The sequence below is a fragment of the Macaca mulatta genome, chromosome 6, assembly GCF_049350105.2.
Source record: "Macaca mulatta isolate MMU2019108-1 chromosome 6, T2T-MMU8v2.0, whole genome shotgun sequence".
NCBI lineage: Eukaryota > Metazoa > Chordata > Mammalia > Primates > Cercopithecidae > Macaca > Macaca mulatta.
In genome coordinates, this window is record NC_133411.1 from 103,584,499 (window position 1) to 103,656,587 (window position 72,089).

General features: G+C 42.9%; 1 long non-coding RNA gene and 1 pseudogene across 2 annotated transcripts; both read left to right on the forward strand.

Moving 5' to 3' along the window:
- Positions 1-2,456: 2,456 nt before the first annotated feature.
- LOC704505 (rho GTPase-activating protein 7-like) lies at positions 2,457-33,359 on the forward strand (annotated as a pseudogene). The gene is made up of 12 exons (XR_013418439.1): positions 2,457-2,487; positions 7,843-7,924; positions 15,860-15,923; positions 18,519-19,938; positions 20,695-20,871; positions 24,293-24,452; positions 24,581-24,779; positions 26,712-26,943; positions 28,098-28,212; positions 29,069-29,286; positions 30,766-30,986; positions 33,007-33,359. The product of XR_013418439.1 is annotated as a rho GTPase-activating protein 7-like (transcript).
- A 9,634-nt stretch (positions 33,360-42,993) lies between these two features.
- On the forward strand, positions 42,994-45,530 carry LOC144341469 (uncharacterized). The gene is made up of 3 exons (XR_013418440.1): positions 42,994-43,314; positions 43,742-43,893; positions 45,460-45,530. It is a non-coding gene; the product is annotated as an uncharacterized LOC144341469 (long non-coding RNA).
- The last annotated feature ends 26,559 nt before the right edge of the window (positions 45,531-72,089 follow it).

The following is a 72,089-nucleotide window of genomic DNA, read 5'->3' on the forward strand; positions in this document are numbered from 1 at the left end:
GTCTTAGGTTTAAGTTCTTAATCTATCTTGAGTTGATTTCTATAAGGTGGGAAATGAGGATCCAATTTCATTCTCCTACATATGGCTAGGCAACCGTCTCAGCACCATTTGTTGAAAAGGGTGTCCTTTCCCCACTTTATGTTTTTGTTTGCTTTTTCAAAGAATCAGTTGACTGTAAGTATTTGGGTTAATTTCTGGGTTCTCTATTCTGTTCCATTGGTCTGTGTGCTTATTTTTATATCAGTACCATGGTGTTTTGGTGAATATGTAGCATAGCTTGAAATTAGGTAGTATAATGCCTCCAGATTTGTTATTTTTACTTAATCTTGCTTTGGTTATACAGGCTCTTTTTTGGTTCCATATGAATTTTAGAATTGTTTTTTCTAATTCTGTGAGGAATGATTGTAGTATTTTGATAGGAATTGCATTCAATTTGTAGATTGCTTTTGGCAGTATGGTCATTTTCACATTATTGTTTCTACCCATCCATGAGCATGGAATGTGTTTCCCTTTGTTTGTGTTACCTATGATTTCTTTCAGCAGCACTGTGTAGTTTTCCTTGTAGAGGTCTTTCACCTCCTTGATTAGGTATATTCCTAAGTTTTTTGTTTTTTTTTTTTTTTTTTTTTTTTTTTTTTTTTTTGCAGCTATTGTAAAATGGGTTGAGTTCTTGATCTGATTCTCAGGTGGGCTTTGTTTATATTTCCTTATTTTTTTTCCTTTGTCTTTGTTGGATTGGGTTAATTCAAATACCTTGTCTTTGAGCTCTGAATTCTTCTTATTTGATTCTATCACTGTGATTGCTGTGACTTTCCAGAGCACTTTGCATTTCTGTGTGTCCTTTGTTTACAGAAGTTTTGATTGCTTTTTATTTATGCTATCTATCTATTTCATTAAATAGTTTTCCCTTCACTTCTTGTATCTTTTTTTTTTTTGGATTTCCTTACGTTGGGCTTCACCTTTCTCTGGTGCCTCCCTGATTAGCTTAATAACTAAGTTCCTGAGTTATGTTTCAGATAAATAGGGGATTCTTCTTGGTTTGGGTCCATTGCTGGTGAGCTATTGTGATTTTTGGAGGGTGTTAACCAACGTTTTGTCATATTACCAGAGGTGGTTTTCTGGTTCCTTCTCATTTTAGTAGGCTCTGTTAAAGGGAAGGCCTAGGGCTGAACGCTGTTGTTCAGATTCTTTTGTCCCATGGGGTGTTCCCTTGATGTGGCAGCCTCCCCCTTTTCTCTATGGATGGGGCTTCCTGAGAGCTGAAGTGTAGTAATTGTTATCTCTCTTCTGGATCTAGCCACCCAGCAAGTCTACCAGGCTTCAGGCAGCCTGCTTTTATTCCCTTATCTGTCCCCACCCACATCCTACTTATTGGTTCATTTTACAGAGAGCTGATTGGCCCATTTTACAGAGAGCTGATTGGTCTGTTTTGACAGGGTGCTGATTGGTGCATTTACAAACCTTGAGCTAGACACAGGTTGCTGATTGGTGTGTTTACAAACCTTGAGCTAGACACAGAGTGCTGATTGGTGCATTTACAATCCTTTAGCTAGACACAAAAGTTCTCCAAGTCCCCACTAGAATAGCCAGACACAGAGCACTGATTGGTGCATTTACAAACCTGAGGAGGTCCTAGGAGTCAGTTGTAACAGGATTGTAAATATGTGCTCCAGTGAGTTTTAACACAGTATGTCAGTTGCTCTTGGCCTTTCTGTTTATGGATACTATCTACAAGATGTTAAACCACAGGGAGGTAGAAGCTTTATTAGCCATTTCTGCCTGCCAAGATTGTGGGATTTACTGACTTTGTGCCCTCCATGTTCCGTGACAGCCTGGGCCTCTCCTACTGGATTAATACCCGATGAGTACCTGAGCACTCAACAGTGAGACAACGCAAGGTCAGGGGCTTTTGAAGCACCCAACCCCTGGGTGTCAGAAAGCCTGTGACTTTACTCAGATAAATTCTATTTTAGCATGTTGGTGGAGGTACTTTGTGGCCTTTTGTTGAAGTGAAAAGTAGTATAATAGGCCGGCCAGGCTTAAAATGAGTTATTTAATCTCTCTTCAACTTTCTCATGATGCCTTATTTTCATAACCATTTGTAATCAGAGCACTTCAGAAGCAGCACAAAATGAGTAACTTGCTCCCAGGACCCCATTTTTACTTTTCGTAAAGGGAAAATACACCCTCATGTACGTGTGAAAATAATCAGAAAAGACGCATACAAAATGTAAACCATTTGAATTAAACGTGTATGTCTGTTTGCTTCTCCGTATTTTCTACGGTAGTCGTGTTTTGCTTGTATCATAAAATCAAAGCTTATTCAGGGAAAATAAGCATGCTGAGGTACACACGGCTAATTTTGTTTTTCTTCTAATTCTGTTCTAGAAATTGAAGCCAAGGAAGCTTGTGATTGGCTATGGGCAACTGGTTTCCCCCAGTATGCACAACTTTATGAAGATAAGCTGGGAATGCCATTTTTTAAAAGTTGGCATAATCGTAATCCTTTGTTCGCGAACATTACTGATCTGTGACTTATTTTCAGCAGTTTTATAGTTTAAACGTTTTATTTAAAAAAAAAAATGTAGTAAGCATGCAAGACCCCCACCACTGAAAACAAAAACTAGCACCTTGATAACACGCCCATGCCACTCCCCCGTCTGCCGCCTGCCACTCCCCCATCTGCCACTCCCTGCCTAAAGTAATCAGCATCCTGAAGACTATCATTTTCTTCCTTTTTTTATATATAATTCTATTGCATTTCCTGAAAAGTACATTTTTACAAAGTTATTTTTACCTTTATAAAGAGGGTACTGTGCTGTATGTAATCTCTTGGGGTTTTTATTTTTCACTTCATATTGTATTGTTAAGATTCTTCTGCCCGGCGCGGTGGCTCAAGCCTGTAATCCCAGCACTTTGGGAGGCCGAGACGGGCGGATCACGAGGTCAGGAGATCAAGACCATCCTGGCTAACACGGTGAAACCCCGTCTCTACTAAAAAATACAAAAAACTAGCTGGGCGAGGTGGCGGGCGTCTGTAGTCCCAGCTACTCGGGAGGCTGAGGTAGGAGAATGGCGTAAACCCGGGAGGCGGAGCTTGCAGTGAGCTGAGATCCGGCCACTGCACTCCAGCCCGGGGCGACAGAGCGACCCTCCCTCTCAAAAAAAAAAAAAAAAAAAAAAGATTCTTCTATACTGTATGGCCTGTTACTCATTTGCTTTGGCTCCTGTGTAATACACCATTGTGTATTACACAAGAAACCACAGTTTATTCACATCCACACTCTGGTTGGCAGGTATTTTGGCTTTCTCTGTTTTGCTTTTATAAGCTGTGCTGTTGTGAACATTCTTGCATCTATCTTTTGTGGTACATGCATAATAATTCATCTCACTTCTATCCCTAGGAGCAGAATTACTGGGTAATAAAGAATATGTATGTTCAATTTTACAATGCAAGTTTTTCGAAAGTGCGTGTGCCGATTTTCACTCTTACCAATCTATGTATCCACATTCCCTCAACACTTGATATTGTCAGACTTTAATTTTTGCCAACCAAATGGATATAAAATGATGTACAGATTTTGACTGCCATTTCCCTAATCCTTAATGGTAAGAAGCATTTATTCATGTCACTTGGCCACATTTGTTTGCTCACATTATGCTTCTCTGCGTGATTTATAAGAGCTCTTTTTATTCTAAATGCTAATCTTTCATTGGTCATGTGTTGCAGATACCTTTCCCACCATTTGTAATTGGGCATCTCACTTTTCTCTAGGTCGTCTTTTAATGAATATTATGTTTTCTGTGGCATTCAGTTTTTCAATTGAGAAAAATGGTTAAAAAAAAATATAGGATCTGGGCTGAATTCTTACCATCTCATTTTCTTAGCGGTGCCCTGGGGATTTCTTGGATACTGAGATCATTCTCTCAGCTTCTGCATACCGTGGGGAGTGCTCACGCTCCATGCATGTCAAGATAAATGGGCTGTTCATTTATTTATTTGTTTGTTTTGAGACAGAGTCTTGCTCTGTTGCCCTGGCTGGAATACAGTGGTGCGATCTTGGCTCACTGCAACCTCTGCCTCCTGGGTTCAAGTGATTCACCTGCCTCAACCACCTGAGTAGCTGGGGTTACAGGTGTGTGCCACCATGCCCGGCTAATTTTTGTGTTTTTAGTAGAGCCAGGGTTTTACCATGTTGGCCAAGCTGGTCTTGAACTCCTGACCTCAGGTGATCCACCCACCTTGGCCTCCCAAAATGCTGGGATTACAGACATGAGCCACTACGCCTGGCCTAGGCTGCTCATTTAAGTGGGAGTTTCATTATTCTCTATATGAAGTCAGTTTAAAATAATTACAGCTATGAACTAATGCGTTTTATGGGTAACTTTCAAACAAAGGTTGGGTGAATAGTAAAGTGATTCTCAAGTTAGAATACCCGGTCTTCCTTATGCAGCCTAGATTGATTGTATGATATTTTTTTCCAAGAAGATGGATTCTGAATTGTTTTATTGTTGGACTGTGTAAAATATCTTAGTTTCTTCATTCCAGAGAATATTTCCAACCAATTTATTTTTATTAACTTGCATGCTTATTTTGGTGGAGTTGCTTGTCTTTCCTTTAGAGAGAAGTTTTAACCTATTAACATTTAAAAGGGCTTTGGGGGAAGGGGGACCAGCATTCTATTGGATTTTCAATTCATAGCTCTACCGGAGACAAGGAAAGATAACTGCATTGGCAGTGACACCAAAGCGGCTGTCCTTTTGTTCTCCTATTTAGAAATTAAGTTTTCTTCAATTATGCTCATTTTTGGCATTGATTTGCTGCCAGGTAGCACTTTCTTGTGATATGTATGTTTGCTAAGACCCAATTCCAGTCCCTGTGTCACTTCTTTCCTAATCCTAAACCACAGGGTGCATTTGCACAGGTTACATTTGGGGTCCCCTCATGTTCCCAAGTCTTTTGAAGCGTAAGCCTATTTTTGGGGAATACTGCATATTGTTCTGGGCTGTCGCCTCCCCGTTTTTCCTGCCACCGTGTGCTGGGTGAGTACATACACCATACATGCCATACCAACCCACACATGTCCCCGTGTTTAGCTTGATTTGGGTACTTGGCAATTTATACTTCCTGCCTTTCAACCCACAGTGGAAGTTGAATTCAGAGAACGTCTTCTGTACATCAGTAAACTATCATCTTTTAAAAGCCAGTCCAGGCAAATAAAATTACTGATTTAATTCTTTCACTCCTCACTTGCATTTAATACCTACCAGATTTTTTTAAAAATTGTTAATTTGGATTAGAAAAGGAATCTGAAATATTGCTCTGTGTATACTAACTTAGAAATTCCTAAAATAATATAGTTACTTTCTCACATATAGGTAACAAGCATGTGAAAATTTCACTTTACATTTATACATCTGATGTTATACTGTGTAAATATTAAAAAATATTCCTTAATATCAGCTCTGTTATTTCATCTTGGTGTGTATTCACAGTGAAATACAGGCCAGGAATGGTGGCTCATGCCTGTCATCCCAGCACTTTGGGAGGCTGAGGTGGGAGGATCGCTTGAGGCCAGGAGTTCAAGGCCAACCTGGCCGACATAGTGAGACTGCATCTCTATTTTAAAAACTTAAAAACAAACAAACAAACAAACAAAAATACAGTGTCACAACCTTCAAACAGTGTTACAACCTGTCTTGCTTCATTTAGTAATGCTCCAGTTTGCATTGACTATAAATCTTTCTATTTCCATTATAATGGTTCCACTAATCATTTGTCTAAGAGAGACTTGGTCTATAAATTAGTGAAGAAATGTAATTCTGTGATACTAAATTTTGTATATTCATAAATCTTTGGACTAGCCACTTCCTTGGTCTGCCTATATTATCATTTAGGGAACAATGTCGGTAATCCAACTCTAGCCTTCAGAAAATAAAGGATAGACTCCAAGTTTATATTCATTCTGATATATTATCTCTAGAAAATAGATTACTAAGAATAAGGAATTCTATATCATTCCATAAAACCAGTGATCATAAGAAATAATAAAAACATAATGAACAGTTATGTACCCACAAGAACTGAAACAGGACTAATTACCTGCATCTCCAAAACTGCTGACAGCCATGTTTATTCCGCTGTGTGGCATTAGCCATTTTGAAGGCCAAAGGGATGTTTTATTTTTTATTTATTTTTTTCAGACAGGGTCTCACTCTGTCATCCAGCCTGAAGTGCAATGGTATAATGAGAGTTCACTGCAGCCTCAAACTCTGGGGCTCAGGTGATCTTCCACCTCACCATCCCATGTAGCTGAGACCACAGGCGCGTGCCACTATGCCCAAAAAAATTTTTTTTAAATTTTTTTGTAGAGACAGTGTCTCGCCATGCTGCCTAGGCTGGTCTCAAACTCCTGAGCTCAAATGATCTTCTCTCCTTGGCCTCCCAAAGTGCTGGGATTAGAGATGTGAGCCGCAGTGCCCAGCCAAAGAGAATTTTTTAGCTTGTGGTGATTCTAGTTTCCTGCTGTGATGACTGATTTCACCCAGGTCTGGTCCAAAGAGTTACCCCACACCGAGACACTCCTCCTCCTGGTACTGTAGTAGCATTCTACTGAGGAGGCCCATGATTTGCCCTCATAACTGGAACTCCAAGAGGGTGATAACTTGCCTTTATCCAGTGGCAATTTCAGAGCTGTTGTAAATTTCCACAGTGGCTACTTCCACTCTGCTTTTCTTGGGTATATTTACTTACCAAGGGATCTTTTTAGGCCATCCGGAGAAAGGAATTCCTCCATTGAGTTGACTGTTTTCCCCCTCTGTGGTTTTCAATTCTGATACAACTTCTTCATTGTCTTGAGAGAATGGAATGAACTCTTCTACAGATTAAAGGAGTTGAGATTCTGCTGTTCTATAGCAACTTTATAGCCAACCCTTTCTTTTTAGGGGAGTTATATCATTTCCTATGAGGCCATATTGCAGTGCTAATATTTGTTTTTAAAAAAGCCTATCTTGAATTCTCCTTAGCTCTTGATGCCACGTGAGTGGACTACATTCCATTTCCTACCACTTTTCATTGTTCTCTAGATCTTTCTGTGGCTCAGTTTTTCTTCTGTGACCTTTTCCCTGATCACACGTGAGCAAAGATACGCACATACACACGGCCCAGCCACATTAAAAGGCAGCATTCTTCTGACAGTCATTGTGGCTTATATTATAATTTATACTGGAGGCTTATTGCCCGCTGGTTTGTTTAAGGGTATAACAATGTTCTGGGCCAGGCGAGGTGGCTCAAGCCTGTAATCTCAGCACTTTGGGAGAACGAGACGGGGGGATCACGAGGTCAGGAGATCGAGACCATCCTGGCTAACACGGTGAAACCCCCATCTCTACTAAAAAATACAAAAAACTAGCCAGGCGAGGTGGCGGGCGCCTGTAGTCCCAGCTACTCGGGAGGCTGAGGAGGAGAATGGCGTGAACCCGGGAGGCGGAGCTTGCAGTGAGCTGAGATCCGGCCACTGCACTCCAGCCTGGGCGACAGAGCGAGACTCCGTCTCAAAAAAACGAAACAAAACAAAACAAAAACCATGTTCTGAACCACTTCTTGACCAGAAGCAATATTTTGAGTTTCCACCACTTTAAAGGTGAAGGTCCTTTAGGACAGTGATGCAGGATTGGCTTGAATTGCCTTATTGTCCCGTAGAACTTGATGGGGAATGAGGCGCCCTACAGGAGGTGCTTAGTACAGTGCTGAAGAGTTTCTTCCCCGCTTTGGTAAACTTGGCTATTTGGCAAACTGGGTTATAGGCACTCAACAAATACATTTGTTTATTTTTCTTATAGATTTCTTGTTCCCCATCTATATTTCCTTGGTCAAGAGAGAGCATGATTTTTTGGACAGAGATGCCATTGAGGCTCTATGCAGGTAAATGGAGAGTGTTTTCCTTTTTTATTTTTTAAGAACACAGTACTTATCACTAAGATGGGCTTTGTTTGCTTTTGTTCTTGCTAATTGTGTTAGGTCTTTATTGGCAAGCCATATAGCGATCGTAGACCTTTTAATTAAAAATTAAGTAAAATATTGTTATTTAGTATTTCCATTAAAATAGCATCCACACTGTCCTAGGAAGTACTCAAATAATAGCATTCCATATTTGATATGATATAATTGGTGTAACAAGTAACAACTCTAAGGTGGTTAGGAAACTTGGATTAAGGTTTCCTAAAAGGGTAGGATGGAAATTTAGCATGTTCAGAGGAATAAATGGGGGGTGGCGTATAAAGACAGGAGCATCGCTTGCATTCCAGGAAAGCTCCTCTCAACCTCTTCAGTTTTCCCTTGTATAAAATAATGATAGGATGAAATAAGGCTATAAAATAACTCAGCGTGGTCTTTAACATATAGGCGACAGGCAGTTAAATGATGTGAAATTGAATAAAACTGTCAGAAATTCTTGATGGTTGTGCTTTGGGGTCTTCAAGCTAAGAGGCAGCTTGTAGGTTTTAGTGAGGTGGAGGTAATAAAACCTGTAGCAGACAATGATGGGACGCTGATAATCCTTTCAAGCTCTTCATGACATTTTTCATCCTTTCTAATTTTTCTCAAAAACTAAAATCCCTAAAAGCTGAATTCCGGGGGAAAAAATTATACACAGACAAAATTCACATAGTTTGATTTGATTATGAAACTAAATAAGTATTATTTTAATTTCAGGGTTTTTCTGTTTTTGTTTTTGTTTCTGTTTTTTTTGAGAAGGAGTTTCATTCTCGTTGCCCAGGCTGGAGTGCAATGGCGCGGTCTTGGCTCACTGCAACCTCCACCTCCCGGGTTCAGGTAAATCTCCTGCCTCAGCCTCCCAAGTAGCTGGGATTACAGGCGCCCACCATCACGCCCAGCTAATTTTTTGTATTTTTAGTAGAGGCTGGGTTTCACCATGTTGGCCGGGATGGTCTCAAACTCCTAACTTCAGGTAATTGACCTGCCTCAGCCTCCCAAAGTCCAGGGATTATAGGCGTGAGCCACCGCACCCAGCCTGTGTGTGTGTGTGTGTGTGTGTGTTTTGTTTTGTTTTGTTTTAAAGACAAGGTCTCACTCTGTCGCCCAGGCTGGAGTGCGGTGGCACAATCATGGTTCATGGCAGCCTTGACCTCCCAGCTACACGTGATCCTCCCACTGCAGCCTCTGGAATAGCTGGGACTACAGATGCACACCACCATACCCAGCTAATTTTTGTATTTTTTGTAGAGATGCAGTCTTGCCATGTTGCTCAGGCTGGTCTTGCTCCTGGGCTCAAGCAATCACCCATCTCGGCCTCCCAAAGTGCAGGGATTAAAGGAGTGAGCCACCACACCCCGTCTCAGTATTTTTTTTTTTTAATTTGGAAAAACATCATGAAGGTAAAATGACATCCAGTATTTCTTTCCTCTTTGTAGACAAAGAAAGCAGTGGTAGTTCTGTTTTCTGCCTTTCTCATATAATACAGTGTTATTTGAAGCAGCCAAAGTAAGCAGTGGTTTGGGGCAGATAGATGGGATATTTAGAATAGTATACAGACTAGACTAGTTCTCATGGTTTAAGAGAGGGAAAAACAAAGAGTCCTCTTAACCACAGAAATACTGTCACTTTTCTAGTCCAATTAAATGGCTGATAGAAATGTACAGGGTATGTACCCATTTTCTGAAAGAAAGCTAATTCCAAGAACTTCACTATGGAGTGTAATATCATAACTATGTCATTGGGAATGAAGAAAATGTCACAGATGCAGTTTCGGGAGGGGAAGGAGTCCGCATCTGGAATATGAACTACTCCAGACATTTTTTTAATGTTTTCGTGCTTAGCTGTGGAGCAGAATTAATCTGTTTTCAATCCATCACTGGTGATCATGCATATGCATGAGGTCACTTCTGAGATGCATCTTAGGAAATATTTAAGCATTACGTCATTTCATACATTTTAAGCCAGTTAGAGAGTGGGTGCTCTGGACAGCAGCAATAGCTTAGGAATTCTTGGGTCGTAAAAATATCACTGCAGCATTTCAGTCCAAAGGGTCATGATTAAATTCTTGAATGCTTTCTCAGAATATCAGTTTGTGAAATGTTGTTTTCCATTTCTGGGAGAAAAAGCATCCTCTGTACTTTGCAATTTACACTGGCTCTGAGTACCTTTTGGGAAGCCACCTTTCTTTGGAGCAAATAAATCTGTGCTGCTAGATCTTTGGCAAAAAGAAAAGCCTAGAAGAAGCAGACTCTGCCAGATATGCTAGTTGGACTTCAGTTTTCTCTCCTGCATAGAATAACACCTCATAGGAAATGCAGTGATGGATGTCAGAGCACTTTAAAACTTAAATTATCAGGCCCAAATTTGAGTAAGTACAGAAAGGCCTAGGGTTGGATTTTCTTTTTTAAAAAAGGAAATTCTTCAGAACACAGTAATAGTCATCAACTGGCTTGTAATGGAAAACCCCAGGGCTCTTATCCCCAAGTTCACATAAATGGACTTTTCATGAAAATGATGCCCCTTTTGAGAGGCCTAAACAAATGTTCGGAAGAAAAGGGACCTCTATTAGGTGTATTTCAAGCACCTTCCATTATTTTATTTATTTATTTATTTATTTATTTATTTATTTATTTATTTTTGAGATGGAGTCTCGCTCTGTCACCCAGGCTGGAGTGCAGTGGCGCAATCTTGACTCACTGTAACCTCCGCCTCCCAGGTTCAAGCAATTCTCTGCCTCAGCCCCCTAAGTAGCTGGGATTACAGGCACCCGCCACCAGGCCCAGCTAATTTTTCGTATATTTTTTTAGTAGAGATGGGGTTTTACCATATTGGCCGGGCTGGTCTTGAACTCCTGATCCACCCGCCTTGGCCTCCCAAAGTGCTGGGATTACAGGCGTGAGCCACTGCGCCCAGCCAGCACCTTTCTTTAAAACACATTACAAGTTCTGAGCTGTCAGCCGCATAATGTAGTTGAGATACTTGTTGTACTGATCATGTGATAGTCACTTCATTTGCTAGACCTGCCTCTTCCAAATACCTTTGGCCTATGGAATTCAAGGGCCAGCAAATAATGAAGCTACAGTATTATTTGAAATTTTGCCCTGTGATTTGGAAGTTCTCTCTAGACTGACAGACTTTTTATAGACTTTTGTCTTTGCCTTGTTGATATTTTCTGAACAGTTGATTTTAAATACATGTGGTAATATGGTTGCAGAAATTCAGCTTAAACATTTTACAAAATCTTTCCCGCCTACCTCCTCCTCTTGTACTGGACCATATTTTATGCAGGGATCTTATAAGCGATCTCATATATACTCTAGCATTATTCTTAGTTTAGAGTGTTCATGTACCTGTGACATTTACAGATCTTACAGCTCCTTTGGCCAAGAAGTAAGCAGGGGCTTCTTTTTCTACTCAGGGCAAGAAGACTTGTAGACTTAATGGGTTTTCTGAGAGCAATGACATTGTCTTAAACCAAAAGTTACAAGTGTGGGACTATAGGTTTTTTGGATTTAGATTGCTACCAGCATTTTTACATTCACTCTGCAAGGGGTTCATATATCTGCCCTTGGAGATACATGAGAGAAGTGGCTTGGAGAAGTGGCTTTGGCCTGATCTTGCTAGCTTTACTGTATAATGCAATTCCAGTGGTAAGGCCAAGATTATGAGAGCTATACTCAATAGTAATCCTGGAGGAGTGATTCACTTTGTCTTGAAGCATGTGCAGGTAGTATTGTGAACTATGATTCACTACAAGGATACCTCTTGTGAAATGTTCTTTCTATTGCTTACCTTTCTAAAGCTTCTAAAAACGATTCCAAATTGCTATTTTCCTTGGGAATTAAAAATGACTCCTTCTATAAACACAGCAAAGAATTATGTGTACTTTAAGTGACAGTTGTATAATGAAAAATAGATTTCCACACTGTCATCTGCAGTATGCACTTTGTTGTAGAGCAGCCCGTCAGATGCCTGAGCCATGCTCAGCAGCCTACCTTAGAGCAGATTTTAACTTTGTCACAATTTCTGGTCTGTTAAAAGGGAAGCATGTAGCCGGGCACAGTGGCTCACGCCTGTAATCCCAGCAATTTGGGAGGCCAAGATGGGAGACTCACTTGAGCCTCCAGGAGTTGGAGACCATCCTGGGCAACATGGCAAGACCTCATTTCTATAAAAAACAAAAAAAAATTAAGCAGGCATGATGGCGCATACCTGTAGTCCCAGCTACTTGGGAGGCTGAGGTGGGAGGATCCTGTGAGCCCAGGAGGTCCAGGCTCTAGGGAGCCATGATAGCACCATTGCATTCCAGCCTGAGTGACTCTATCTCAAAAAAAAAAAAAAAAAAAGAAAGAAAGAAAAGGAAAGGCTGGGAGTAGCATATAATTTTTTTTAAAGCAATTGTACAGATTCCAAGAAAATATCTTTAAGAATTGTAACCATTTTTGTGAGAGTCTTACTTGGAAAATTGTTTCTTTCCCCCTTCTCCCTCTTCTCTTCTCTGTTTTTGGCCTGTTTTTACTTTGAATACAATGGGGCCCAGGTCCCCACCTGCTGTGCTTTTATCGGGGTTCCTGCAGCTCCATGCAGAGAAGCTCTTGAACCTTCGATAGGCCAGCCTTGTGCTCCTCCCTCTTCAGAGCAGGGTACAAGTTGCCCAGGAGATAAGAGGGACACATTCCTGTGGAGCCCAGCCTGGGAGGGTTCTTAGAGGGATGGGAAAGGCCCGGGTTTCTGGACAGATGGGTTATGAAACCAGCATTTCAGCCACTGTGTGAGGAATCCCTTAGGATATAAGTTGCTTTCATTTATTACTACCATTAATATTTATGTTAGAAAGGAACACAGATGGCTGGGCGCGGTGCCTCATGCCTGTCATCCTAGCACTTTGGGAGGCCGAGGTGAGCGGATTGCCTGAGCTCAGGAGATCGAGACCAGCCGGGCAACATGGCAAACCCCCACTTCTACTAAAAATACAAAAATTAGCTGGGCATGATGGTGGGCGCCTGTAGTCCCAGCTGCTCAGGAGGCTGAGGCACGAGAATTGCTTAAACCTGGGAGGCAGAGGTTGCAGTGAGCCAAGATCATGCCACTGCACTCCAGCCTAGGCAATAGAGCAAGACTCTGTCTCAAAAAAAAAAAAAAAAGAAAAGAAAAAGAAAGGAACACAGAAGTTACTGGGTTTGAGAGTCACCATGATTTAATTGTGTGGACTTAGACAAGATCTGTGACCTCCCCAAGCCCCATTTCCTCATTTGTAAAATGAAGGTTAATCATAATATCTATACCATAGGTTTGTTGGGAAGATGAAGTCATACATAGGAAGTGCCTAGCATAGTGCCTGGCCTGTAGTAGGCCTCGTTTGTGTAGCTGGAACTATGATTTGATATCAGTACTGTCCCTGTAAGGAAATAAGGTCCCAGCACAGTACATTATTTGGGGGTCCTCCGGGACAAATGAAAACCACAGAAACCCTAGGATATAACTGTGGGCTTTAGGTCTGTAATGCCATTAGATTGGTGCTACCAACATAAAAAGATAATGTTGACCTTTATAGAACTGGCCTCCTGGGTCTTTTTCGTTTGACTAAAATCTAGAGTTTCTGAAGCTAAACCCCTCCCCAGCCCCATAGGCCTCTGTGACTAGTAAATTTGGTTATAAAAACCATTCAACCATTAAAGCCCAAATGAAGTCAAGTGAGTATTTGATTACAGGTTTGATTAATGGAACCCACACCTAAGACTAACTGTAACTATTCCGGATTCTTTAAATCTTGAAAACATTTGAGAACTAAAATGCTGTGGGTATAAGTCATTTAAGTAATTGATACCCCCAATAGAGGGACCTTATATCCACTCATTTTAAAGTATGCAGACTTTTTCTTAGTTATTTGTTTTCTTTTCCTCCCCATCAACACAGAATTCTTCTGAACATAGGCACTCTGTGCTATCTTTGTTTATTCTATAAACAGGCTACCACATAAGCTATGAAGTCAAAATTGGGCTTATCAGGCAGGGAAAAATACTTTCTATTCTGTTGCATCAACATTGTTAGGCAAACTGCAAGAACAGGATCAGGAAGATAAAGCCCTGAGGTGGTCTCACGATTCCCAGGAATTTGTGTGAATTAAATGATCTTATCTTACGAAAATGTAAGAATTGCAATTTGAAGGAAAAACTGGAAAACTGGTGATAGCAGATAGCAAACAGACACATTACAGGTTCATTTCAGCAAGACTGAGTGATGACCATCTGGGAGATGGCAGGAAAATTGGGGCCTGAAGGGCTGTCATTCATATTTGTACATACCATTTAGTTCAGCATATTTAAAGAGTTTCTTTTTTCAACTATTGCATTATTTCTCCATGAGGCTTTCGATTTTTTTTGTATTTTATTTTCAATGGAACTAAATTTCCCTAATTTTAAATTGATATTAAATTGTTTGGCAGAGGTCAAAGTATTGGTATCATAATTACGATAGGATGCCTGTTACAAAAAAGAATCTGACCTGAGTGCTTAATTTTGAACTCAGTAAGATTTGGATCCTTGAAGTTACAGTATGCAAATTCTTTAAATGATCATTTGTCCTATTGTTGTGACTATAGCATACATTATATTGTCCTCTAACAGGAAGCTGTTCTAAATATTGGATATTAAAGAGGGCTTCAACTTCCATTCTGTGCAAGGACTCTAAAATTTTAAGCAGGCTGTCCAAGATTATGATTCATCAGAGATAACTAAAACTAATTTTTAAAATTTGAGTTTTAATTTGAAATACAAGACACTGTTTATTTTGCCAAAAACTCTACTTGGTTCTTTGTTGCTGTTTCGCTGTTTCTATTTTTGTGAAAGGAGACATAGCAGACTTTTCTTTTTTTTTTTTTTCTTTCTTTTTTCTTTTTGAAATGGAGTCTGGCTCTATTGCCCAGGCTGGAGTGCAGTAGCACAATTTCGGCTCACTGCAACCTCCACCTCCCAGGTTCAAGCGATTCTCCCTGCCACGGCCTCCCGAGCAGCTGGCATTACAGGCACCTACCACCACGCCCAGCTACTTTTTGTATTTTTAGTAGAGGTGGGTTTTCACCATTTTGGACAGGCTGGTCTCAAACTCCTGACTTCAAGTGATCTGCCTGCCTCGGCCTACCAAAGTTCTGGGATTACAGGCGTGAGCCACTGTGCCCAGTCAGAAACTTTTCTTTCTTGGCACCACGTGTGGCAGTCCATAATGGCTCAACCTAAGAGTTACTGGAAGAATGATTTTTCTCAGTAAGAGCAACTCACCGAGAGTTAAAAAATCAGAGACTTGACAGTATCATAGCTGTGTGCCATTTCACACTAAAATATAAAAATTAAAGTGAAAAACTTAAGAAACATAAAAGTATTTTTATTTTTATTTATTTATTTATTTTGAGACGGAGTCTCACTCCGTCGCCCAGGCTGGAGTGCAGTGGCCGGATCTCAGCTCACTGCAAGCTCCGCCTCCCGGGTTTACGCCATTCTCCTGCCTCAGCCTCCCGAGTAGCTGGGACTACAGGTGCCCACCACCGTGCCCAACTCTTTTTTTTTGTATTTTTAGTAGAGACGGGGTTTCACCGTGTTAGCCAGGATGGTCTCCATCTCCTGACCTCGTGATCCGTGCACCGCAGCCTCCCAAAGTGCTGGGATTACAGGCGTGAGCCACCGCGCCCGGCCAAGGTATTTTTAAACGACTCACTTTTTAAAGAAGTTTCTAATACTCCTCTAGGTATTAGATATTACTGAGTTCCAAGAAACTCCTTAGATATATGAATTGTTTAAAAACAGGTGTTTATCCACTTATTAGAGAGTGGTTGCCTGTCTTTGCTAACGTTATTTCTTTGGTCTATAGGCATCTAAATACTTTAAACAAATGTGCGGTGATGAAGCTGGAAATTAGTCCTCATCGGAAACGAGTGAGTATACAAATTGCATAATAGAATGAGGGGGAAAGGGGCAAACAAAAAAGTGAATGATGTGTTTTGTAATAGCTTTTGTTTCTCAAAGTCTTAGTTTCTTGTTCCGTAAGCCTCTACATCTTGAATGGTATCACCTAGACTCGATAGCCTTATGTAGTTGAAGCCAATAGTTGCAACTAGCCCATTACATTGTTTTATCTATTATTTTTGACCTGATCGCATCAGCTATGATTTTGCCTAATTATTAACTCAATGCCTATTACATAATAAAGGGATCATGCTTAAGGAATCTCAGTGGATTTTTGCCTTGCTTATAGAGGAAATAAAGCTTATTTCCAACTCTTTTGTCTTCCCAAATATAACAGTAACTGTGCTTCAAAGCCATAGAGATGAAAGCAAAGGCCGATTTGTGCAATATTGAAGAATAATAAGAGATTTGGAGGGAGGAAAGGAATTGGAGGAGGAAGAGGAGAAGGCAGGAAATCCCACACAGTTTAGTCAAATGGTGGTACAGAACCAAATTGATTTTCTTCTGTGTGTGAGTTGTGAAGACTTTTTATGAGATCTTAGAAGAAGAGGTGGGTGTAGCACTGGGAGTAAGTGTCACAAATTAGAGTAAACAGGAATGAGTCTGGTCAAAGAACATATTTCTGACTTCCGGGTACAAATTTGAATTATGCCAGAGTCCCTGAGCTGCAAAAAGTTGCCTTCTTGGGGAGTCAAAACTTTTAAACAAATGAACTGGAACCTCGGCGCCCACTGAACTGTGCAGAAGAGAGAAGCCAGCGCTCCATGCTTTCCACTCATTGTCCTGTGAAACTTGAGCCATAGGATATTTTCCACACCAGTGGAAAAGACGTGTATCATACTGAATTGTGCCCTTTGATATCCTGCCGAAAAGGCCAAGATGCAGTAGTCCGTGTGACAGCATATCCCTGAGTCCTGTACATAAATCAGGCATAATCAGCAAAGACGTTCCTTAGTGTTTCTGAATACTGCGAGCTGTCAGGGCTGGGTATTTGTGAAGCCTTGTTCAATTGGCTGGAGCATGACTGAGGTTGAAACTTCACAGGTCAGCTGTGGCCTGAGCGCTAGCCCTCATGTCTTGTGGGGGAGGTGAAGAAAAGGTACTGGTAAGAGTCTCCAAAGCCCTGTTAGTGGACTGAAGCTGTGTAATGACCCACCTTGATCCAGGGCCCCTTTATTCCAGTGGGAGACCTTATAAATTTTTAGTGTCTAGAGATTTGAGTTGCCACTTAGTGGACTGAAGCTGCGTGATGACCCACCTTGATCCAGGGCCCCTTTATTCCAGTGGAAGACCTTATAAATTTTTAGTGTCTAGAGATTTGAGTTGCTACTCTTCTTAGTGTTTGAAAACTACCTTTTTAATTGCAAGAGGGAATATAAACATACACCAACAAAAGACCGCACAACGGAAGGCAGCCCAGAGGCAGTCCTGCTCATTGCTGACTTCAGTTCAGAATATTTTGCATGCCTGGAATTTTCACCATCTCGGAGGTTTCCTCTGTGAGCAATTAAAGAACAGCCTGCAGATCCCAGAGTTTCCATAAAATAGTTCTTATTTAAACTTGCAGCATTTAGTCAGGCACTCTCCTGTTAAATTCTTTAAATACATCTTTGTTATTTAAAAAACAAAACAAAACACTGGGCACTGTGGCTCATGCCTGTAATCCCAACAGTTTGGGAGGCCCATGTTGGAGGATCGCTTGAGGCCAGGAGTTTGAGACCAACCTAGGCAACATAGTAAGGCTACTGCTCTCTACAAAAAAATTTTAAAAAGAAAAAGAATATGTAGGCCGGGCGCGGTGGCTCAAGCCTGTAATCCCAGCACTTTGGGAGGCCGAGAGGGGCTGATCACGAGGTCAGGAGATTGAGACCATCCTGGCTAACACGGTGAAACCCAGTCTCTACTAAAAAATACAAAAACTAGCCGGGCGAGGTGGCAGGCACCTGTAGTCCCAGCTACTCGGGAGGCTGAGGCAGGAGAATGGCGTAAACCCGGGAGGCGGAGTTTGCAGTGAGCTGAGATCCGGCCACTGCACTCCAGCCTGGGCGACAGAGTGAGACTCCATCTCAAAAAAAAAAAAAAAAAAAAAAATATATATATATATATATATATATATGTAAATGGGACTGGGCACAGTAGCTCATCCCTGTCACCGCAGCACTTTGGGAGGCACAGGTGGGAGGATCACTTGAGGTCAGCAGTTCAGAACCAACCTGGGCAATACAGCAAGACCCCATCTCTACCAAAAAAAAATAGCTGGGCATGTTGGCACTTGCCTGTAATCCCAGCTACTAGGGAGGCTGAAGTGGGAGGATCACTTGAGCCCTAGAATTTGAGGCTGCAGTAAGCTGTGATCATGCCACTGTACTCCAGCCTGGACAACAGAGTGAGAGAGACCCTATTTCTAAAAACAAACAAACAAACAAAAAACCTTAAAATTAAAATTATAAAGTACAAGGGGAGAATTGACACTACTGGCATATTATGAGCAGCCTCCTGCTCATGCCCTGCTCCCTGCTGGCTGCCAGCCCCGGTGTGTGAATGGCTCCTTTCTGTCTTTGCAGAGTGACGATTCAGACGAGGATGAGCCTTGTGCCATCAGTGGCAAATGGACTTTCCAAAGGGAGAGCAAGAGATGGTCCCAGCTTGAAGAGTTTGATGTCTTTTCTCCAAAACAAGACCCAGTCCCTGGGTCCCCAGACGACTCCCACCCGAAGGACGGCGCCAGCCCCGGAGGCATGCTGATGGACCTCGGCGAGCGCCAGGAAGTGTCTTCAGTCCGCAGCCTCAGCAGCACTGGCAGCCTCCCCAGCCACGCGCCCCCCAGCGAGGATGCTGCCACCCCCCGGACTAACTCCGTCATCAGCGTTTGCTCCTCCAGCAACTTGGCAGGCAATGACGACTTTCTCGGCAGCCTGCCGTCTCCCAAGGAACTGTCCAGCTTCAGCTTCAGCATGAAAGGCCACGAAAAAACTGCCAAGTCCAAGACACACAGTCTGCTGAAACAGATGGAGAACCTGAAGCTCAAGGGCTCCCACCACAGCAAGCACAAAGCGCCTTCAAAGCTGGGGTTGATCATCAGTGGGCCCATCCTGCAAGAGGGGGTGGATGAGGAGAAGCTGAAGCAGCTCAACTGCGTGGAGATCTCCGCCCTCAACGGCAACGGCGTCAACGGCCCCATGCTACGAAAGAGGAGCGTTTCCAACTCCACGCAGACCAGCAGCAGCAGCAGCCAGTCGGAGACCAGCAGCGCGGTCAGCACACCCAGCCCTGTTACCAGGACCCGGAGCCTCAGTGCCTGCAACAAGCGGGTGGGCATGTACTTAGAGGGCTTCGATCCTTTCAGTCAGTCAGCATTTAACAACGTGATGGAGCAGAACTTTAAGAACCGCGAGAGCTACCCAGAGGACACAGTGTTCTACATCCCTGAAGATCACAAGCCTGGCACTTTCCCCCAAAGCTCTCATCAATAGCAGTTTCTCCCCCTCAGGGAATAAGGCTCTGTGAACTGGAGGACGGGAAGCTTCCACGGCCCTGGCCACATCAGCCTCAGGAGGGAGAACAGCAGCGACAGCCCCAAGGAACTGGAGGCGCAATTCTTCCAGCTCCATGAGCAGCCGCCTGAGCATCTATGACAACGTGCCGGGCTCCATCCTCTACTCCAGTTCAGGGGACCTGGCAGATCTGGAGGAGGACATCTTCCCCGAGCTGGATGACATCCTCTACCACATGAAGGGGATGCAGCGGATAGTCAAATCAGTGGTCGGAGAAGTTTTCTGATGAGGGAGACTCGGACTCAGCCCTAGACTCGGTCTCTCCCTGCCCATCCTCTCCAAAACAGATACACCTGGATGTGGACAAGGATCCAACCACACCCAGCGACCTGGACAGCACAGGCAACTCCCTGAATGAACCAGAAGAGCCCTCTGATATCCCCGAAAGGAGGGATTCTGGGGTTGGGGCTTCCCTAACCAGGTCCAACAGGTAACAATTTTTCTCCTCCCTCCAGGTGTGAGGCACGGGGGTCAGAAAGAGATTGCCTGTGCTTGTTCTGTGGGAGGAAATGGGATTAAGTCTGGCATTCTTAGCCATGTCCATTCCTAAGGAAGGTGTCAGACCAAGAAGCACCAAAATTCAAAAAATGGATGATTGAATGGGTATGGAGTTCTGGTTGGGGAAGATGAAAAAAGTTATGGAGATGGTTGGTAGAGATGGTCACACAATGAGAATGAACTTGGTGCCGCTCAACTGCACACTTAAAAATGGTGAAAACGATACACTTTATATTGTGTATATTTTCCCATAATGGGGATTAAAGCATGGAATAGAAATCAAGTCCTCTCAGTTCCTAAGATAAGATGCCAGCAAGCAGCCCATTGCTAATGTTGCTTCTACCTATTAAAAAGCCTTTGGGCCAGGCACAGTGGCTCACTGTAATCCAATACTGTGGGAGGCCGAGGTGGGAGGATCACTTGAGGCCAAGAGTTTGAGACTAGGCTGGACAACATAGGTAGACTCCGTCTCTACAAAAAATTTAAAAATGAGCCAGACATGGTGGCACAGGCCTGTAGTCCTGGCTACTCAGGAGGCTGAGGCCGGAGGATCACTCGAGCCCAGGAGTTCAAGGCTGCAGTGAGCTCTGATGGCACCACTGCCTGGGTAACAGAGCAAGAAAAAATCAAATAAATAAAATCAAATAAAAAGCCTTCACACTCACTTTTCTCTCCATTTCTCTCGCAGGCACCGACTGAGTTGGCACAGTTTCCAGAGCTTACATCGGCCAAGCCTCAACTCTGTATCACTACAGATTAACTACCAGTCTGTGGCCCAGATGAACCTGCTGCAGAAATACTCACTCCTAAAGCTAACAGCCCTGCTGGAGAAATACACACCTTCTAACAAGCATGGTTTTAGCTGGTAAGAGTTTAAACAATCAGTCAACTGTCCTTGAAAGATATTTTTGGGGCCAGGCGAGGTGGCTCACGCCTGTAATCCCAGCACTTTGGGAGGCTGAGGCGGGCAGATCATGAGGTCAGGATATCGAGACCATCCTGGCTAACATGGTGAAACCCCGTCTCTACCAAAAATACAAAAACTCAGCTGGGCGTGGTGGCGAGTGCCTGTAGTCCCAGCTACTTGGGAGGCTGAGGCAGGAGAATGGCATGAACCCGGGAGGCGGAGCTTGCAGTGAGCCGAGATCACGCCACTGCACTCCAGCCTGAGCAACAGAGCAAGACTCTGTCTCAAAAAAAAAAAAGAAAGATATTTTTGGTCAGCTCCTTGAGGTTGTCCCTACAGTAAAACTATGACACTAATCACTCTCTCTGCATTTTTTTTTTTTTTTTTTTGAGACAGGGTCTTGCTCTGTCACCTAGGCTGGAGTGCAGCGCAGTGGTACAGGTTTAGCTCACTGCTGCCTCGACCTCCTGGGCTCAAGCGATTCTCCCACCTCAGGCTCCAGAGTGGCTGGACTCCCAAGTAGGTGGTACTACAGTCGCTCTCTACCACACCTGGCTAGTTTTTGTTTTGTTTTGTTTTCTTCCGTTTTGTAGAGATGTGGTTTCACCATGTTAACTAGGCTGGTCTCAAATTCCTGGGCTCAAGAGATCCACCAGCCTTGGCCTCCCAAGTTGCTGGAATTACAGGTGTGAGCCACCACACCAGCCACTCTCTATATTCTTGAGGCCACATTTGATATTGTTGAAGCCAGTGGAGTCTTAGGAAATTATCAGCGTGGGTTGGTTGATTGAGTTTTCAGCTCTCTGAGTGACAGATTGCCAGTTGATGGGGGAGAGAATGCATTACTCTTGCATCACGTGGTATAGGCACCTCCTTCCCAATATTAGGAATAATCCACCATAAGTAAATATATGCACAGTATCAGATCATATTTTTGGATGGAAGAAAAGAAAAACATTAAGATTTAATGAGACCATCTTTTAAATTCTTGATTTACAGTACCTGGTCTTATAACCCTATTCATGCCTTTTTGTAGAAATCATTTTGGGCCAGGTGTGGTGGCTCATGCCTATAATACCAGCATTTTGGGATTCTGAGGCAGGTGCATCACATGAGGCCAGAAGTTTGAGACCAGCCTGGCCAACATGGAGAAACCCCATCTCTACTAAAAATACAAAAATTAGCTGGGCGTGGTGGCACGTACCTGTAATCCTATCTACTCAGGAAGCTGAGGCATGGGAATCCCTTGAACCCAGAAGGTGGAGGTTGTAGTGAGCCCCGAGATAAGGCACGGCACTCCATCCTGGGCGACAGAGTAAGACTCTGTCTAAAAAAAAAAATAAAAGAAAAAAGAATCATTTTGGATGCAATGCAAATATTTGTAGCATCATTAAAAAATCTACCTGTGCTAAAGAATTCAGGTTTTTTTTTTCTAGCAAAGACTCTCAAACAGTGAATAATTATTTTAAGGAATTCACTACTCTAACATATTATAGACTCAAATGTAGAGATAAAATGCATTGTACAAATTGTTGATAATTACTTTGAAAAATATAACTCCTTAGTATATAGAATGTGAGGGGTAGGCTGTAAGGCTAGATGGGTCATGGATATCACCTAATCTGGGTACATCTTAATTTTTCTGCTATCAGTGCAAAGCAGATAAATGTTTCTAGATTGACATCTTAGTGCATTTTTCAGTGTCGGCTGGGAATCCTTAAGTCTTTTCAGTAATCTGAGTGTTTATTATTATCCAGTTGCACAACTACTGTATTTGATAAAAATGGAGAAGCCACCCATTTTATTAGTAGCACACTGTAGCAAACCTAAGTTACTTGAGAAAGTCGGCAAAGTAAGGAAACTGTTTTGTCTTCAGCTCCTCCTCTCCTTAGGACTCATATTGGGTTTAACTTCAGCATCAAAGCACCTCCTGTTCAAAGGTTGTTATTATGTGAGCTCTGCTAAATACAGAAGTTGTTTGTTCTGAATGACAGAAATAAGTATTGACCGGTTTATCCTCACATGCTTCAGATTCTCGGTGGGGATCGTAACGTGTTCTTTTCACATTCCGCCATCAGGCTTTTCTCCCCTGACAAAGCGAGTATTATGCACACTTATAGCCGTGATACCATATACTTAACTGTATGGAAATACAAACTTAACTCTGCTCTTTCGTTTTACCTTTCCTGGAGCTATAAACAGTAACATGCCGTGGCTGCTGGTGAGCATTCAAAAAGCAAAGCGGTCTGTCTTTTCTGGAGTTCCTCTGTGCTTAGAGTAGTATTTTCCCTGCTGGCTATTTAAAACTGCATATTTTAGATTGTCATTTCTGAGTTGCTTACCCCCATCCCACCAAACCCTCAAGAATCTGAAAGTCCATAATACTTCTTGAGTTCTGGTCAGCATTTCTAGTGACTCAAAACTAACTGTAAAAGCCTCACATGATGGGATCTGTGGAGCAGGTAGGAATCCTACACAAGGTTCTTTTCCTGTTTGGCCTTGCCCTTTCGGGTCCTGTTCAGAGAGGTCATTTGGAGAGCTGGAATTTCTGCTTGACAGCCTGAAATGCATGACATGGGTTTCCTGCTGTTGCGTATACTGCTGGGGTGGACCTGGTTTCAGGACACCGGGGAGCCTGGGGTCGGCTCACAAAACCCCCATTGTTCCTTTTCCATCTTCCTTTAGAAACCTAAAAATGTAATGTTCTGCGGGTCATCAGCAGGAGAATTTATTTTGACTTCAGGTCATTCACTGTTGAGCTCTGGAGTTGGCTCCCATTGTGTTAGGCTCTCATTGCTGTTTTCCCATCATGTATTACCTGCATCTTTTGACCCTAAATGCTTTGGATCTCATCAAGAACTCAGAAGTGATTGTTATCCTTTTGTCAAGACAAAAGAGACCTTGTTTTTCACACTCTATCGGAAGCACCTAATTAGGGTATTATACGTTGTTTTCTGCTTGTTCCTTCCTATACTGCCATTCTATAAGGAAATCCATCAGCTTCCTTAAGACTGTGGACCCCAATTGTCCAGGTTCAAGGTGGAAGGACACTCCCAACTGAGGAAATAAGACTGGACCTCACAACCCCAGCTCTTAGAAGATCTAGAACAGCACTGTCCGGGAGAACTGTCTGGATGATAGGAACGTTCTTTATCTGCACAAGCCAATACAGTAGGTACTGTGCACAAAAGGCGAAGTAGCACCTGAAGTGTGGCCAGAGCCAATGGGGCACTGAACTTGTCATTTTAATTTAAATTTAAGTAGCCACCATATTAGCACAGATCTGGAGCCCACAGGGTTTACCTGCAGAAGTGGACAAGTGTAGACAGACAAGCGAACATGTCTCCCCCGACACCACCATCTCTGTGTTCTTTAACAGGGCCGTGCCCAAGTTCATGAAGAGGATCAAGGTTCCAGACTGCAAGGACCGGAGTGTGTTCAGGGTCCCACTGATGGTCAATGTGCAGCGCACAGGGCAGCCGTTGCCTTAGAGCATCCAGCAGGCCATGCGATACCTCCAGAACCATTATTTGGATCAGGTGAGAGTGCTGCCTGCGGGTCCGCGCACTCAGGGGAGCTTGGATTACATGCAGCTTCTTCTAGTTGTGTGGTGTGAACACTGCATCCATGTGAATGTACCCTACACTTAGTGTTGCTCTTCCGACAGGTTGGGCCCTTCAGAAAATCGGGGGTCAAGTCCTGGATTCAGGCTCTGCGCCAGATGAATGAAGGTGCCGTAGACTGTGTCAACTATGAAGGACAGTCTGCTTCTGATGTGGCAGACATGCTGAAGCAGTATTTTTGAGATCTTCCTAAGCCACTAATGATGAACAAACTCTCAGAAACCTTTCTACAGATCTACCAATGTGAGTATCCTTTGATCTTGATTGTTGGCATTGGGGAAAAATAAGACCCACTGAAGCTTGTAGCTTCCTTGATAGCATTCTTTTTTTTTTTTTGAGATGGAGTCTGGCTCTGTCACCCAGGCTGGAGTACAGTGCGTGACCTCAGCTCACTGCAACCTCTGCCTCCCAGGTTCAAGCAATTCTCCCACCTCAGCCTCCCAAGTAGCTGGGACTACAGGAGGGTGCCACCACATCTGGCTAATTTTTGTATTTTTAGTAGAGACAGGGTTTCACCATGTGGGCCAGGAAGGTCTCGAACTCCTGACCTCAAGTGATCCTCCCACCTCGGCCTCCCAAAGTGCTAGGATTACAGATGTGAGCCACCGCACCTGGCCTTGATAGCGTTCTTTTGACAAGAGGGTCTGCATGGTGACCTCTTGGAAACCCACGTCATCACTTTCTTCCTTGCCTCCTTGTTTGTGGAACAGTTTTCTGTATAGTTACTGAATGATGCAAAAATAAATTTCCCAGTCTCTAATGACTGATGCCATTGTACGTTTTTACCAGCAGATCCAAGTTAGGCTTTCATTCGTTTCTAGAACAGTGTTATCTGAGCGCTCAGATAAAGATCAGGTACCAGGATCTCTTTCTCTCTCCACCTTGTCTACAGAAATTTCAGTTGCTTCACATCCCTCTTGCTGGGCTGTTGGATTTAAAATTTCACAGGTGTCTGTGTGTTTTATCTTGCTGTAAAATGAATAAATAATCTTTTTATGTTATTCATCTCAGTTGCTGCCAGAAATACTTGGGAAAACAATACCCATGCCCTTCTTACTTTTATGTAAAGCTTAAAGAAAACAGTTGTCTAAATTAATGATCAAGATCAGGATTATGGCTTTTACAGCTTTGTGTTTTTCTTGGCTCAGTGTGGTATTACAGCAATGTAATTTAAAAGCAGCCTCTCTTAGTGCTCAAATTGTCTCTAGGACTGGCACAGTGGACTTTATTTTATAAGAAATGGAGCTGGTCTAGATTATTTCATTAGTTGTTTCATCCTTTCATATTTTGTAAAAACACAGGTCACATTTTCCTTGCCAAGGTATTTGTTATGTGTTGTAACCATGGAGCTGTTTAATCAGTTTGTCCTATGGAGCTACATTTGAGTGACTTGATTTTTCCACCACATGCTCTTATAAAGAGTTGTCTATTCAAGGAGACCTGAAGATTGGGATCAGCATTTTCTACATGTAGATTGTTTATGGGTTTATTTGCATTTTTATGTATTTGCATATTCATATGCATTTTTATAACAGCCTCTCAAGCATGCTTTCTAAAACTTAAGATATTACTAATTCAATGTATTCTATTTATTAATTAAACTGAACATTTTCAGTTCAATTCAGTTCAGAACTGAATATTTTAGCAGCTTACTTTTCCCATTTCAAGGATGAAGAAATCAGTTAAACTCATGAAAATCTCCAGAGATACTGAACATTTTGTACTCAAGGCTGAGAGATCTCCGTTCTTACGTTCTTGTACATATTTCAGATAAGATTTTTCATCGACACTAAACAAAAGTGTATAGTGTTTTCAATAACTGAGATTGGTAAATTAGGGATTTTTTTTTTCTCATGCTTCAGAAAGAAAAAACTGTTCTGTAAACTAAAAGAACAGGCATCCTCTAGAGCCGAACTCTGAGGTGGATTTAAGAGTGTTTGGGTATCGTGGGTGTTTAAAATTTTTTTCACTCCTTCACGAGGCAGGAAATACTTGAGGGTAGTGATGACAGTGGCAATTCATAACTTTTACCATATTAACCTCTAGTACACTTTCTACAAGTGCTTGTTCAGTACTGGGCTGAGGTATTTGATGCCGATATTTGCTTTGGGACATTTCCTTGCAGTATCCATGCAAATTCACCAAGCTGATGGGGAAAGTGCTGGTGTCGTGCAGATGTGCCCAAGGACCAGCGCCTGCAGGCCATCAAGGCTGCCATCATGCTGCTGCCTGACAAGAACCGGGAGGTTCTGTAGACCCTGCTTTATTTCTTGAGCGATGTCACAGCAGCCATAAGAGAAAACCAGATGACCCCAACCAACCTGGCCATGTGCTTAGCGCCTTCCCTCTTCCCTCTCAACACCCTGAAGAGAGAGAATTCCTCTCCCAGTTACGGGCTGCATGGGAGGTACGTACACAGAGGGGGCAGCCTGCATTCTTCTAGGACTCTCTGTATTTGTGGTTTTATGGGAGTCTTTCCTGAAACAAGGAAGAAAGACTGCTGTATTAGTCCATTCTCACACTGCTAATAAAGACATACCTGAGACTGGTGTATTGGTGTCCATGAGAAAATAGTCTCACTGGACTTAACCCCCACAGACTAAATCCATCCAACTGATCCTTTTCCTCAGCTCTAAAGGAGCTTGAAAAGTATTTCTTAGCTAGAGGCCTGGGGCCTAGTTATGCTAGTGAAGGTTAGATTGCTTCTGAAAATTGTACAATGTTTAAATGTATGTTTAAATAGTTCTTTTTGAGACAGAGTCTCACTCTGTCACCCAGGCTGGAGTGCAGTGGCACAATCTCAGCTCACTGCAACCTCTGCCTCCCAAGTTCAAGCCATTCTCCTGCCTCAGCCTCCTGAGTAGCCGGCACTACAGGCATGCGCCACCATGCCTGGCTAATTTTTGTATTTTTAGTAGAGATGGAGTTTCACCATGTTGGCCAGGCTGGTCTTGAGCTCCTGACCTCATGATCCACCTGCCTCAGCCTCCCAAAGTGCTGGGATTATGGCGTGAGCCACCGTGCCCGGCCACATTTAAATAGTTCTTAAAGTTGACTGAGGGAATCCAACTGCAATGGGATACAGAACTAGAGATAAGTAGAGGAGAGCGATCAAATAAGATGAAGACAAAAGCTCAAGGAAACAATGGACTTAGCCCTCACCTGTGGGAGGGGGCCTGTGTATTCAGGCAGGTAAAGATGGTGACACTGTTTGCTCCAACTCCCAGGGACTCCTTTCCCACACTTCTCAGAAGCTGCTCCCCCACCGTGCAAACACAGCCCCTCCAAGCTGCCCTGGTCCCAGTAGTAACCTATTTAATAAAATAGTTTTAATCACCCTGATTTCATCAAAAGCATATCTCTTTAATGTTTTTTGTGTGTTGTTGACAAAACTCTGAGATACTCTGGTGAGCAAAGTAAAAACGCTCTTAATCCACCTAACAATAAACAGGTTCCAGTGAAAATTTTTTTTTCTCTTTTCTTTGGGTTTCCTTGAATAATACTTGGATGAAAAATATATAAATATTTGAACTGTTCCCCTCCTGTATTTCTTCTATCTAGGGTAATGCAAAGAAAGCAAAGTTTGGGCAAACCAGATCAGAAAGATTTGAATGAAAACCTAGCTGCCACTCAAGGGCTGGCCCATATGATCGCCGAGTGCAAGAAGCTTTTCCAGGTAAGGAATTGAGAAGGTTGGCTCCTTTATTAAGGATAATGTGAATAGGTACAAAGTCTTAGGCTTGATACTTGTTCATGTCTTACCTGAAGACCTTTTCCACAGCTGGAGATGATATAAATAGCCAAGAATGTCTTATTTACATATATTATAATGTATCAGCTAGAGTTAATCATGTTTAATAAAATTGTCCCTTTACTTAGAAAGGAAAAGCAGCCGGGCACTGTGGCTCATGCCTGTAATTCTAACACTTTGGGAGACTGAGGCGGGTGGATCACGTGAACTCAGGAGTTCAAGACCAACCTAGGCAACATGATGAGACCTCACCTCTACAAAAAAAAATTTAAAAATGAGCTGGGCATGTTGGTGTGCACCTGTGGTCTCAGCTACTTGGGAGGCTGAGATGGGAGGATCACCTGAGCCCAGGGAGGTGGAGGTTGCAATGAGCCAAGATTCTGCCATTGCACTCCAGGCTGGGTAACAGAATGAGACTCTGCCTCAAAAAAAAAAAAAAAAAAGAAAAAAAAAAAAGGCAACAAATTATCTGGAATTGAACTTCTGTATCCACTTCTGTATTTGAGAAACCTGCTTTGATCAATGTAATTCACTCCCCCTACTCTAACTTTCCAAAGAAGACCTTACATGGGAATAAGATTTCAGATGCATTTATGGAGGTGATCTGTTCATATCTTCATGGTACCACGTGAGGTCAGCATTATAGCCCACCTCTGGCGGAAAGATGCCTGCACTGCTTTAAGGACCAGGCCACTGTTCCTGCCCAGCCTTTTCCACTGATGGGCATTGAGACTGAGTACAGGCAGACTCACCACCTTTCTGTCTGTCATGTTCCGCACAGGTTCCTGAGGAAATGAGCTGATGTCGTAATTCCTATACTGAACAAGAGCTGAAGCCCCTCACTCTGGAGGCACTCAGGCACCTGGGTAATGATGACTCAGCTGACTACCAACACTTCCTCCAGGACTGTGTGGATGGCCTGTTGAAGAAGTCAAAGAGAAGTTTAAAGACTGGGTCAGCTACTCCACTTCGAAGCAGGCTGAGCTGTCCTATAAGAAGGTAAGGCTTCACCCTGTTGTCAGCTAGTTGAGTCCAGGTGTTGAGGCTTGGGTCCATCAGAGATAACATGCTTTTGCTAACTAATCTCTCTGGGGATCTGTAGCCCACACCCTGCCTTGTAGAGCTGGGCACCCGGGTGAGTCAGATGCCCCTGGTGAGAGTGGAAACCGGGCAAAGGAAGAGTAATTTTCATCCTGTGTAACACTTGGGAGAGGATTTCAACTATTTCTAATGAAGTCCTTTGGCTCTACAGAATCACACTAGACTTCCCTAGAGTTTTGCTAATGGCATTGAGCTGTGGAACATCCTATGACACGCTTTGATTTTTCCATAATTTGGTCAGAAACCCTTTGCACTCTTCTCTGTTCTTAGTTAGTGTTCTCTTGGCCCTTTAATGAGCAGAGATCCTTAGGGGGAAATTAATTCCAGTTAGGACTAGTAAACCTCTTGAGGGCAGAGGCATCTTGTAAGGCTCAGCAGGATAGGTCCGTCGGAGGTATATGTTGATGCCGCCTGTACCGTCTTGAAAATAAATACACAATGGGAGTAGGCTGGGTGGCCTTGCAGGCTTTGGAAATGAGTGCAAATGATTTTTTTTTTTTTTGAGATGGAGTCTCGCTGTGTTGCCCAGGCTGGAGTGCAGTGGCACCATATTGGCTCACTGCAACCTCTGCCTCCCGGGTTCAAGCAATTCTTCTGCCTCAGCCTCCCAAGTAGCTGGGACTACAGGCGCCTGCCACCATGCCTGGCTAATTTTTGTATTTTTAGTAGAAAAGATGGGGTTTCACCATATTGGCCAGGCTGGTCTGGAACTCCTGACCTTGTGATCTGCCCACCTTGGCCTCCCAAAGTGCTGGGATTATAGGCGTGAGCCACCACGCCCGGCCAGTGACTGATATTTCTTTATTGCATGCACCCTGATACAGGTCCCAGAAAAACAAAACAAATGTCATCTTTATTTTTTTTTTTGAGATGGAGTGATTCTTATCACCCAGGCTGGAGTGCAGTGGTGTGATCTCGGCTCACTGCAAAATCCACCTCCTAGGTTCAAGTGATTCTCCTTCCTCAGCCTCCTGAGTACTTGGACTTACAGGTGCCTGCCACCACGCCTGGCTAATTTTTGTATTTATAGTAGAGACAGGGTTACACCATGTTGGCCAGGCTGGTCTTGAACTCCTGACCTCAGATGATCCACCTGCCTCAGCCTCCCAAAGTGCTGGGATTACAGAAATGAGCCACAGCACCCAGCCCAAATGTCATAATTTTGACCAGAGTTGACAACAGCTTTTGTTTACTTTCTGGCTTGCTCTTAAAGCCTAGGAATAGCAGCCTATTTAAGTCATAGATTTATTAACCCCCAATATTTATATATTGATTATATTGTTTATATGTGACTAAAATTGTTAGTTTAACAATTTGACTTCAAAAACTAGGTGTGTATGGATTGCCTTGGCACTGAAAAATATATCCTCTTTCCAGGTGAGCGAAGGACCCCCTCTGAGGCTTTGGAGGTCAACCATTGAAGTCCCTACTGTGCCAGAGGAAATCTTAAAGCGCCTACTTAAAGAACAGCACCTCTGGGATATAGACCTGTTGGATTCAAAAGTGATTGAAATTCTGGACATACTGCCAAACTGAAATTTACCAGTATGTCCAAAACAGTATGGCACCTCATCCTGCTCGAGACTACGTTGTTTTAAGGTGAGCACTTCCGAATTGTTTTTTTGTGACAAGGATGACTCCATATATGAACCAAGCCTATATGTCACTGATCTTACAAGATGGTATAATTATTTAAAGTAGAAGCCAGGCATATGATGGCTCACACCTGTAATCTCAGCAGTTTGGGAGGCCAAGACAGGAGGATCACTTGAGACCAGGAGTTCAAGACCAGCCTGGGCAATATAGCAAGACCCTATCTCTACAAAAAATTTAAAAAAATTAGCTAGATGTCATGGTGCATGCCTGTAGTCCTAGCTACTCGGGAGGCTGAGGCAGGAGGATCCCTTAAGCCAGGAATTTGAGGCTGCAGTGAGCTGTGAATATGCCACTGTACCACAGCCTGGGCAACAGAGCAAGACCTTGTTTCTAAATAAACAAAACAAAACATATGCCTCCAGAAAAGTAGTGAACACCTTCAAATATGGAAAACAGATCTACATTTATTCTAGCAATGTGTTCCTCACTGAGAATGGTTTGAACTCCTTGGTAACTGAGCTCAGAAAGAGAGATGCCTTCCAATGAATATGCTCATTGATAGCAGATTTTTGCCTCTTTTAGGATAGATTTTCTTGTCAGAAACAGCTAGTGAATGAATAAGCCAGGAGATAACATTTGAGTCCCAAGAGAGATGTGATTAAGGCTGATTTATGTGTAATTCATAAATTCTCTCGAGATATTACTGAAAGAAGAATTCCAAAAATCTTTGAGGAAATGTCACGTGGGAAGTCCAGACCTTTTCAAACAGCCAGTGTTCCTTTAGGTGTCTGTGTTCCAAGACATTTGTGAAATAGAAAAAATGATTTTAAGCTGCACTTCAGATTGACTCTTTTTTCAGAGGAGACTGTCTGAGCACATAAACCCTCTGTAACAGCGGCTCTGTGCAGAGTTCCTCATTCAGGAGTCTTTGTATCGTGTCTTTGTGCATATAATGCTGCTCTAACAGAATGTCACAGACTGGGCAATTTATAATGAACAGATATTTGTTTGGCTCATGGTTTTAAAGGCTGAGAAGTCCAAGATCAAGGAGTTGCATCTGGTTGTTTATTTGTTTGTTTGATTTGGGGACATGGTTTCATTCTGTCACCCACGCTAGCGTACAGTGGCACGCTCATGGCTCACTGAAGCCTTCACTTCCCAGGCTCAAGCAATCCTCCCCGCTCAGCCTCCCAAGTAGTTGGGACTACAGGCATGTGCCACCACACCTGGCTAACTTTTTGATTGTTTCTGGTAGAGACATGGTTTCACCATATTGTCCAGGCTGGTCTCAAACTCCTGGGCTCAAGCGATCCTCCTACCTCAGCCTCCCTAAGTGCTGGGATTACAGGCATGAACCACCATGCCCAGCCTAGTGAGGGTCCTCTTACTGCGTCATCCCATAGTGGAAGGGCAAAGAGAGGGCAAGGGAGAGCAAAAGAGCAAATGTGCAGCTTTAAGCCATTTTTATTTATATATTTATTTATTTATTTTGAGATAGAGGGTCTCACTTTGTTGCCCAAGTTTGAGTACAGTGGCATGATTACAGCTTAAGCAATCCTACCACCTCAGACCCCTGAGTAGCTGGGATTACAGGGGCACACCACCATGCCCGGCTAATATTTTTTATTTTTAGTAGAGATGAGGTCTCACTATGTTGCCCAGGCTGGTCTTGAACTCCTGAGCTCAATCAGTCCTCCCTCCCCAGCTTCCCAAAGTGCTGGGATTAAAGGCGTGAACCACGGAACCCAGCCTCAAGCTCTTATAATTGGCATTAATCCAGCTCCCATTAGGCCCCACCTCCCAACACTGTTGTGTTAGGTATTCAGTCTCCAGCACATGATTTTTGGGGAACATATGTACACCATAGCAAGTAGTTTAGAGGATGCCATTTACCTAGACCTGGGTCATACAGCACGGCCAATGAACCTGACCCCTCACCCCACTGCAAATAGTGAAGAGTGAAGCACGATTTTAAACTTGGCTTCTATGAAATTGCATTCCGCCTCTGGTTTTGTCTCTATGGAACCTGGAGGACTAATTTACCCAGAGTAGCCTGTGCCCTTTTACTAACCTCTGTGGATCACAATCGGGCTCCTGTGGTGGTTGTGAGGGTTAATGTACTCTTGTTCAGGTATTTGATTGAACCCTGTGGGCCAGGAAAATCCAAACTCACCTAAATGTGCAGAGCTGACTTAAGGTATGTTCTGATTCTGATTTTTTTAATATGGTAAGGGTCATGAAGGAAATTCAGACTTTTTGTCTAATGCAAAGAATGCCTTAAATGAACGCATCATTGTTTCCTGGTGACTTCATGAAGAGTGGTGTTTATAAAGTAGCGTTTCATGTTTGTTTGTCTTCCAGCAACCACTTCCTAATTTGGATCCCTTAGAAAATGTAGTTCTAAAGCAAAGCAAATATGGTAGCTCGGCTGTGAATTCAAAGCCACAGGAAATGGTAGATTTTATGCATTTGAACTAGCAAACAGATGTTTCTCATTTTATTTCCATGCTTTCTAACTTAAATGATTCATCTGCTTTTCTTTCTTTTCTCTGAAAAGTGCACTTCAGCCTGGGCAACAAGTAAGACCCCATCTCAAAAAAAAGAAAAGAAAAAGAAGAAAGAAAGAGAGCGGAGATGAGGGGAAGGAAGGAAGGAAGGAAGGAAGGAAGGAAGGAAGGAAGGAAGGAAGGAAGGAAGGAAGGAAGGAAGGAAGGAAGGAGAGAGAAAGAGAAAGAAAGAAAGAAAGAAAAAAGAGAAAGAGAAAGAAAATAAAAGGAATGAACAGAAATACAGTAAATATTTGTAAAAACCTAACTGGCCATATTTCAGGTCAGATGACATCAACTCAACATTCTGCCTGCCACAAGACTAATGGCCAGCCCCCACATTTCTCAAGCCAGAGTTGGATAACCTCTTTTGTTTGCTGCTAGGGAATCTACACATCTCCAGACTAGAGATAAAGATGCAGCTGATCCGAAAAGAATGCCTAATAATTCAGACTATTCTTGGCTCACTGCAACTCTCACAGACATTGCTGTTCCAGCAACCACAGCTGTCATTTTGTGGTCTGTTCCTGTCTGTTCCTGTCATTTTGTGTGTCTGTTCCCCTGTCTCTGGTATCATGGCTTCTTTTCATCTTGGTAAGACTGGCCATTCAACAGCAGCATTCAGAGCCCAGAGTCAGCTTTGATGGAAGGAGTTCCTGATCCAGGTTCGGTAAGAGAGGTCTGTACCTGACAGTCAGCAGTAACAATTCTGAGACAAAGACACATCTTCCGTAGTGGTTTCTAGACTTTCGCCTCCAAAGGATCTTTGTTATATTCCTTAACCTGCTCTACCTTTTCCACAGTTTTCAAATATTTCTCATATTACACAGTATAATTGTTCGAGGAAGTAATGTATTCATTTTCTTATTTTCAGTGTGTACACGTATTATTTATAACTGTTAATCAAGGCTAGAAGCCTCTCAGAAAGAAATGTGAAATAACTTCTATTGGCACACAATTTGAGTGTTCTCCGTGAAAAGCAGTTTTCTAAGGCTTTTAAAACTGAAGGCTGTGGGATCTTAAAATCAAAACAATTGAATTAATGGATGTAGTAGGATTGTTACCGAAGCTGGGAAGGGGAGTGGGGAAAAGTGTATATGGTTAACGGGTCCAAAAACAAAATAGTTAGAAGCAATGAATAAGACCTACTATTTGATAGCGCAACAGGGTGACTATAATCAATAATAACATAACTTTGCATTTTAAAATAACCTAAAGAGTGTAATTGGATTGTCTGCAACACAAAGGATAAATGCTTGAGGGGATGGACACCCCATTCGCTATGATGTGATTATTTTACATTGCATGCCTGCCTCAAAGCATCTCCTGTATTCCGTAACTATATACACCTACTATGTACTCACAAAAATTAAAAATTAAAAACTTTGTTTTTTTAAATCTCAAGACTGTCCAAGGCCATTCACTTCAACAATCCCAAGTCTGCAGCACAGGGACAGTTCCTGTCTCTCTCAAGCACTCAGCACAGGAGGTGATTAACCAAGGAAATGGGGGATTTAACATCTGTCCCAGAGAAAACAGTTTTCCTTACTTCCGGGGCCAGCAGATAGGATGTATTTTTTTTTTCAATAACAAAGATAAGCAGAGCTCTATTTTGTTGCAGTGTTTCAAAACGTAAGCATATAAATAGATCATTAATATCATTCCAAGAAAGCAGGAAATTCTAAGTCACACAGTCTGTAATGATTATTAAAGAAAGAAGAAAATGCTGAAATATCTCAAAGAGCTAGAGAATATTTCACCCCAAGTTGCAGAATACTGAAAATAGAATACGTTTCTGAGCGACCTGATGGAAAGGAAAGAAGATACTAAAATTCTGGAAGAAAGCAGATTTGGCTGGTAAGGCAGGATGAGGGTAAAGCTCTTGATTTGGTGGGGGTTTTGGGTTGCTTTTTGTTTTGTTTTAGCCAACCTAATCCCACAAACATTCTTGGATCAGATTAATATTTGCCACCACGGGCATATCCCATAACCCAGTGGCCTTCTACTCTGAGAGACCCAACAGTTCCATCCCTTTTGCATGAATGACTTCAGTGGCTCCTTCAGCCTAAGGTCAAGCTGCCTTTCAGAGGACCGGTGGGCATTTAAATTTCAGAACTGCATTTTTTGGTGATTTTTGAACAGAGCCATTTCATGACATAGGAGACCTAATAAGAAAACCATTTCAAAGGCTAACTCCTTTTGTTTGCTTTCATTCACTTCCTAGTTTCCTCTGATTCTAAACCTATTTAATCCCAAGAAAAGAACAAATAGAGATAAAATCAGGAAATATAAAAAACAGCATCTTCCAAATAAAACAAAACTCTCATTTAAGCAACAAAAAAAAGGAAGAACCAGTTCAGTCCCGGAAGGAAGCAAACAAAAGAAGGACCAGGATAAGGTTTCTTATTCTTTCTCTTTCTTTTTCTTTTTTCTTTTTTTTTTTTTTTTTTTGACGGGTTTTGCCATGTTGGCCAGGCTGATCTTGAACTCTTGATCTCAAAGAGATCCACCCACCTCGGCCTCTCAAAGTGTTGGGATTACAGGCGTGAGCCACAGTGCACCGCCTGGGGCAAGGTTTCTCATGATCAAAATAGACTCGCAAAAATTCCTAAGTCTACATCACACACCTCTGCGCTTGAAGACACCAAAAGAGCCAGGCAGACTCCCTTTCTTAGGCTGCCTGAGAGAATACGATTTATTTCAATTTTCACACTGACTCTAGGCCTTCTTTTCTCATCTTCTTGGTATTCAGACTTTCATTATCTGGCCAATGTTCCTTCACACAAATGCCTTCTTTCTCTCCATGACTTTTTCTCTCTTGCTTCCTTCAAGCCAACTTTAGGACTCCAGGGCCCTCCTGGGGCCTCAAATGGTCTCTGCTCCCTGTGTCTTCCCTCAGTCCCTTCCCTGTTTTTCTCTCTCTTCATCTTTCACACCTCCATATACCTTCCCTTCCTATCCCTGGATCTCTCAAGACAAAAAAAAAATTTTTCATTTCAGTGGAACACAGTGGCTCACGCTTGCAATCCCATCACTCTAGGAGGCTGAGGCCAAGGCTGGCAAATCACCTGAGGTCAGGAGCTCGACACCAGCCTGGCCAACATGGTGAAACCCCGTCTCTACTAAAGGTACAAAAATTAGCCAGGCGTGGTGGCACGTGCCTGTAATCCCAGCTGCTCAGGAGGCCAAGTCACGAAAATCACTTGAACCTGGGAGGCAGAGGTTGCAGTGAGCCAAGATCGTGCCACTGCACTCCAGCCTGGGAGCCAGAACAAAGACTCTGTCTCAAAAAAAGAAAAAAAATTTTTAGTTTCTTATAGTTTCTTAGGCTCCTATTAATTTGCAAGTAAGAAAAATTACCTTATGTTTCTATTAATTTAAAAGTATTCATAATCCCAGCACTGTGGGAGGCCAGGGTGGTTGGATCAGTTGAGCTCAGGAGTTCAAGACCAGCCTGGATAAAGATGGTGAAACCTCATCTCTACTAAAAATATAAAAATTAGCCAGGCTTGGTGGTGAGTACCTGTAGTCCCAGCTACTCGGGAGGTTGAGGCACGAGAATCGCTTGAACCTGGAAGGTGGAGGTTGCAGGGAGCCGAGATTATACCACTGCTCTCCAGCCTGGGCGACAGAGTGAGACTCATCTCAAAGTAAATAAATATACAAATAAATAAAAGTACTCAGACTATCTCTGTGGCTAAGGAATTATTTATCTTTTGCTCCCTTTGAAAAGGGAGAACTGGCAGGGTGCAATGTTTCATGTCTGTAATCCTAGTGCTTTTGGAGGCTGAGACAGGAGGATTGCTTGAGAAGAGGAGCTGGAGACCACTCTGGGCAACACAGTGAGATCCCTTCTCTACAAAATATTTTTTAAAAGTTAGACAGGAGTGGTGGCATGCAGCTGTAATCCCAGCGACTCAGGAGGCTGAGGCAGGAGGATCACTTGAACCCAGGAGTTTAAGGCTGTACTGAGCTATGACTGCATCACTGCATTTCAGCCTGGGCAACAGAGCAAGATCCCATCTTTTAAGAAATGAAAATAAAATAAAACAAAAGTATTCAGACTATCTCTGCTAGGTAGGCTGAGAAATTCGTTATCCTTTGCCCCCTTTAGGAAGAGAGAGCTATATGAGGTCGTTACAGAGGGAATACGGCAGGAGGCAGTTGAGTGATAGGTAGAGAGCCAATGGGCCTCAATAAATTAGACAGATGAAGACGCAGCTACAGGGTGGTGGTTAGAGAAAGTAGATTTGAGCAATATTTTCTTTATTATTATTATTATTATTATACTTTAAGTTCTAGGGTACATGTGTACAACGTGCGGGTTTGTTACATATGTATACATGTGCCATGTTGGTGTGCTGCACCCATTAACTTGTCATTTACATGAAGTATATCTCCTAATGCTATCCCTCCCCCCACCCCCCTCCCCACAATAGGCCCCGGTGTGTGATGTTCCCCTTCCTGTGTCCAAGTGATCTCACTTGAGCAACGTTTTCTTAAGTTCAGGAGCTCATATGCAGAATTTTGGAGACAAAGGACATTTGCCAGTGGAGAGGGAAATAGCAAAGGTGCCATGAGGAAAGAAATACGCAGAGTATCAAAGTCAGGAACGTGCCTTCCTTTGGAACAGCAGGGAAAGACAGGGTAAAAAAGCTCTTCCTATGCAAGAGACTTCAGAGTCATGGAATCAGAGAATGTTGACTTGGATGGCACTTTCAAGATGGCCAAATCTAAGCATCTAATTTTCTAGAAGTAGAAGCAGGCTCAGAGAGGCTGAGATTTTATTTATTTTTGTTATTTTGTTTTATTGTTTTTAGAGATGAGATCTGGCTTTGCTGTCCAGGCTAGAATGTAGTGGTTGTTCACAGGCACAATCACAACACACTGCAGCCTAGAGCTCTTAGCCTCAAGCAATCCTCCCACCACAGCCTTCAGAGTAGCTGAGACTACAGGCAGGAGCCACCATACTGCCTTGCCCAAAGAATTTTTTTTTTTTTTTTTTTTTTTTTTTTTTTTTTTGAGATGAAGTCTTGCTCTCTTGCCTAGGCTGGAATGCAGTGGCGCAATCCCAGCTCACTGCAACCTCCCGCCGCCGGGTTCAAGCAATTCTCCTGCCTCAGCCTCCTGAGTAGCTGAGATTACAGACAGGTGCCACATTGCCCGGCTAATTTTTGTATTTTTAGTAGAGACGGGGTTTCACCATGTTAGCCAGGCTGGTCTCGAACTCCTGACCTCAGGTGATCCGCCCACCTCAGCCTCCCAAAGTGCTGGGATTACAAGTGTGAAACACCGCACCCAGACATCTTGCCTGAAGGTTTTAAATGGCAGCAATAAATGGGTTAGAAGTCAGGTTTGGATGACAGCAGTTATTCTGGAGGAACTTTAGGTTGGTTCCCCACTGCCCAGCAACATAGTAGATAAGCACTTCTGTTGTAGTCATTTCTTTCAGGGTTTACCTCCACCAAGGTGCCCTGGTCTGACTTTCATTCGAAACCCAGATTCTCCTAGGGCAGGGCCCTAGTTCCTACCAGCCATCGATGTGTCCTCTCTCTCTACTTTTACTCCCCTAAAGCTATGACTATCTACTGGGATGCATGAATAACGTTCATTTAAGCAGGTAGGTCTGCACAATTCTAATTTTTCCATGTATTATCTTATTTAACCCTCACCACAAAAGAAACAATGAGATTGGAAGTCATATTACTCTGTGTTACAGATGGAGAAAGCGAAGTACAGCTAGGCTAAGTTCTCCAGGGTTCCCTGTGAAATTAATCACATAAAGACTTAGGAACAGCCCCTGGCACATGGTAAGGCCCAGTATCTGTTAGATATTATCTTTATTGTTTTACTAGAGACCATGTCATGTAGCAGGTAGGAGCGTGGACTCTGGAGCCAGATTCTCTGGGGTCAAACCACCATTTATACTAGCTGTGTGCTCTCGAGGAAATAGAGGTAATAACAGTAAATAAATTAGTACTCAGTCAGGCGCGGTGGCTCATGCCTCTAATCCCAGCACTTTGGGAGGCCAAGGTGGGCGGATCACGAGGTCAAGAGATCGAGACCATCTTGGCCAACATGGTGAAACCCTGTCTGTACTTAAAATACAAACAATTAGCTGGGTGTGGTGGTGGGCGCCTGTAGTCCCAGCTACTCCAGAGGCTGAGAATCATTTGAACCCGGGAGGCAGAGATTGCAGTGAGCCAAGATTGCACTACTGCACTCCAGCGTGGCGACAGAGTGAGACTCCATCTCAAAAAAAAAAAAAAGGAAATTAGTACTCTAACACATAATGATCGCTATGTATTATTATTTCTAAATGTGTTTCTTATTCTTTCTTAGTTTAAGCACATGCCTAAAACAAACTATACACACCCATAAGATTCATACGAACCAAGATTATTACCAGTCAAGCTTGCGCGGCTCTCCCTGTGGGTGAGGTGGGAAAGGCCCGACAGCTTCTTCTCCTTATGGAGTCTCTGGAATTTAGCAGCACTGGATTTCTAGATTTTTTTACTGAGTTAGTCATTCAACAAACGAGTAGCCGCTATGAACCAACAGAGGAAAGCCACAGAAATGTAAGTCAACCCTCCTGACTTGGAGGTGCTGATAGTCTTTCCAAGGAGACAGAGAAATAATTTCAATGCCATGTGTTTTAGTGGAGACTCTACCCAGTGGCCCAGCAAAAGAGAGGACACCTAAACTAGATGTTGAAGGATGATGGAGGAAGGGGCAGGAGGCAATCCAAGCAGGGGCAAGCTGGGAGCATAGGTAGCCTGAAGGAGTCTAGGCTGGCAACAAAGCAGGGAGGGTCCTGCGTGACTGGAGGAGGCAGTTCTGGAGGCTCAGCAGGAGAAGCGCCTGCAGAAGTAGGCAGGGGAGATGGGAAGATTGAGAGGAGCCTTGCATACCATTCTAAGGAATTTGATTGTCATGAGTCAGGCAAACGGGAAGCTTTGAGAAGCTTTGAAGGAGGGAAGTATAGAGTTAGAACTGTATTATGAACCCATGATGATTAAAAATTTTAAAATTGGGCCGGGCGCGGTGGCTCAAGCCTCTAATCCCAGCACTTTGGGAGGCCGAGACGGGTGGATCACGAGGTCAGGAGATCGAGACCATCCTGGTGAACACAATGAAACCCCGTCTCTACTAAAACTACAAAAAACTAGCCGGGCGAGGTGGCGGGCGCCTGTAGTCCCAGCTACTCGGGAGGCTGAGGCAGGAGAATGGCGTGAACCCGGGAGGCGGAGCTTGCAGTGAGCTGAGATCAGGCCACTGCACTCCAGCCTGGGCGACAGAGCGAGACTCCGTCTCAAAAAAAAAAAAAAAAAAAAAATTTAAAATTAAACTGCAAAGAGGGCGGGTGCAGTGGCTCGCTTCTGTAGTCCCAGCATTGTGGGTGGCCAAGGCAGGAGGATTACCTGAGGTCAGGAGTTCAAGACCAGCCTGGCCAACATAGTGAAACCCTGTCTCTACTAAAATACAAAAATTAGCTGGGTGTGGTGGTGCACACCTGGAATCCCAGCTACTCAAGAGGCTGAGGCAGGAAAGTTGCTTGAACTTGGGAGGCGGAGGTTGCAATGAGCCAAGGTGGCGCCACTACACTCCAGCCTGGGCAACAGAGCTAGACTCCATCTCAAAAAACAGACAGACAAACAAATGAACAAACAACAAAAAAACTGCAATGAAAAAAAGTCAAACAAAAAAATTCAAGTTAAAATGAGGTCACACTGGATGGGGTAGGCTCTAAACCCAATCACTGGTCTCCATCTAAGAAGTGACACAGACGCATGGAGTCATAGGCACATGGAGAAGTCTATGTGATGAGGAAGCAGAGATTGGAAGGATGCGTCTGCAAACCAAGGAGGGCCCACAATTGCCAGCAACGACCAGCAGCTACAAGAGCAAGGAAGGATTCTCCCAGAGCCTTTGGAGGGAGTATGCTCAGGTGGCATCTCTTTTTTTGAGACGGGGTCTTGCTCTGGCTTTGTCGTCCAGGCTCAGGGCAGTGGTGCAGTCTTGGTTCGCTGCAACCTCCGCCTCCTGGGTTCAAACCATTCTCTTGCCTCAGCTTCCCAAATAGCTGGGATTACAGGTGACCATCACCACGCCTGGCTAATTTTTGTATTTTTAGTAGAGATGGGATTTTGCCATGTTGGCCAGGTTGGTCTCCAACTCCTCACCTCAAGTGATCCACCTGCCATGGCCTCCCAAACTGCTGGGATTACAGGTGTGAACCACTGAGGCCGGGTGCAATGGCTCACTCCTGTAATCCCAGCACTTTGGGAGGCCACAGCCCATCCCCAGGTGACATCTTAATTTTGGACTTTAGCCTCTAGACTGTGAGAATAAATTTTTATTGTTTTAAGCCCAACCACAAAGAATTGGATCTGAGTTTTTAAAAGAAAATTCTGGCCAAGTTACACTTGTAATCCCAGAGCTGTGGATGGCTGAGGCATGCAGATTCTTTGAGGCCAGGAGTTCAAGATCCGGATAGGTAATCTAGTGAGACCCTATCTCTACAAAAAAAAATAAAGAAAATTAGCAAGGAATGATGGCACACACCTATAAGTCCCAGCTGCTCCAGCTACTCAGGAGTCTGAGGTAGGAAGTAGTTTGATCATGCCATTGCACTCCAGCCTGGGCAGCAGATTAAGATCCTGCCTCTAAAAAAATAAAGAAAATAAAAATAAAAGAAAAGCCTGCAAGGGGTGTGGAGGCTGGATTCATTGGAAAGGATTTAGGCAAAGACAGCCTTACCTAATACCCACAAAAGATGGTAAGTGCCCAAACCGAGAGAGTGCTATGGGGAAGAAACAGCAGGAGGCGAGGAACAGAGAGAATGAGGAGGGAGAATCCCTGGCATGTAGCAGCAGCCCTTTTACAATGAGAGATGGGAGATAAGCGTTGCACTCCAGATCATAGCTGAACACCCCATGTGAAAGGGTATGCTGCTGTCTGAGATAAGCAGTGCAGGAGGAGAAACAGGTTTGAGATGAAGGAAAAGGGTGGTGAGTTAAAGTGGGAGTCTACTGAGGCTTCTGCAGGAGGTCTAAGTGGAGTTCTGACCCAGGCCATGGAAACAGGGGACAGGAGTTCCTGGGAGCAGATGCCTGGCCAAGGCAAGGGTTGGGAAGAGTAAAGGGTAGCTGAAGCCCTGGATGATGCGGAGATGTTCTGGTCTAGGGGGAGAAGAAAGAGGTCGCTACCAGGCTGCCTGGGATCAGAGTGCTAGCTACCTGCCTGGAAGTCACCTCATAAAAGATTCCAGGGTCACAAGACAGGGACATGAGTTTCTTGGTAATTATCAGGAACCTAAGTTTGCTTGTTTTTCTCTTAGCTTGATGTTTTAGGTTCCTGAATTCCCTAGCTTATTGGAGACAATGAATGCCGTTTGGATCTGTTCCATGAAGAAGCTGGAGGCGTCGTGGAGAAGTGGAATGGCTCACACTTGTAATCCCAGCACTTTGGGAGGCCAAGGCTGGAGGATTGCTTGAGTCCAGGAGTTTATGACCAGCCGAGGCAACAGAGCAAGACCTTATCTCTATAGAAAATTTAAAAATCAACAGGGTATGGTGGTGCATGCCTGTAGCCCCAGCTACTTGGAAGGCTGAAGTGGGAGGGTCACTTGAGTCCAGGAGTTTGAGCCTGTGGTGAGCTGTGATCACGCTATTGAACTCCAGCCTAGACAACAAAGGGAAACTCTGTCTTCAAAAAAGAAAAGAAAAAGAAAACAAGAGAACAGAGAATGACTGGTGTCAACCAAATAACTTAATTAAATGGAGTAAGTGTTCTCGCTCATGAATAAAAAGTCACAAATTATCCTAGGCTGTCTGATATTCAGGCACAGTCCCTGATAAGTGAAGTTAGAGTTGACCAGCGTGAAAGAGCTGGTTGCTTTCTTTAGTATCTTTAAAATACCAAAAACAAAAACAAGAAAGACAAGAGCAGGCTTGTGCAAATCTCGTCCTAGCACAAAAGGGCTGCCTGCAGTAATTAGAACATTTTGTTGATTTCTTAAGGCACCGCATTCTCCCTTGGGTATCCTATAATAGTCAAAAGCTTTGATTGGCAGTTATATGTGTTCTTTATAAACTCTGAGAAAGCAAATTAGGTTGGTTTAATCAATGCACTTTAATTGACAGACATCAATTTTCAAAACCTGAAGTTTCTAGAGATTAAAATATAAAACAAAATTAAATGTTATCCAGAGAGGTGACAAGTTTGGGACCCCACAACAAGAGCTCAGCCCTGACTCACTGTCCTTGTGAGTGAGTGCAGCATCACCAGAAGCCCCACCAGCATCCTCTGTGGTGAGGAAGAGTCCTGCCAGCTGAAACTTCCAAACACTTCTGTCAAAGAGGTGAGTGGAAAAATTTAAACCTCCCCAGCTAATTCCAAGGGACTCTTCAAGTGATGGTTCCTCTAAGAAACCCCCCAGGGTAGGGACTAAGTGTCCTTCCTCTGGGCTCGCTCTGTTATTTTTTCTGCATTACTTTTTATTGTCTGGGTCTGCCTTTTGTTTTGTGTTACTTTGTTTTGGTTTGGGTCTGGGTCTGCTCCTAGATAATAGCCTCCTTGAAGGCAAACATCGCCTTCTTCCTCTCTCTGTCCCCAACACCTAGCATAGTACTTGGCATGTTTCCAGGGCTCCAAAATCATATGGACCAGAAGACAATCTGCTTTACAATCAGACGTGCCTCTGAAGACAGAGGATGAAGAGAAAGCAGTGGGGAAGGAGGGCCACCTCATGGTCTGAGGCAACTTGAATAAGGAAACCTCTTTCCTGCCTTGAAGGACCATCCTGCAGCACCCAGCAAACACAGACACCTACTACCTTCAAGGCTCTAGGGTGACACATGGCTTTTGCTGACTTGAAACCTCCATCTAGTTAGAAAACAAAATCCAGCAACCCATAGAATAAATATTTTTTTATTTCAATAGGTTTTGGGGGAGCAGGTGATGTTCGGTTATGTTCTGTAGTGGTAATTTCTGAGATTCTGATGCACCCATCACCCAACCAGCGTACAGTGAACCCAATCTGTAGTCTTTTATCCCTCACCCTCTTCCCACCCTTTCACCTGATCCCCAAAGTACATTATATCATTCTTATGACTTTGCATCCTCATAGCTTAGCTCCCACTTATGAGTGGGAACAAATAATGTTTAGTTTTCCATTCCTGAGTTACTTCACTTAGAATAATAGTCTCCAGTTATATCCAGGTTGCTGCAAATGCTATTATTTCATGTTTTTATTTTTTTAATGGCTGAGTAGTATTCCATGATATATATACATCACATTTTCTTTCTTTTTCTTTTTTTTTTTTTTTTTTTTTGAGACAGAGTCTAACTCTTTCGCCCAGACTGGAGTGCAGTGGCACAATCTCGGCTCAATGCAAACTCCACGTCCCGAGTTCACGCCATTCTCCTGCCTCAGCCTCCCAAGTAGCTGGGATTACAGGTGCCCGCCACCACGCCAGGCTAATTTTTGTATTTTTAGTGGATATAGGGTTTCACCGTGTTAGTCAGGATGGTCTTGATCTCCTGACCTTGTGATCCGCCCGCCTCGACCTCCCAAAGTGCTGGGATTATAGATGTGAGCCACTGCGCCCGGCCACATTTTCTTTATCCATTCATTCGTTGACGGCCATTTGAGTTGGTTCCATTATTTTTGCAATTGCAAATTGTGCTACTATAAACATGCGTGTGCCACTATCTTTTTCATATAATGATTTCTTTTCCTCTGTGTAGATAGCCAGTAGTGGGATTGCTGGATGAAATGGTAGTTCTACTTTTAGTTCTTTAAGGAACCTCCACACTGTTTTCCGTAGTGGTTGCACAAGTTTACATTCCCACCAGCAGTGTAAAATTGTTCCCTTTTCACCGCATCCATGTCAACATCTATTATTTTTTTATTTTTTTATTACAGCCATACCATGAGAGTGAATCTTGAGAGGCCAACAAGTTCTTCCTTAATGAAAGATGCAGGAAGTGGAGAAGGAACTGGACTCTGAGTATCTTTCTTCTCCTTTTCTACTTAGACCCTGTGAGACAATTGATCTAAATACGCATTTTTCTCAGAGCTAAGTCTAGTGGGTCCTGGAGGGAATTTAAATTAGGACAGGTGTGGACAAAAGTGTTTGCTGTCTCTTCTCGTTACTTTTACTTTTTTTCTTTTTCCTCTTGGCAGAGGGCAAGAGGAAGATTCAACTCCAAATGCTCACAAAGTATATTTCTCCTTCATTGTAATTAAGGTTTCAGTCACCCATGCACTAGAACTGTATGTAATCGCATTCCTGGTCTCCTCTTCAAATTACTCCAGCAGTCTTCCTGGGGGACTCTGCTTTAGGTATGTCTTAGTAGGTGCCAGAACTGACTTCTCAAATCATTTATCTACTTACTTGACCAAGCTCTCCTCCTTTAAAAAATAACAAGTAACAGAGTCTTAAGATATTTATTTCACCCAGCGCTAACAGTTCACAAATAGAAATCCAGACTTTGAGGGGGTGATTTCAAAAGGTAACCTTTAATCTGTTTTAACTGTCAGCCATCAGTCTGTAAGAACAGGAAATGTGCTCTATGTAATTGAATCACCACCCTGTTTTCCATCCTCCATTTCTCTTCCCCGATAAAGGGCGTCTCCTCACACTCCCTTATCTTCACCTAATGCCTCACCTCTGAGAGAAGGAGCCAGGAGCAGTGAAGAGAATTAATTTGGTTGCAATAATCTGGGGGAGAAAAGCATGCAAATGAGGTTGAAGGCAGGAGGTTTTGCTTTCAGAATCCAGTTGCTATTCACACCTCCTTGTGCTTTTGTAAGTGCTTCCAAATATCAACCTTCAGGGTCAAGGGAGGCGGCTGCATCTGGGTTCAAAAATGTGGTTTCACACTTGGATTCTCCAGTCTACTCCACAGGGGAATCTGGAGTTCCACCAAGCCAGGATGAGACCTCCAGACTTGACAAATCCCTTCAAATGAATCCTGGGCGTGGATGTGCTCACAGTCTACTGTCTGGTCGTTTTCAGCCTTATCTTTTAGCATGTAGTTGATCACAGGCGTACCACGCTGCTGAGAAATCAGCAGAGGCTCCCTGTGGAGTGTCAGGATGGGAGGGAGAGAGGGGAGGACTGCGTTACTTGGTAGATATACTCAATTCAGTAATTTGTTTTATGACACTTCTCAGGTGAAATCCACATCGTGAGACCAAAGACTAAGTAGGAACCTTAGCTCTCTGGGGTCACCCCAGGCTCTGACCCCCTGCACTGATTGTCACGACCACATGGCAGAGCTTGAGAGTTTCCATTTCTGTGGAGGCCGAGCTCACAGTTCTGCAGCCTGTGCTTTCTGTAAGGTGGACGGGGAACAGCGTGATACTGCTGTTACCCAGTTAATATTCCACATATGGCCATACTTTTGGTATCACTCAGCATGGGGAATTGAGAGTACCAGGATATGATTAATAGAAACATGAAGTGGAATCAGAATTCTTGGATTCTAGTGCTTTAAACTATCTGAACCTCTGTCTCCATGTCAGGAAAAAGGAAGGAGAAGTGTCACCTAGACCAAGAGTCCGGTCAGCATAAAAGGGCTTCAGGCACACCAGTCTCCACAAGGGGCTTAGGAGACACAGGCCTTTTTGTCCATACGAATGCGGGCATTGATGGAATTTTTTCATGGGGTGGTGGATGCGAGTTTTGAAAATCTTCCAGGATGAAATCACCTCTAGTCCTCTCTGGAGAATAAAGCTCTGACTTGTTCCGGGGGTAGGGTGGACCCCAAACTGTTTCCTGAGAAATTCCTGACTTTGCCTTCAGGTCCTCCCCGCCTTCCAATGCAACATAATAAGGTTTCAAGTCTACAGATCATTCTTCAAATAAGGACACAAAACAACGTCTCTCTAAGCCCTTGAACTGATGCCCACCAACTCTTACCCAAAAGCTGCGTGACAGAAAGTTCCCTCGGAAGGACTACTTAAAAATTATTTAGTTTGTTCTCTCTTCTTAGTACTTTAGGATTTTTCTTTGGATACAGCTGGACATCAGTAAACCAAACACCTAGGTACTTAATACTTAGGTTCCAAACAAAACGACAGAGTTACATTTTCATGAGGGAAGCTCCAAGAGCCAGGGTAGAAAGCATGAAGCATTTGGTTTGGACCTGCTTAAGTTGTGGAGCTGGGGCACCTGCACCTCCTGCGTCTATTCTAAGAAACCTCACATCCAAGGCCAGATGCCGTGGCTCATGCTTTGGCCTTTGGGAGGTCAAAGTGGGTGGATCGCTGGAGCCCAGGAATTCGAGACCAGCCTGAGCAACATAATGAGACCATGTCTCAGCATAAAATACAAAAAAAAAAAAAAATTAGCCAGGCTTGGTGGTGCACACCTGTGGTCCCAGCTACTCAGGAGGCTGAGGTAGGAGAATGACTTGACCCCAGGAGGTGGAGGTTGCAGTGAGCCAAGATCACACCACTGCACTCCAACTTGGGTGACAGAGTGAGACCCTGTCTCAAAAAAAAGAAAGAAAAGAAAAAAATGAAAAGAAAAGAAAAAACTTCTCATCCAAAAAGGCTTTTATTTGTAACAGCTTTAGAAAGCTTTCTCCCCCCTGAGTTTACTCTCATTACTGCTTTTATCTTCCCTACCCTACCACCCTGCCCCCACCTTGGGATTTTTTTGAGATGGGAGTCTCAGAATCCAAATGGAAATGCAATAAAATAATTCCATGGCCCCTTGTGTGTCCTGCCTGCTTGTGCCACATTACTTTTCAGACCTTATTGTCTATCCTGCTTGCCTCCCTCCTGAGTTTTGCATGTGCTTTGGTTTAAGTTGTCTCAACTCCTTTTTGAAAATTAAGTCATCACAAGCAAACATTTTTATATTGGTCTGTTCTCATGCTGCTAATAAAGACATACCCAAGATTGGGTAATTTATAAAAGAAAGAGGTTTAATTGACTCACAGTTCAGCATGGCTGGGGAGGCCTCAGGAAACTTACAATCATGGTGGATGGGGAAGCAAACATGTCCTTCTTCACAGGACAGCAGCAAGGAAAAATGCAGAGTGAAAGGGGGCCGAGGGAAAGCTCCTTATAAAACCATTAGCTCTCCTGAGAACTTACACACTACCAGGACAACAGCATGGAGGTCCCTCCCATGACACATGGGGATTATGGAAACTATAACACAATTCAAGATGAGATTTGGGTGGGGACACAGCCAAATCATATCGTTTAAAATACGTTTAGCAAAACACCTGCTTAAAATAATCAATTTCACATTATATACATGTTACAAAATCCCTCATGCACTCCATAAATTTGCACTAATAAAAACTTTTTTAAATTAAAATAATCAGTTCAAGAGACTGACGATCCAAGTAATAAATTGGCCAATCTGTTTTTGTCTTCTTTCCTTCCAACTATCCTTCCTCTAAACAACTTCAGTTCTCAATAACACTGATCAAGTAACAATGTTACGGTTTAAAGTAGTAACTCTAAAAGACAACACTCAGCCCAGAGGGTATTGGATAAATGTTTGTGAATGAACAACAGAAAATCTGCGAAGAGCAGAAACTCCGTTTTGCTCTAGAGCTTGAAAATTCTTTCCACATTAATTACTTGAGTTTCTACCCCATAATTGAAGTTGTTTTGCTTTTCCTTATGAGCTCCCTCTGGTTTGGACATTGTTTGTTACTTCCAGTGCCTGTTTCATTCTCCTTGGAGGTTCGTGACTTCCAGTGCCTGTTTCATTCTCCCTGGAGGAAAGCTTGAACAATCTGGAGAGCAGGGGCTGGCAAACTTTTTTTTTTTTTAAAGGGGAAGGGGCACAAGCAAATACTTTACACTTTGTGATCTGTATAGTCTCTGCTGCAACTACAGCCAATCTTCATTATTCGTGGATTCACAGCCAATCCTCATTATTCGTGGATTCTGTATTTCCGAATTCACCTAGTCACTAAAATTTATTTGCAACCTCAAAATGAATACTCATGGTTCCTTTGCACTCATTCCTGGAAAAACATACGTCACCTGACACCCACGTTTCCAGTTGATGCTGAACAGGGCAATGTTGTCTTTTTGTTTCAACTCTTGCACTGTAAATAAGTCGCCTGCTCAGAATCTACTTAGTCCCGTGTGTTTTGCATTTTTGTGCTTTCTGTGAGTGATTTTGCATTTCAGTGACTCCCAAGTATAGTGCTGAGGTCCTGCCTAGAGTTCCTAAGCACAAGAAGCTGTGAGGTGCCTCAAGGAGAAAACCCGTGTGTTGGATGAGCTTCATTCAGGCATGAGTTCTAGTGCTGTTTCCATGAGTTTCATGTTAACAAGTCAGCAATATATATTAAACAAAGTCCCTTTAAACAGAATCACATATAAAATATAATTACGTATTGATCAGTAGACAAAAATGTAACCGGAGGCCTACAGGAAACTAACCCTATATTTCCCCTAGGAAAAATAGTTCAGTATTCATTAATTCAGTATTAATGGTGACTTTATGGAACATAAATGCTGCAAATAACAAGAATAGATTGTATTCAATTCCCCAGATGCCGTGTGAAAGCAGCCACAGATAATAGTTAAACAATGGTCCTATGTTCCAATAAAATGTTATTTACGGACACTCAAACTTGAAATTCATGTAACTTGTATATGTAACAAAAGACTGTGCTTCTTTTGAGCTTTCCCCCAACCATTTAAAAATATAAAAGTAGTTTAAACCCACTGGCCATACACAAACTGGCAGCGGGCTGGATTTGACCCATGGGCTTATGTTTGTCAGCTCCTGTTGTAAAACCTTGTTTTCAATGAATCTCACTGCTTTGGAGCCAGATCATGGTCAATTTGGGAGACCCATGATCTTATTCCCCTGTGATATGGTTTGGCTCTGCGTCCCCACCTAAATCTCATCACAAAGTGTAATCCCCAGGTGTTGAGGGAGGTGATTGGATCATGAGTGCCATTTTCCCCATGCTGTTCTCATGACAATGAGTGAATTCTCATGAGATCTGATGGTTTTATAAGGGGCTCTTCCCTTTCTCTTGCCTGCCACCATGTAAGATGTGCCTGCTTCGCCTTCTACCATGATTGTAAGTTTCCTGAGGCCTATCTAGTCATGTGGAACTGTGAGTTAATTAAACCTCTTTCTCTTCTAAATTACCCAGTCTTGAGTATTTCTTTATAGCAGTGTGAAAACGGACTAGTACACTCTGGAAGTCTCTGCCACTTCAGTGTCATCACTCTGATGGGGCCTAAGAACATTCATGATGTTTGGGTCTGTGTAACAGAAGGAAAGAGTACTGAAGTTGGACTCCAGATAGCTGGTTTTGAAAGCCAGGGGTCTCATTCTGTCACCCAGCTGGAGTGCAGTGGCATGATCATAGCTCACTACAGCCTCAGACTCCTGGGGTCAAAGGATCCATCCTCCCACCTCAGCTTTCTGAGTCGCTGGGACTACATACACAGCTAATTTAAGTTTAAACAAACTGATCAACCTGGCTAATCTGTTTAAACTTTTTTTTTTTTTTTTTTTTTGGTAGAGATAGGGTCTCCCTATGTTGCCTAGGCTAGTCTTGAACCGGCCACAAGTGATCCTCCCACCTCAGCGTTGCAAAGTGCTGGGATTACAGGTGTGAGGCACCTTACAGGGCCAGGTATCACTTCTTAAATGTTTGACTTGAGGCAACTTTACTGAGCCTCCTACAGAAGACAGAGAAAGAAACCTGTGAATCTCCCTAGAATAATGCAGGTTAAACCACACAGCAAGAGTAGGCTTTGCAGATGGGACTCCTGATTGTGCCTTCGCCAGTCCCACCCCTTTCCAGTTAAGAAATTTGACCCCTGAGGTTCCTTGGAAATCATCCAACTCTCGTGGAAAGCAAGCAGATACTGACAAATCTCATCCTTTTCTACCCTTCTCAACATTTTCAGGGGTCAGGGATACCATGCAATGTCATCAAAAAAATGAGCAGGAAGATTTTTCCCTAAAAACTGTAGCCTTCATTTCCATCTACTTACATGTTTAGAGTACCAGGGAGGTGTCCTCAGATTGTCCCCACCCTTGTTTAGGCTCATGTCAGTCAGATAATTTTCAGGCTTGGGCAGAAACCTGCTGGTGAGAAACTTCTCAAGTGTCACTGCTTACAAAAGAGGGAAGAAAACAGAAAAGTCTGTTTATTTTTCTGACCTAAAAGATAACATTGCTTTGCCCTTTCCTTTTGTTTAAGGTTAGATCTGGAGCATTCCTTGAAAGTTGCCCAAGAAGAGATTGTCTCAGCCATTTTTTTCCTAGCAATTTGTGTTTTGATTCAAAATGGATTACTTTCAGTAATAAGGAGGATCCATCATATAAGAAACAATGCTAATTTCCTCATCCGTGAAATTGAAACAATGACTCAGATCCCTGTCCATCCGATCACTTAAAGTGATCTGTAAACTATGTAGGAAGTTTTTTAAATTTATTTATTTATTTTTAGACAGAGTCTTGTCCTGTGGGCCAGGCTGCAATTTAGTGGTGCAATATCAGGGCTTACTGCATCCTCGATGTCCCAGGCTCAAGCAAGCCTCCTGTGTCAGCCTCCTGAATAACTGGGACTACCTGCCTCAGCCTCCTGAATAGCTGGGACTACAGACGTGTACCATTATGCTCAGCTAAGTTTTTAAATTTTTGCAGAGATGGGGTCTCACTATGTTGCCCAGGCTAGAGTACAGTGGTGCAGTCATAGCTCACTGCAGCCTCGAACTCCTGAGCTCAAGAAGTCTGCCTGCCTCCGTCTCCCAAAATACTGGGACTACAGGCGTGAGCCACCAAGCCCAGCCTGAGTATTGCCATTTTATTGGATTACAGAAACCGTGGGCAACAAAATTAACTCATCACTTCTATCCCAAGTAATTCATGGCAATTTTCAGACATGGTATCATTAATTTTTTTTTTTTTTTTCAGAGTAGAAATGCAGCATTCATGAAGCCATAGCCTCAGACCTGAGAGCTGGAGGGGACCTCAGAGGGCTCATCCAAGTCCTTTGTCTATGATGGGGAACCTGAGCCTCTTACGAGTTTGAGGGGCGCTGGAGGCGGGGGACTCGCGCTGCCTGGTGGCTGGGCCAATCCAGCCCAGCAGGGGCACATCCCAGGGCAACAAGGGGCATCGCGAGTGGGCAGTTACGAAGCCACAAGTCTCCACAAGCCAGGCCAGGTCATTCTGCTCCACCTAAGGACTGTATGACTCCTAAGGTCAGCATTTTATTACCCAGGTATGACCCAGGTTTCTCATAACCTCAGTCGCAACTTTCTAGAAATTGATAGAAAATGGGAATCTGGCACACTTGTATGCGTTACACTTTTCAAAGACAAAGAAATGTCACAGCGAGAGGTAACAGGGCACCCAGAGAGCATGAGTTTTTCTCTCTTGTTTTGCAGATAAGAAAATAAATTTGGCCAAAATCCAATGGTCTAGGAGTCCTCCACGACCTTCCCTGCCCCATGGCCCTCCCTGCCCTCTCCTCTTACCCCTCTACCCAGGTTCCAGGTTCTCTACCCTTGCTTCTGCAGTTCCACATTTTTTGTTTGTTTTGAGACAGCGTCTCATTCTGTTGCCCAGGTTGGAGTGCAGTGGCATGATCATGGCTCACTGCAATCTCGAACTCCTGGGTTCAAATGATCCTCCCACCTCAGTCTCACTTCCACTATGTTCATCTTAGTGGATTTTTTAGGACTTTAAACAACCCATCAAAAACGTCAGAGTTGGAAAGCTGATGTCACCTGTTCTGCTAACGGAGTGTGTGTTTTTAGTGAATTCCTTTACCTCTTGGGACACAGGGATTGCAGCAGGAGCTGATCTCAAGTGTGCTGCCGGGAAGGGTGGCTTGCTATCATGTGGAAGGCAGCTCTGTTCTCTCTTGCTGAGCCTTGACAAGGTTTGAGCCCTCCCCAAAGCCCAAGGTTGGTTTCTATACCCGTTGCAATTCAATCTTTTCCAGAAAACCTACACACTTTTACAGGTTGTAAAAGGGTCCTGCCGTCCTGTGAGAAGAAAGGAGATTCCACTTGCTCATTTTTTTTTTTTTTTTTTTTTTTTTTGAGACAGGTTCTCACGCTGTTATCCAGGCTGGAGTGTAGGGTGCAATTATGGTTCACTGCAGCCTTGATCTCCTGGCGTCAAGTGACCGTCCCACTTCAGCCTCTCTAGCTGGGATTGTAGGCACTAACCGCTATATCAGGCTAATTCTGTTTATTTTATAGAGACAAGGTCTCCCTATGTTGTCCAGGCTGGTCTCAAACTCCTGGCTTCAAATGATCCTCCCACCTCAGCCTCCCAAAGTGCTGGCCTTGGTCATTCTATAAGGCAGCAGCTTTCATTGCCAGCAGAGATGGTTTTCAAAATTCCAGTCATGGAGCACGGCCTTCCAAGGAAGGACCCACCAGAAGCACAGTGTGTAAGCCAGCTCGTGCTGGGCTGCCCTGTCTCAAACAGGGGTGTGCTGGAGTGGAGATTAGAGTACAGTTTAATCTTCTTCTACACTTTGCCATCATCAGGTGGCCTGGCAGTGGTGAAACCCTAGGGGACAGTTTGATTGTGACAGGTTGAAATTTAACCTGATTGTTACAGGTTAAAATTAAGACTCTTCCAGGAATTTGAGGCCGCAGTGAGCTATGATCACACCATTGCATTCCAGCCTGGATGACAGAGACAGACACTGTCTCCCAAAAAAAAAAAAAAAAAAAAAAAAAAAAAAAAAGCTAAAGCTCTGTCATGTGCCTCTCAACACTCAACACTGTTTACAATCTGACCCCAACCATTCCCCACCCTCCACCCCAGCCTATGGTCCACACACATCAGAATGTGCCCCAGAAGGGTTACTGCCTCTCTCCTGTTCACAGATGCACCCATCAGGGCTCTGCTCAGATGTCACCTCCTCTGTCATTGCTTCCTCGATGCTTTCTCCAGCGTGTTGTGAATATCTGAGAATATAGCATCATTCACTCTGTTGTCTGAGGTCGGTTTTCCCCAGCGGACCATGAATTCCTTCAAAACAGGAACTGGGTCTTACTGTTGGAATGTTTAAGGGATACTTGAAGAACACTTGAGTGCTGGGGGATGGGAATGGAGTTGAAAGAGGAAGCGTGACCCTTATGGAGCTGACATCCTGGAGAGGAGAAAGACAGACAATAAACATGATAAACAAGAATGGGGGGGTAGCTTATTATAGAATGATCAGTGCTGTGGAGAACAAGCAGAGATGGGGACAGCAAGTGTGTGTTGGGTGGGAGAGGGCATTTCAGTTGCAGCGGGTGGTCAGGGAAGGCCACCCATGATGACCACAGGTATCAGCCTGAAGGTAGCAAGGGGGAGAGCAGTGTAGCTATCTGGGGCAGGGGGCATAGCAAGGTAGATTATAAAGAGTGGTCAGATTCTGGAAGTATTTGACCTAGCATTTCCATTCTAGGAATTTATTCTAAGGAAATAGTTGCACAATTGGCAAAGCTGTAGCTCGCAGCAATGTTCATCGCGGCCTGTTTGTGATATTAGCTTTGTAGAAAATATAAATTTACAAAAATGGCAATCTCATTGAATAAGTTATGCAATCATGAAATAGAACATTATGTATCCACTAAAATAATAATGTAGAAATATGTTCATTGGTGTGAAAACATGTTCATTTGATATTAAAAATGAAAATATAAAATATTCTTAATTTTTATTTTTAATTGTGGTAAAATACACATAATATCAAATTTGCCATCTAAATCATTTTTAAGTGCAAAGTTCAGTAGAGTCAGGTACATTCAGACTTTTGAGCAACAAGTCTCTAGAACTCTTTTCGTCTTGCAAAACTAACAGTCTGTACCTTTTAAAAACTCCCTATTTCTCCCTCCCCAATTCTCTGGGGACCACTATTCTGCTTTTGTCTCTACAAGTTACTCTACACTGGGTATCTCATATAAAGAGGATTATGGCATATTTGCCTTTTTGTGACTAGCACATTTTACTTAGGATAATGTCCTCAAGGTTCATTTATGTTGTATCATGTGTCTGAAGCTCCTTCCTTTTTAAGACTGAATTGTATTCCATTGTATGGGTATACCACGTTGTGTTTATCCTTTCATCCATTAATGGATATTTAGGTTGTTTCTTCCTTCTAGCTATTGTGAGTAATATTTCTATGAACAGGGGTGTACAAATATCTCTTTGCCACTGTTGTTTCAATTCCTTTGGATACATACCCAAAGGTGGAATTGCTGGATGGTATGGTAATTCTATTTTTAATTTTGTTTTTTAAGATGGAGTCTTACTCTGTCACCAGGCTGGAGTGCAATGGCGCAATCTCGGCTCACTGCAACCTCTGCCTTCCCAGGTTCAAGTGATTCTCCTGCCTTAGCCTCCCAAGTAGCTGGGACTATAGGTGCGCATCACCACGCCCAGCTAATTTTTGTATTTTTAGTAAAGACGGGGTTTCACCATGTTGGCCAGGATGGTCTCAATCTCTTGACCTCATGATCCACCCGCCTCAGCCTCCCAAAGTGCTGGGATTACAGGTGTAAGCAACCGTGCCCGGCCTATCTTTAATTTTTTGATTAACCATCAACCTGTTTTCTAGAAAAGCTGCATTGTTTTACATTGCTATCAGTAGTGCACAAGTGTCCCTGTTTCTCCTCATCATCACCAACACCTGTTATTTTCTGAGTTTTGATAGTAGCCATCCTAATGGGTGTGAGGTGGTTTCCCATTGTAGGTTTGATTTGGTAGAAATGCATTTTTATTGTAGAAATTGTTGGCATTCACTATACGTGGACTGGCTAAAATATTTTACAGAGACATTCCCAAAGATAAATATAATATTCAACGATTCCATTAAAAGTAAGCAAAGGACACAGAGACATTCCTCCAAAGAAGATATTCAAATAGGTGATAAACACAAGAAAAGATGCTTAACATCACTAATTATTAGGTAATGCAAATCAAAACCACAATGAGAGACCACTTCATACTCATTAGGATGGCCGTTATAAAAAGTTTAAAAAAAAACAAAACAACAAGTGTTTGTGAAGATGTGGCGAAATCAGAACACTTGTGTACTGCTGATGGTAATGTAAAGTGTTGCAGTTATTGTGGAAAACAGTATGGTGGTTTCTCAAAACATTAAACATAGAATTACCATATGATCCGGCCATTGCACTTCTGGGCATATACTCCAAAGAACTGAAAGCAGAGACTCCAACAGATATTTGTATACTCAATTTATAACCTCTTTATTATCAATAACCAAACAACCCAATTGAATTGAACTGAATTACTCTAAATTTGAAACAACCCAAATGTCCACTGACAGATGAATGAACAAAAAAAGTGGTATGTACATACAATGGTCTATTATTCAGGTTTAGAAATGAACGAAGTTCAGACACATGCAACAACATAGATGAATTTTGAAGGCATTATGTTAAATGAAATATGCAGGATGCGAAATGACAGATACTGTATGATTCTGCTTATATGAGCTACCTAGTAGTCAAATTCATGGAGTCAGAAAGTAGAATGATCGTTGCCAAGGCTAAGGAAAAGGGAGGATGGAGAGTTACTGTTTAATGATTTCAGAGTCGGTTTGGCTTGGGACGTTGAAAAAGTTCTGGAGATAGATCGTGGTGGTGGTTGCACAACAATGTAAATGTACTTAATGTCACTGAACTGTACGGTTAAAATGTTACATTATATGTTGTGCATATTTTACCACTATTTCAAGAAAATCTGTTTATAAAAGGAACCTCTTCAACTCACCTGAGGAGACCAGAAGTTGCAGCTTCTCTCATATTCTCAAGACAAATTTTGCCCTTGGACTATCAGAATTAGAATAATAAAGTCTAATCTCTACTTTGTTCAGCTGAAGACATAGTGACTCAGAAATATATCTGTCTTGGGATATCAAATCATGTCAATTTCTTGAGCACTTACTATGTGTGATGGTTAATTTTATGTGTCAACGTGGCCACGTTATAGTATGCAGTTGTTTGGTCAAACATCAGTCTAGATGTTGCTGTAAAGATATTTTCAAAAAGATATGGCTGGCCGGGCGCGGTGGCTCACGCCTGTAATCCCAGCACTTTGGGAGGCCAAAGTAGGTGGATCACAAGGTCAGGAGATCGAGACCATCCTGGCTAAGACAGTGAAACCCCGTCTCTACTAAAATAACAAAAAAGTAGCCAGGCATGGTGGAGGGCGCCCGTAGTCCCAGCTACACGGGAGGATGGGGCAGGAGAATGGCGTGAACCCGGGAGGCGGAGCTTGCAGTGAGCCAAAGCCGAGATCGTGCCATTGCACTCCAGTCTGGGCGACAGAGTGAGACTCCATCTCAAAAATAATGATAATAATAAAAAGATATGGTTAATATATAAACCAGTAGGCTTTGAATAAAGCAGACTACCCTTTGTAATGTTTGTGGGCCTTGTTCAATCAGTTGAGGGCTTTAAGAAAAATAACTGAGCTCCCCTAAAGAGAAAGGGATTCTGCCTCCAGGCTGCATTGAGACTCAAGACTGCAACAGCAGCTTCTTCTGAAATTTCCATTCTGCTGGCCTGCCTTGCAGATTTTGGACTTGCCAACCCCCACAATCGCATGAGCAGATTCTTCAAAATAAATCTCTTTCATTGACTCTGTTTATCTGGAGGGTCTTGACTAATCACCCTAGAAAGGGCTGCGTGGGATGTACAAGTGGTTCAGACCTGGCTTGCAGGCTTTTTGACTGGTTCAGCGTCCACTTACCAGACTCTAAACCAGAGCAACTGTTTGGTTCATAGCCATGTAATTCATAACATTGCTTGGGATTAAGTGGTTTTCTTGACACATTCAGCTTTTGGAGTGACAATTTTAAAGCACCATAAGCCAAAACCAAAATTAAACCCTTTGAATTTACTATTCTTCCCACTATGCCACACTGTTCCTCTTAGGAAATAGCCTCACGAAACATAGGCAGTTTATTGCTGACACGTCCCATCTGTTGTCCTCACAGTATGAATGTCATGTGTTTGTCAAGTTCACTGGGATTTCTCCCACACACTCACACTCTGTATTCTGGAAATTAAGCTGAGGAAAGTATCCTCTTCCTCACCAGCAACTGCTACAGTCAGCTTCCTTTAGTAAACAATGTCTGTGCAGTGAATGTTCTCAGTAAAGCCCTCTGGATGCGTTCTTTGCCTGTGTAGGGCCAAAGAAAAATAGCTGAAATGTGCAATCTCAGCATTTTTTCTGTCTAATATTATTGGTGCTTAGTCTCTTCCATGGAGATCCTGTGTGGATGGCTACAAAACAGGATAAATTTTTTGTCTTAAAAAATGAGCTGATATTACATAATGGAAATTATATACTGGTTAGGATTTCAGCTCCTTTTCCCTTCCCCATGAGCTCCATTATACCAAATCAAACAAAATAAAAAGGAAACATTGAAGGAAAATATTTGAACAATGAAGGTCTGGGACACACACACAACTGTCATTGAATTCACTTAATGTTGCTTTTAAACCACAACAGCTTTTTGATTACATCTTTCTGATTGCAGTCTTCTTTCCCTCTTCGGTGATGACCACTAGCTCCTGGTTCAGCCATGGGTGATGGAGCCAGTGGCTTAACAGGGTTCTCAAAGGATGAAAGGAGATACTCAAACCACAGGATTGAGAAGATTCAGTGAGACAAAAAGCGAGCTCTGTTTCAAGTAGCTAAGAGGTGAATCACATTTGCAGAAAGCAAAGAGAACTGGAAGTAGGAATTGAAAAGCTGGGACACAAAACTAGAATTTAGGATGAATTGGATAAAGTGACCAGCTAGAATGCACCTTCATTTCCTAGCTTTACTTTGCACTACGTGCATTTACTGTAGGGCTTTTTGAAGAATGAACAAAGGAAAACTATTCTGCTTTCCTTATCTTCTCTGTAATTTCCTGCTAGTGCCCCCACCCTTAGCTACTACCTGCCCCCATACTAATCCAATCAGTAGACTGGCAAGGCTCATTCCTCATGCATTATTTAGAGCGCATGCTGGTGGTGTTAGAACTAGGTTAGGCAGCTGTGAAAACCTAGAGGTTCCCTTGCGATTCTGATTTGCCTTTTTCTGATTCAACTGTGTTGTTCCCTTATGACATTCCCCAGAGTCCAAAGTGAAGGCTTGGGATGATTCCTGTAATTTTTTTTTTTTTTTAAGGTGAAAAATGTCCCTGTGATAGAGATGCAGGACCAACTGTTAAAGTTTATGTGAGGGTCTGTTTTAGGAGACGAAATGTATCCAAGACACATGTAAAAGTTGAAGAGAGAAGACAAAACAACAGTGATGAAGGTGTGGAAGACAGGACAAAAGGATATTGAAGCCAGGAAAAATACAATGAAGCCCTTCAGGCTTTTATTCCCAGATACTTGTGATAAGATCCCATAGAGCTGCTTTACAGGTATTATAAATTTGGCTTTAAACACTTTAGGAGCCAGGCTAAAATGGGACCATATAATAAGTTATGTGACTGGGGCAGAGGTGGTTAGAACAGAAGTACTATTGCTCTTGAAATAGAGAGTAGAGAAAAATCCATTCTCCCACCACTCTTATCACCCACTCACAACTCTCTCTGGGGACAACATGAAGACCACTGAGGCTGACTGCGGTGGCTTATGCCTACAATCCCAGCACTTTGGGAGGCTAAGGCAGGAGGATTGCTTGAATCCCATCCTGGACAACAGAGGCAAATTATCCAGGGGTGGTGGCGCATGCCTGTAGTCCCAGCTACTTGGAAGGCTGAGGCAAGAGGATCACTTGAGCCCAGGAGGTTGAGGCCACAGTGAGCTGTGGTCATGCCACTGCACTCCAACCTGGCTAACAGAGCGAGCCTGTCTCTAAAAATAAAAATAAACAAAAAACAAAACACACACAAAAAAATACTGCGCAGTAGTCTTTCTAATAAAATTTTCTGATGTTCTTATAACGTAAGCATCAATCTTCTCCAAAGGCTGGGACTGTAGGGATGCAAGGAAAAGCAACAGGCTTGCCTTCAAGAATTTTCTGATTTAATGAGAAGGGGGAGTCTATTATCTAATTGATGGAGGAGATTGACTGGATGGCTTTGGGTGCGCATTTCTGTAGCAGGGAGATTTTTCCACATTTGAAGTAGGGTGCACGTGATCGGTCTACAGTGCAGTTCTGCAGAGACCTACAGCCACTCCAGGACGTGTCTTCTGGAAAACATGAAGTGGCTAAGAGAGAAATGACTTGTGAAAGGGATCAAATGTGCCTCTGTTGGGGTTACAATAATTCATACTTATGAGAAAAGCGTGAAACCCATGAAACCAGATCGTGGTTCCTCAGTGAAGCATGGAGAGGAGCATTAACTCCCAGGGAACAGATCACAGGGAAGGGCGGAGTGAAAGGCTGATAGCCCATGTCCCAGGACTGGGAAGAGCAGCTGCATCACAGAAAAACACCAGAAGCTTGCCTGGGAGATGCTGCCTTACTGCAGAAGACACATTCCTTCAGCATGAACAGCAGCAGCATCTTGCTGGGGTAAAGAAGAGAGGAAAACCAAAGTAAAGGAATTAATTCCACCGCAGCTTTCTCGAGTGAGTAGCATCGTATTTGTTTCTTCCATGGCAAAGTGCTTTTCAAATTAGCCACCACACACCTGGCTAATTTTTATTTATTTTATTTTATTTTTTTGAGACAGAGTCTTGCTCTGTCACCCAGGCTGGAGTGCAGTGGCCCACTCTCGCCTCGCTGCAACCTCCACTTCCTAGATTCAAGCAATTCTCCTGTGTCAGCCTCCTGAGTAGCTGAGATTACAGGTATGCGCCACCAGGTTGAGCTAATGTTTTTTTTTTTTTTTAGAGACATAGTTTCATTCACCATATTGGCCAAGCTGGTCTTGAACTCCTGACCTCAAGTAATCTGCCCACCTTGGCCTCCCAAAATGCTGGGATTACAGGCATGAGCCACTGCGCCTGGCCTTACCTGGCTAATTTTTAATTTTTTAAATGCTTTTAATAGAGACGAGGTCTCACTATGTTTCCCAGGCTGGTCTCGAACTCCTGGCGTTAAGCGATCTTCCTGCCTTGGTCTCCTAAAGCGCTGGGATTACAGGCGTGAGCCACCATGCCCAGACAATTTTTTATTGTCATTTGTCTGGTTTGCCCTAGATACCTGGGTTAGGTGAATACTGGTACAGATGAAAAGTATTAGTATGTTCTAGAAGCAGCTCTGGAACGCCCCAAAGCGGAAATAGTAGCCAGTTTCTGAGTATCAGTGTAAGCTGGGTATTTCCATCAGGGTAATGGAAACTTCACATTACAAACAGCCCCAGTTCCATCCTTGCCCCCTTCTGCTACCATCCTCAGACAGAACAAGTGGCAGCTAGGAACATCAGCATCCCACGTTGGCCCCCAGCAGGACAGAGTGGCTTCTTGTCCTGGCCTCAGTTTTTCTTTTCTTTTTTTTTTTTTTTGAGACGGAGTCTCGCTCTGTCGCCCAGGCTGGAGTGCAGTGGCCGGATCTCAGCTCACTGCAAGCTCTGCCTCCCGGGTTTACCCATTCTCCTGCCTCAGCCTCCCGAGTAGCTGGGACTACAGGCGCCCGCCACCTCGCCCGGCTAGTTTTTTGTATTTTTAGTAGAGACGGGGTTTCACCATGTTAGCCAGGATGGTCTCGATCTCCTGACCTTGTGATCCACCCGTCTTGGTCTCCCAAAGTGCTGGGATTACAGGCTTGAGCCACCGCGCCCGGCCTAGTTTTTCTTAAGTGACTTTCTCTCAGTAACTTGCTATTCCCTCTGGAGACTGGCCAGGCTACATTCTACCCATAGCCCGCCCGCCCCTTCCTTCCTTCCTTTCTTTCTTTCTTTTCTTTCTTTTCTTTCCTTCCTTCCCTCCCTCCCTCCCTCCCTTCCTCCCTTCCTCCCTTCCTCCCCTCCTCCCTCCCTCCCTCCCTCCCTCCCTCCCTCCCTTCCTTCCTTCCTTCCTTCCTTCCTTCCTTCCTTCCTTCCTTCCTTCCTTCCTTCCTTCCTTCTTTCCTTCTTTCTTTCTTTCTTTCTTTTGATGGAATTTCTCACTGTCGCCCAGGCTGGAGTGCAGTGACACCATCTCGGCTCACTGCAACCTCTGCCTCCTGGGTTCGAGCGATTCTCCTGCCTCAGCCTCCTGAGTAGCTGGGATTACAGGCACCTGCCACCACGCCTGGCTAATTTTTGTATTTTTAGTAGAGACAGTGTTTCACCTTGTTGGCCAGGCTGGCCTCAAACTCCTGACCTCAAGTGATCCGCCCGCCTCACCCTCCCAAAGTGCTGGGATTACAGGCATGAGCCACTGTGCCTGGCCAGGAGCACGACTTTCAAATACGAGCAACCCTGCTTTCTGTTCTCTTCTTCTTCCCCAGCTTTCCAGGGCTATTGCAATTCTATGGTAGCCAGATTCTCTCTGGAATCTTCGGTCACCCCACTTTTGATGTACTGTTATGCACGCCGGATGCAGAAACATGACATCTGCTGGGTTGGGGCCACCTGGCTACTGGCTCACCCAATTATGCTGAGTCACATCGGTTTATTTTTATGGCTATCACAGCACTCAACATTGTTGGAAGTTATCAATTACCTTGTATCTTAATTCACTTACAAGTTTACTGTCTATTTTCTCCCTCTAGAATAGAAAGTCCACAAGACCAGTGACCTTGCTTATCTCGTTGGCATCTGTATTTTCAAATGCTTTGAACAGTGTTTGGCACATATTAGGTACTCAATAAAGTTTTTATTGTTGTGAATAGAGGATGTAGTACATTCTGTTTTATTTTTTATTCATTTATTTATTTTTAACACAAGATCTCACTCTGTCACCTAGACTGGAGTGCAGTGGCGCAATCATGGCTCACTTCAGCCTCCATCTCCCCGGCTCAGGTGATTCTCCCATCTCACCCACCTGAGTAGCTGGGACTACAGTCTCACACCACCATGCCCGGATAATTCTCATTTTTGTTTCTGTTTTGTAGAGACAGGGTCTTGCTATGTTTTCCAGGCTGGTCTCGAACTCTTGAGCTCATGCGATCCTCCCACCTCCGCCTTCCAAAGTGCTGGGATTACAGGTGTGAGCCACTACACCCTGCCAGGATATAGTACATTTTAAATCAGAGAACTTAAAGCAATACAACACTACTGAATGTTTCACTAGGGAAACGTAGAGTAGCCAAAGGTCACCAGGAGCTGGACACTGAGTAAAGAGGCATGCAAAGGTATAAAAGGGAGCTGAGAGCAGTGGTTTTCAAACTGTGCCTCGGATGACTGCGAGGTGGTATCCCTGAGACCATTCCAGGGAGTTTGTAAGGTCAAAACTACTTTCATAATAATATTAGGATACTATTTGCCTTTTTCACTCTCTTTATATCTCCGCGGATGGTGCAGAAGCAAAGACTGTACTTTTGGGGTAATTTCTGTAGTTCATTAGTATACTTTTCTGAGCATGTACAGCATTAAAAAAAAATAAAAAATATATATTTTACAAAGCAAAAGGGAGTAAAACTGCTGTCATTTTAGCATGGCACCAAATTATTACCACATACTTATAGTAAAATGAATGTCAGTTTCACTTAAGAATGTCCTTGGTACATCAGTACAAATTAATTTCATTAAGCCTTGACCTTTATGTTCATATCCATTTAATATTCTGTGTGACCACATGGGAAGGGCACAAAAGCAGTTCTGCTGAACAGTGAAGTATGTTAGTTTTCTTGAGAAAAAAACACTTGGTAATTTAATTGTGAGTTAACCTAACCATTTCTTTCTTCTTGGAACACTGTTTTTACTTTAAATTATGTAAGACAAACTATGGTTATTTTAGACTTAGATATTTCAGAAATTCTTTCTCAAAAATAAATAAAGTGAGATTGTCACCTCAAGTAAAATAACAAAGAGTATTTGTTGCCAAAGATAAAATATGAACTCAAGAGAAAATAAGAACTATAGAAAACTTATGTCTATCACAGTGAGCTTGACAGTTTCCTTATAGAGACTATTCTGATGAGATTGGTGGTAATATTGTTAAAAAATGATTTTTGATGTTGTATAATAAAATTTGTTGAAATTGGAAGATCTATATAACTCAGTGAACCAATATCTTCCAAATGTTACAAAATCATACATAGATAAAATGTATTCAAAGTGCAAAATAAATCAGTGGAATTCCTGTAACAGAGGAAAAACTCCATTGTTAAAGTTGCAGAAAACTCCATTGTTAAGGTTGCAGATTCAACACTGAAATTAACTTCTGAGAAACTAGTACTTACTGAACTTACGTATAGTATCATACCATAAGCACCAATACCTGAAAAAGCTATTAAAATATTTCTTCCCTACACAGACGCTGATTTTTCTTCATGAACTTCCACTAAAACAAATTATTACAACAGGCTGAGTGTAGAAGCGGAGTGGATATGAGAATCCAGCTGTTTTCTATTAAGCTAGACATTAAAGAGATCTGTAAACTGTAAATGACATCACTCTCCTCACCACATTTTTGTTTTGTTTTGCAAAACACATTTTTCATCAACTGTGTTATTTATATTAACATGTAATATATTACTTTTACTTTTATATGAATATTTAAGACTTCCTCAGCATTATTATTTTATTTGTTTTATTTTGAGATTGAGTCTCACTCTGTCAACCAGGCTAGAGTGCGGTGGCACGATCTCAGCTCACTGCGACCTCACCTCCCAGGTTCAAGTGATTCTCCTGTCTCAGCCTCCCAACTAGGTGGGATTACAAGCGTGCACCACCATGCCAAGCTAATTTTTTAATTTTTAGTAGAGATGGAGTTTCTCCATGTTGGCCAGGCTAGTCTCGAACTCCTGACATCAAGTGATCTGCCCACCTCAGCTTCCCATAGTGCTGGGATTACAGGTGTGAGCTACCGTGCCCAACCCTGAGTATTATTTGTGAATATAGTAAATATCAATAACCCACACTTAAAAAGTTTGGAATCCTCAATTTTTAAGAAAGTAGGTGGGTTCTGAGACCAAAATATTTGAGAACTTCAGATGTAGATTAGGCCTAAGAGAACTCGCCAGTGGCATTTTCCTCTCACTTTTCTCTTTGAGGCCCAAGTCCACACAAATTAAACAAAATAGAAAAATTAAATGGGGCCGGCCGTGGTGGCTCATCCCTGTAATCCCAACACTTTGGGAGACTGAGACAGGTGGATCGTTCTATTCCAGGAGTTCAAGATCAGCCTGGGCAACATGGTGAAACCTCGTCTCTACAAAAAATACAAAAATTAGCTGTGTGTGGTGGCACGCCTGTAGTCCCAGCTACTTGGGAGGCTGAGGTGGGAGGATCACCTGAGCCCAGGGAGGTTGAGGCTCCTGTGAGCCATGATTCTGCCACTGCATTCCAGCCAGGGTGACAGAAGGAGACCCTGTCTCAGGAAAAAAAAAAAATATATATATATATATATATATATGTATGTATGTATATATAAAAACCTAAATATATATGTAATATTTACTATATAATTTTTATATAATTATACATAATACTATATATAATTTAATATATAAATATATATTAAATATATATTTAATATTTACTAAATATATATTTGTTACTAAATGTGTATATATACGTCTGAAAGAAACGGCTAATATTTCCTGGTGTGTCTTCGTGCCATAGAACATTGACTCTCATTTTCACCTCAGAACTATTCTGGAAGGCAATAGTTGATCAATCTTATTTTGGTAGAGGAAGGAAGAGGCTCAGAACAGTTAAGTAAGTTGCCCGAGGTTACAGAGCTAGTAAGTGGATAGTAGCCCCATAGGTTTTCTCAGCATTTCCCATGAGACCAGGATGCATCTGATGATTATCGGAAATATTTAGGTCCAAAATACTTTTGCCTAAAGTATAAGCACAATTGAGGTGAAATATGGCTTTGATTTGTTTGAATTATCCCCATAACTGCCTTGGTATGGCTACTTTCCTGGGCCAGGGAAGACAATGGCATCACAGAGGTCACCAAATTTCCTGCAAAATTCTATAAACCAGCTGGGCCTCTCTTTAAACTTCTTGGTATAAATCCTCTTCCAAAGGAAAAGGAGGGTTGGAGTTATTTTTTTTCTTTTCCTTCTGTTTTTGTTCTGGCATTCTGTTGTGAGTATGGAACTGATTACTAAATAGGGTCAAACAGCTTGAGTCGGGCTTCCTGTGTGAATGTGAACAGTGCTGATTTCTAGCCTTGCATTTGATATGTTATCTGTGGCGGCCTTGCCCGACGTTGAAGTTTCAGATGGCTTCCTTCAATTTCCTGTATTGTTGTAATTGTGGCTGTGTGTGCACATGTGCAGGTGTGGGCAGAGAAAGCAGTGAAGACAGAAGAGAGGATGTTTCTCTGTGTTTACTTGGATTTTGTGAAAGGTTTTTAGTTAGATAGTGAGAGGGCCACATGTTTCAATGGAAGGAACCCTGGTTAGCAAAAACGAAGGTCCTCTCTTGTCTGCCACTAATTGCCTGTGTGGTTTTTGGCAACTATTTAGTCCTCGGGCCCAATTCTGCTTCCTCATAAGGCCCCTTCCAGCTCTGAAATTTTGTAACTCTGGTTTCTACTCAGAGCTTCACTTTCCAACTCCCCACACTTGGCTGTTCTAAAACGTTTGTTTTGCCTCCTGATTTTACTTTCCATGCCTTTTTTGTTCTCCTCCACTTCTCATTACTATCCCATAGCCTTTCGGATTTAAGTTCTTCTAGAAAAGTTCCTCCTTCCTCAGCAATTATTTTTCAGCTTCCGTTGTCTCTGAAAAAAAATACTATAAAAGGTCGCCTTTATCTTGGAAAGAAGATTCAGAATGTGTTGGCTTCCTGTTTTGTTGGTGAGATGTGTAGAGCTTGGAGATTGGACTGTGGGTCAGGATTCTCCGCTAAGCCTTACATGAGAGCTCAGAGCTGCTGGTCTGCCAGCCATTTCTCTCTCTGCTCTGTTTTTATTAAACTCAAATCAGTTCAAATATGCATGATAGGCCAGGCGCGGTGGCTCACGCCTGTAATCCCAGCACTTTGGGAGGCCAAGGCTGGTGGATCACGAGCTCAGGAGTTCGAGACTAGCCTGACCAACATGGTAAAACCCCGTCTCTACTAAAAATACAAAATTTAGCCGGATATAGTGGTGCGTGCCTGTAATCCCAGCCACTGAGGAGGTTGAGGCAGGAGAATCGATTGAACCCGGAGGCGGAGGTTGCAGTGAATTGAGGTCCCGCCAGTGCACTCCAGCCTGGGTGACAGAGCGAGACTCTGTCTCTCTCTCTCTCTTTCTCTCTCTCTCTCTCTCTATATATATATATAAAATAAAATATAAATATATATATTCAGGATAATGGCATATCTAATTCATCTGCTTTTATGGCTCAGGATGAACGTTTAAATGGAAACCGGAAATGAAACTTCTCGTTTTTCATCAGCTTCTAGTCCCAAGCTGATGGCGACCCCAGAGCCTCCACAAGTGGGTCTGGCGCCATCTGGTGGTGGGATGCGCTGATGCTTTGCTGCCTGATGGACAGAAAACACAGTGCGTAATGAAGAAAACCTGTTGACTGAAATACACGCAGAGACTTAAACAAAGGACCGGTGACATTTGCAGCACATGACTCAGTAGCCCAAAAGTTCAAATTTGTTATTACATATGCAAATTTGTGAAAGTTACAGAATCTTTGGGACCATGCAAAGTGAAGATTGATAATAGGTGTGTGCACTTTAGGCATGAGGCATGTTCAGTTTGTAAGTTTGTAGTGAGATGCTTGTTCTTAGTATGGAATCCAGATGTTGTCTGCTGGTAATTTATGCTCCTGTGCAAAACGTGGGCAAATTGATTAATTTTTATCAATCTCATTTCATCTCGTTCTCATCTGTAAAAGATCATGTCTAAGGACCCTTACACGCTTTAAAAACTTTCAAGGAACCCCAAACATTGCAATACTCTGATTTCCTCTAGTGATTGTATGTGCTTCACATCCATGCTTTCTTCCATCCTCCAAGAGTTTAATGTTATCAGGAGGAGTGGAGGTAATACTAAGAATTGTCATTTATTGGATGCTGCTATGTTTTTTATACTATCTTAGGTAGTTTAACATTTTAAAAATTCTGGCTTACAAAAGTCTGTAACGTAAGTATCACTGTGCTCATTTTACAGATAAGGCATGTAAAGCTTACCGCACTCTGCTTTCCATGTTTACAAACTAAAAGATAAATGAGAAACAAGGAAGAAATATGCTAATTGTCTTTATAATTCAGCACAACACCATTTATAGTGTATTTACAGCTCAGCGCAATTTGCCACTTTGCAACAATACAAAATGTCAAGTATCCAAGCCACATCATCGCTCTATCTTCACATACTGATAAAGCTGCTGCCATACCGAAAGTGTAGGAAGAGTTTTAAAAATGCATTTTCCAGGGTGCCGGGGGAAACAAATATTTGCCAAGACCAGAGCTGGTATTTCACAAATCTCTTTTCTGTGAGCTGAGGAGTGAGGAGAGGTGGAGTGACAAGCCGTCAAGTGTAATGACCATGTCCCAGATGCTGATGCAGGGATGGCGAGTGGCAGAGGACTATTGGCAGGTGTCTCGGGCATGGCACTAGAGCAGCACTCCGTTTCTGTTGACCGGTTTGTTTGGGTCTTCCTTTTAAAAGTCGGTCATCCTTTTCCAAAGAGTGCTCTGTAAGGCATTCATACATTTTATATGGAAAATAAAGCTTTTGAGGCCGGGCGCGGTGGCTCAAGCCTGTAATCCCAGCACTTTGGGAGGCCGAGACAGGCGGATCACGAGGTCAGGAGATCGAGACCATCCTGGTTAACACGGTGAAACCCCGTCTCTACTAAAAAATACAAAAAAAAAAAAAAAAAAAAAATAGCCAGGCGAGGTAGCGGGCGCCTGTAGTCCCAGCTACTCGGGAGGCTGAGGCAGGAGAATGGCGTAAACCCAGGAGGCGGAGCTTGCAGTGAGCTGAGATCCGGCCACTGCACTCCAGCCTGGGTGACAGAGCGAGAATCTGTCTCAAAAAAAAAAAAAAAAAAAAAAGAAAATAAAGCTTTTGAATGAAATACTGTGAGAAACAAGGGGCTGAATACAGTTAAATGGGTTTCTTTGCTCTAGTATAGGATTTCTTGAAACCTTTCATGTGTCAATGTGTACTTTTAACCTAATTTATAAATTAAATGTATTTTATTATATAAATTAAATACAGGTGATAGGGTTTGGCTGTGTCCCCACCCAAATCTCATCTTGAATTGTAGTTCTCATAATCCCCATGTGAGTCGGGAGGGACCTGGTAGGAGGTAATTGAATCATGGGGGTGATTGACCCCATGCTATTCTCATGATAGTGAGTTCTCACGAGATCTGATGGTTTTATAAGGGGCTTTCCCCTTCTCTCAGCTTACATTCTTCTCCTTGCTGTTACCATGTGAAGAAGGACATGTTCGCTTCCCCTTCCACCATAATTGTAAGTTTCCTGAGGCCTCCCTAGCCATGTAGAACTGTGAGTCAATGAAACTTCTTTCCTTTATAAATTACCCAGTCTGAGGTATGTCTTTATTAGTAGTGTGAGAATGGACTAATCCAACAGGTCAGGTTAAATAGTTCAAATAACCCCAATAGCTGGGGAGCTAGGGATAAGGCAAAAAATGTAACCTTTCTCCCAGAGCTAGGTATCCTTCAACCTAACTACTTTAGCAGACTTGTGTGTGTGTAAATTTCTAAAACCTACCCTAGTAGCATCACCTTGCTTATGTGGTATCATAGTGCATTAAATCTGATGAATGTTGAAATAATGCTCTGTAGACGTCAAACAGCAACCCTGGTCCACACTTACATAGGGCAACAATGAACCCAGAAACAGCTTCTCTTTTGAGGAGGGCTTGTGCTCTCTAGGTGGTACACCCTCCTGCCATTGCAACCTTAGGTGACCCACCTGGCTCCTCGAGACATTGGGGTTTGTTTCCAATGGTTGAAATGAATGATCAAACCCACACTGACTTGATATCCAGACAGACTTTCCTATATCATAGATATTAGTCATCAACATTTTAGGGCATAAATTATGTTTCAGAAGTCTGTTGAGAATTCCTAGGCTGCTAAACACTTGGGAAAATCCCAGACCCTGATGCATTGCATCTTACCATTTGCTTTGTTTTGTTTTTTGTTTTTTGAGATGGAGTCTCACCTCGTCACCCAGGCTGAAGTGCAGTGGCGCGATCTCATCTCACTGCAACCTCTGCCTCCTGGATTCAAAAAATCCTCCTGTCCCAGCCTCCCGAGCAGCGCCCGCCATCACGCTGGCTAATTTTTAGTAGAGATGGGGTTTCACCATCTTGGCCAGGCTTATCTTGAACTCCTGACCTCGTGATCCACCCGCCTCGGCCTCCCAAAGTGCTGAGATTGCAGGCATGAGCTACTGCGCCCAGCCACATCTTACCATTTTAATAGCAACATCTTTACTTTGTGCCTGGAACTTTACATGCAGGAACTTCATGAATCCTCCCGGCAGCCCTATAAAGGTAGGGACATGTAACATCTTTGATGTATAGAAGATGAACTGAGTCAGAGAGTCGTTAAGCAACTTTCATCCCTAGACAACTTCCAGAATCTCTTAGTGACTCCTACTGTTTCCCCTAGTTAGCTTTTGATTCTCTCCATGAGATCTGCTCTCAGAACTTCAGCTGATCCTGATGCAGCCTTGCTGACCTATGGAATTTCCCCTCCTTTTCCAGTGCTTACCTCTCATTAGGACCTATGAGTCATTCCTCTGAGCATGACACACTGGGGCAAATGTCCATGTCAAACTCTTGTTAGAAGTTTCTATATTAAGATATAAAGAGAAAGAAGCAAAAAGCAAACTTTTATGTACACTCTGACTTCAGTTATGGGAAATGCATGGAAAAGAAAGCTGGAAGGAAAGACGGTGATGACATTGCATTAGAGTTGTAGGACAATGGATGGTTTTTTCTATTTTCTTAGTTTTATGAAATATGGTATATCAGTTATTAAATGAGAAAGGTTTACCTTCTTACTAATTTAAATATTTCTTTCCGAAAACTGAAATACGTCTATCAACTCAAATGGTTACCAGGCAATATCACAAAATTTGCATTTTTTTTTTTTTTTTTTTGAGATGGAGTCTTGATCTGTTGCCCAGGCTGGAGTGCAGTGGTGCAATCTCCGCTCACTGCAAGGTCCACCTCCTGGGTTCACACCATTCTCCTGCCTCAGCCTCCCAAGTAGCTGGGACTACAGATGTGTGCCACCACGCCTGGCTAATTTTTTGTATTTTTAGTAGAGATAGGAGTTCACTGTCTTAGCTAGGATGGTCTCGATCTCCTGACTTTGTGATCTGCCCATCTCAGCCTCCCAAAGTGCTGGGACTACAGGCATGAACCACCATGCCCGGCCAATATGCAATATTCTTTAAAATAGTTACCATTTATCAATTGCTTAATAATTGTATCTTACATATGTAACCTTGAACCCCTGTAAGAACTGACCAAAGCAGCTATTATTATTATTATTATTATTATTATTATTATTA